This window comes from Cajanus cajan, chromosome 5, assembly GCF_000230855.2.
Source record: "Cajanus cajan strain Asha chromosome 5, NIPB_CcT2T_4, whole genome shotgun sequence".
NCBI lineage: Eukaryota > Viridiplantae > Streptophyta > Magnoliopsida > Fabales > Fabaceae > Cajanus > Cajanus cajan.
In genome coordinates, this window is record NC_138521.1 from 27,105,391 (window position 1) to 27,177,479 (window position 72,089).

At 36.0% G+C, this 72,089-nt stretch overlaps 3 protein-coding genes across 3 annotated transcripts; 2 read left to right on the plus strand and 1 right to left on the minus strand.

Moving 5' to 3' along the window:
• Positions 1-21,576: 21,576 nt before the first annotated feature.
• On the minus strand, positions 21,577-24,341 carry PIN1AT (peptidylprolyl cis/trans isomerase, NIMA-interacting 1). The gene is made up of 2 exons (XM_083075163.1): positions 23,955-24,341; positions 21,577-21,981 (listed from the first exon to the last, which is right to left on the minus strand). Exons 1-2 carry the CDS (start codon positions 24,208-24,210, stop codon positions 21,857-21,859), a joined length of 381 nt encoding a protein of 126 aa, XP_082931289.1. The 5' UTR covers positions 24,211-24,341; the 3' UTR covers positions 21,577-21,856.
• Positions 24,342-52,739: 28,398 nt separating this feature from the next.
• Positions 52,740-53,903, plus strand: LOC145957938 (uncharacterized). Its single transcript, XM_083074370.1, has one exon. It carries the CDS (start codon positions 52,740-52,742, stop codon positions 53,901-53,903), a length of 1,164 nt encoding a protein of 387 aa, XP_082930496.1.
• A 10,120-nt stretch (positions 53,904-64,023) lies between these two features.
• LOC145957939 (E3 ubiquitin-protein ligase RZF1-like) lies at positions 64,024-64,725 on the plus strand. Its single transcript, XM_083074371.1, has one exon. The coding sequence runs from the start codon at positions 64,024-64,026 to the stop codon at positions 64,723-64,725; it is 702 nt and encodes a 233-aa protein (XP_082930497.1).
• Positions 64,726-72,089: the final 7,364 nt, after the last annotated feature.

Consider the following 72,089-nt stretch of genomic DNA (forward strand, 5'->3'; position numbering starts at 1 on the left):
GTAAGTTAATGTAAACTTTAAATAAAATATAATACAAGTAGTTACACAGTCAAATAAGATACTAAGTAGATCTCCTTTCCTCCAAGCCTAAATCTATCTATCAAATACTCCTTCACCTCGGTGTCTATATTTGTTACAAAATTTAATTATGACATAATTTACATATTCAAAAGTATACCGAAGACCATTGTTTTAACATAAGAACACCAAAAGTACTAAGCAAGTGTAAGTCAACGAACTCTCGGCACCACACATCTCTATCACCTTCATCTTGGTCGAGTGAGTCCATATGACCCAACTTCAACACTGAACCCTTATCATTATCATCTCAGTCAAGTGAGTCCATATGACCAACCCTCGACATCGAATCCCTGTCAGCTTTATCTCAGTCAAGTGAATGCATATGACCCACCCTTCAACATCGTGCCCCTCTCAGCTTGGTCTCGATTTAGGGGGGTCTGATGCCAAAGAGGTGGAATACTTGATCTGCCATGAATGGTTAGAGTCAAAAAGAGTGTCCACTTATTTAATATTTATGATCAATTAATCCTACACAAATAGGATGATCATTGGAAGATATGGATTAAGGGTAAGATTACCTAGTTGTTAATATAAAGGACGAAATCTACCGACCTAAGGCTTATGATGATTAGTATAAATAGTAATACATATTGAAGTAAAAATAAATTTCATTGAATACTGATATTTATTACATCAAGTAAGTATCTTATTTGAATATTGGAATACCTTTTGCAAGTATATCCCCTCAGCATAGTAGGAGAATTAGTTCAAAGAGTAAATAACAATGAAAACATTGAAGAAGGACGCATTCATGTACCTCAGACAAATACAAAAAGTATTTACTTGGAATTACTATAATTAGTTTAATAGTGAGAGTTCAGGAGAGTACGTAAAGATTTTTAGTCTTATTGTTCATTGCAATCCTATTAATAAAAAAGAATTAATTAGTTATTATACATTTTAGTTATATAAAATAGATATTTATTTTATGGGATGCATGTATTAAAATACAATTGATTGTGATTAAATTCTTATAAAAAGTTGCTAGCATTTCTCCAATATTTTATTTAGGTGGGAGGATGTGTTGGTGGATCAATTGAAAATAATGTTATTTTGGATCAGCAAGTACTGCTGCACTTGACTAATGGAAGTGGCAGTTGCATATAATGTTTGTGCTCTTGACGTGTTGATTACTCAGTGATGTTAGAAAATCCGTGTAAGCATTTCTAGAAAAGTGTTGTGTCATCCAAAGTAGCGTTTCCTAAGAAACTTCTATGCTTCCAACCATAGTTTTAAAGAGTAGCTACTGATTCGGAAGGATGTGTTCTGTGCTCTCATTTTAGAGAGTATGTTGAACATCAATTTTACTATTTTCTAGTCAGATTTGGTTTACTTTATATAAGTAGTTGGGTTTCCCTAGTGTTCAACATAACCAACTTCATCAACACTATACTCAGCATATGGTTGATTTCTTTTCTAGAGGAACGAGCCACAAGCTCTTTCTTCAAGTTTTGTTTTTTTTACATGCCACATGCTAGAGTTTGTGAATTGTTAAAAACGAAGTGATGTTTAATGATGCAGTTCCTATTAAAGGTCTTCTATGACGCCTTTTTGGCCATAATAAATTAAATAATTTTTTTATTGAAATAAATTAATTAAAAAATTAATTATCAAAATAAATTATTTTTGCTGCGTAGAGTGTAGGAGACGTTAAAGATGGTGATGAGTTTCTGCTAGTATATGATAGTTGTAAAAGGAATAGTTGGTGGAATAATAAAAACTTATTTGTATATATTTAGAGAGTAGTAGTAGTTGTGGTAATTGTTGTTGTTGTTGTTACAATGAAGTTCCAATTTGCCTATTTATAGGCATGATGCTCCATCTCTAGATGATAGTGGAATTGTCTAGAATTTTCTAAACTCTACAAGTCTCTACACTCTTTTAGTTTTTTCTAGAGACTTTATACATTTTTTCTTTATGTTTCTAGAATTTTCTTTTTCTTTCTTATACATCTTATCTTATGTTTCTAGAATTTTCTTTTCTTTTCTAAAATTTGCATCATAATTTAACACTCCTCCTTGATGCAAATTTCGGTAACTCCAAGCATAGTCCGTAGTTGTTCAAACTTTGCTCTCGGTAGTGCCTTTGTAAATATGTCTGCAACTTGATCTTCTGTTGAGCAGTATTCAAGTTGAATTTGCTTAGTTGTTTCTGCTTCTCTGATGAAGTGATATTTGATGGCTATGTGTTTCGTTCTTTGATGATGAACTGGATTCTTTGCCATTGCTATTGCTGATCTATTGTCACAGTATATAACAGTCGGGCCATCTTGTTGTTCACTCATTTCTTCAAGTATTCTCCGTAGCCATATTACTTGACTTGTAGTTTCAGCAGCTGCTATATATACTCTGCTTCTGCTGTTGATTGTGCAACTGTTGCTTGCTTCTTTGACGCCCAAGAGAAAAATCCAGATCCTAGTGAGAAGGCATATCTTGATGTACTCTCCATGTCATCTATTGATCCTGCCCAATCACTGTCGGTATAGCCAATCATCCTTGATTTGGTCATGGTTTTATACCATATACCAAACTCCCTTGTGCCTTGTAGATATCTCAATATTCTTTTTCCTGTTCCATAGTGAATATTTGACTTGGCTTTTGCATGAAACTTGATAGAAGACTTGTAGCGAACATGATGTCTAGTCGTGTAGCTGTCAAATAAAGTAAACTTTCAACTAGACTCCTATATCAGGATGCATCAGCTTCTGGTGCTCCATCCACCTTTTGTAGTTTCTCATTCGTCACTAGCGGTGTACTTATAGATTTGCACCCGTACATATTAAATTTCTTCAGTAAAACTTCTGTATATTTCTTTTGTGAGATGAATATTCCATCATTTCTCTGACTTACCTCTATACCGAGGAAGTAACTCATCAAGCCAAGATCAATCATCTCAAAGGTCTTCATCATGTCTTCTTTAAACTCCATCATCATTTTTGTATTGGTTCCGGTGTAAATAAGATCATCTACATATAGAGAGAGAGTAAGAGAGTATGCTGACCTTGAGTCTTGATGTATAGTGTAGGCTCACTCTTACTCCTCCTGAATCCATGATCAGTGAAGTACTGGTCGATCTTGCTATACCATGCTCGAGGAGCTTGCTTCAGACCATATAAAGCTTTCTTCAATCTCAACACTTTGCCTTCATGGCCTTTAATCACAAATCCTAGTGGTTGCTCCACATAGATCTGTTCTTCGAGTACGCCATTGAGGAATGCAGACTTGACATCCAGTTGATAGATGTTCCATCCATTATGTGCTGCAAGAGCTATTAAAGCTCTTATTGTGTCTAGGCGTGTGACTGGAGCAAATGTCTCATTGTAGTCCACTCCTGGTTGTTGTGAGTAGCCCTTAGCAACCAATCTTGCTTTGTGTTTTTGTATAGTTCCATCAGGATTAAGCTTTGTTTTATATACCCATTTTACTCCAATGATATCTTTTTTATAAGGGTAGTCTACGAGCTCCCATGTGTTATTCTTCTCAATCATTTTGATCTCTTCTTCCATAGCCTTGACCCATACTTCTTGGTTTGCTGCCTCTTCAAAGCTTCCTGGTTCAAGTATGGCCAAGTTGCAGGTTTCATATATATCTACCAGTGATCTAACTCGTCTTGGAGTAGACTCAAGTGATGATTCTTCTTGTTGTGGAACTATTCTTGGAGATTCTGGAGAGATAACAATGCTTGATTGTTGTCTTCTAGACTTGATGTAGTTGGTTGATTGATGGGCATGTATATAGTCTTCTTCTCAATTCGTTCTTCTTCCCAGTTCCAAATAGCATTTTCATCTACATCAATATCTCTACTGATTGTTAGCTTTTTTGTCTGAAGATTATAGACTCGGTAGCCTTTTGATTGTGAGCTGTATCCCAAGAATATGCCTCGTACGGTCTTGTCTTCTAACTTATGCCTTTTTTCATCTGGCACATGAATGTAGCAGATAGATCCAAAGACCCTTAGGTGCTTAGCTGATGGCTTCTTCCCGCTCCAAGCTTCTATTGGAGTCTTGTCCCGAACTGCCTTAGTAGGACATCTATTGAGTAGGTAGACTGCAGTGTAGACTGCTTCAGCTCAGAATGTATTTGGCAGTCCTTTCTCCTTCAACATCGATCTTGTCATTTCCATGACTGTGCGATTCTTTCTCTCAGACACACCATTTTATTGTGGAGTATATGCGACTATAAGTTGTCGCTCTATGCCTTCATCTTCGCAAAATTTGTCAAACTCATGAGATGTATACTCCTTTCCGCGATCACTTTTAAGTAATTTTATTTGTTTTCCACTTTGCTTTTTAACAAGGGCCTTGAATTTCTTAAATATTCCAAAGACTTCTGACTTTGTCTTTAGAAAATAGACCCACGTCATTCTAGAAAAATCATCAATGAAGAGGATGAAATACATGTTGTTGGTGTGTGATGGAGTCCTCATCGGTCCACAAACATCTGTATGAATTAGCTCCAACAAGTCCTTGGCTCTCCATGCTTTGCTTGTCGAGAACGGCAATCGGTGTTGCTTTCCGAGAAGGCATCCTTAACAAGCTTCATTATTTTCTTTTAGGTTGGGTAGATCCCTCATCCTACCTTTCTGATGTAGAAGCTTTAAGGCATGAATATTGAAATGGCCAAATGTCCGATGCCAGAGCCATGAGTCATCAACTTCTACCTTTATGGCAAGATTAGTGCCACAGTTGAAGCTTAAAGGATGTCGCCACCCGCCGAAACGGACCTTGGCATTCGCGACGATGGTTGGACTCCTTTTAAAGTTTTGAAAAATGATGGATTGTTAGAACGACTTATTCTCAAACTGAGACCTCATCGAACTAACAATTTTATTAAATGATTCACCAATCCATGTTAATCCCAAGCGGGACCCTCCATGGATTAGTGGTTTTCGCAAAAAGAAGGGTTCTTGGAGTCGCCACCAATGTTTTACTCAAAACATTGGAAAAAAGGATAAGGCAATTGATTTTCGCAAATCAACCTTGGCCATTACAACCAGAGTTGGGTAAGGGAGTCGGTTACGTGCGAGGAAGGTGTTAGCACCCCACAACGCCCCTTTCGGGTTCCCTATGACGGATTATTTTATTAATAATAGTGTAAAATTACTAAATTACCCCTATTTATTATAAACGGCTATGAATAAGATATCTACATGATGAATAAATTAAACATGCGATGCAACAATCAGAAAGCAGTAAAAGGAAGGATTTTGAAGAAGAAACCTTTGAAGCGTACTTTTATATATTCAAATGTTAGGAGGCTTTTTGGCGCTCCCTCCCACTACACGCTCGCTCACTCCTTCCCTAAAAATTAATCTTTACTATGGAAATCAAAAAGATTTCCCTTCGACTAGTTCGAATTCTCAAGCTAAATGCTCAGAACTCAAGAACTTCGTCGGATCGGCTCTCGGAGAGATTCCTAGGGCAGAACACTGCTCAAAAACCCCAGAATACTCAAGAAGAGAGTCCAAGAAGTGTGGAAAAGTGTGGAATGACGTCCAAATGACGTCCTATATATAGGAGTGAGGCGCAGTACGGCCTCTGGGGTCAATACGGCCCGTACTGAAGTTTTGAACTACAGTACGGCCGTATTGAATTCAGTACGGCCGTACTGAAGTTCAAAAACTTCAGTACGGCCGTATTGGGTTCAGTACGGCCGTATTGTAGTTCAAAATGTTCAGTACGGCCGTACTGAACTTCTAGGAGGCCGTATTGAGCTCCAATCCTTCCGTTTCCTTATTTCAAGCTACTCTAAGACCTCTAAACCTACAGATAATCATCCTAGGGTCTTCTAGGAGTCCTTCTGGCTGACTTTCCTTCGGTCTTCGAGAGTCTTCGAGTCTTATTTCCGACCCGGACAATTTTAGGGGTCTACAAAGGAAAGCTTCTATTTCTCTTCTCCATTTTTACTTGGCCAATCTCTACCCTTTTACTATCATAAATTTTGCATATATCTCTTTCAAAATGAAGAGAATACCCATCATTTGGCCAATGTTTAAAAGATTTTCTTTAAGATTTGGAACTAGTAACACGTCTTTGATGAGTCTCGTACCTTTCTTTGTCTCCACCATGACTGTGCCTTTGCCTTGAGACTCCATCATGGTGCCATTTCCCAGTTGAACTTTGACTTTGACGGAGTTATCAATGTCTACAAAGATGCTTTGGTCCTTGGCCATGTGATTGCTGCATCCACTATCCAAGTACCAGCTTCCATCTCCGTTGTCACAAGATTCTTGGTTAGCATAGAACAGACGTTGCTCTTGATTATGCTCTTCAGCAAAATTTTCTTGATGTTTATTTTTGTTACGACAGTACTTCTCCACGTGACCGGGTTTATTGCAATAGTGACATATTAGCTTTCCACGATGCTAACAATCTTTTTCTGCATGTCCTGGCTTATTGCAAATACCACATGAAGGGTATTTATCTTTTTTGTTTCCAGAGAAATTTCTAGAATCTTTGTTTCTAGAATATTCTCCAGCATTTTTCTTTCCTCCATATTCTCTATTTTTAGATTGTAATTTAAGCTTTGATTGAAATTCATTTTTAACTGAATTTGTATCGACACGACTATTTAATCTTGCTGTGCACTCCGAGGAGACCAACTAATTTATTCACCGATAGAGAAGATGGATCCGAGGAAGTTTCTATGGAAGCTACAATGGAATCATATTTTTCTATGAGAGTGATTAGAATTTTTTCTACCACTCTCTTCTCCTTAATTTATTTTCCATATAATTTCATTTTATTAACTATTTCTTTTATTCTTCCATAGTATTCTTCAATGGTCTTGGATTCCTTCATTTTAATGGTTTCAAATTCTCTTCTTAGATAGTGTAGCTTGACGGAGCGTACCTGTTCATTGCCTTCAAATTCTTCTTCCAAAATATCCCATGCCTTTTTTGCAGTATCTGCGTTCATGATCCTTCTAGCGATAGTTTCTCCCACAGCTTGTTGAAGAACAAATAATGCTTGGGCATCCTTTTGTTCACAATCTTCTAACTTCTTCTGCTCCTCCTTAGACAGAGTGATAGTATTATCTGGTTTTGTATAACCAGATTGAACGATATCCCACAATTTTGTGAGATAAAATATGTCTTTAGTTTGAGCTTCCAAAGATCAAAATTTTCACTAGTAAAAACTGGTAAAGGGACAGATGAAAAATTAACAGTATTGGAGGCCATAGATCAAAGAAAAATGTTTATATGTATAAAAGGGAATTTTGGAAGTAGTTGGGTGATTTTTCTACCCCCAGTAGATGACCGAATGTAGCTTTGGTACCACTGCTAGTATATGATAGTTGTAAAAGGAATAGTTGGTGGAATAATAGAAACTCATTTGTATATATTTAGAGAGTAGTAGTAGTTGTGATAATTGTTGTTGTTGTTGTTGTTACAATGAAGTCCCAATTTGCCTATTTATAGGCATGATGCTCCATCTCTAGATGATAGTGGAATTATCTAGAATTTTCTAAACTCTACAAGTCTCTACACTCTTTTAGTTTTTTCTAGAGACTTATACATTTTTTCTTTATGTTTCTAGAATTTTCTTTTCTTTTCTAGAATTTGCATCATAATTTAACAGTTTCAAACATATGGCACCGGGAAACATGAGGAAAGCTTTTTGTGAGCCAGAAAATCAACATAAAACATCAAGAATTGACAACTTTCGTGAGATAGAAAATCAACACAAAATGTCAAGCAAGGTGTTACAAAGGCCCATGACTTCCTGAAGTTGACACATGCATGCATTGTTACAGAGGCGCATGCATTGAAACAGAGGGTTTGGCAATTTCAGGCTGCTTTGACCTAAAAAATAGAAGAAAACATCACCTGGCTTGACATTTTCCTTGGAAGCTAAAAAGTCAGCCAAACTGACAAGTTTTAATTAGCCATGCACTTGTCTTTTCTTTTGCAAGCAATGTTGTCTTATTGTAGGCAAAAGAAGCTCTTTAGCTCGGGAACATGAAGATTCTCTTCTTCACGTTTAAAGAAGCTGAGACTGAGGGGGAGAGTCATTGCTGAGGGAGAGCAACAAGAGTGAAGAGCGAAGAAGGAAGAAGAAAAAAAAAAAGAAGAGAAGAGAAAGAGAAGAAGAAATGAGAAGGTAATTTATTTATAGTTTTAAATTTTATAATGTTTATTTCATGTTTATTTATTTATAGTATTAATTTTTATAATGTTTATGTTGTTAATTTCATGTATATTTTTATAAGTAAAAAACTTATATATGTAGAAAATTTGGTGATGGTTAAATTTTTATGCATGTGAAAATAATTGTGTTGTTAATTAAAATGAAGAATTAATATCATTGTTTGTATGGTTTTAATTATATAATAATGATTTAGTAATATAAGAATATTTTCTTTAGGGTTTATAATTTTTTTTATGTTTAATTGTAAGTTGATTTTAATAGTAATAGTAGTAATAATAATAATTAATTGATATTTTGCATATATATTTTTAGGTTATAGATTTGTTTATGTGAATTTTTTTTTTATAATTAGTTATAGTTTTAATTTGAAATTAAATTTGTTGTGTGGTATAAAATATAATTTATAAGAAATTAATTATTTTGTTAATTAAATTGAGGTTTAAAAATGTAAGTTTTTTAATTGTTTAAAAGAATTATATGTTTGTTATTTTCATGTATATTTTTAAGTTTAAAATTTATATATGTGGAAAATTTGGTGATGGTTAAATTTTTATGCATGTGAAAATAATTGTGTTGTTAATTAAAATGAAGAATTAATACTATTGTTTGTATGGTTTTAATTATATAATAATGATTTAGTAATATAAGAATATTTTTTTAGGGTTGAAATTTTTTTATGTTTAATTGTAAGTTGATTTTAATAATAATAATAATAATAATATATCATTTTTTTGCACATATATTTTTAAGTCATTGATTTGTTTATATGAAATGTTTGTCAATTTGAATTTTACGTGCACAATTTTTTGAATTTTTAAAATTTTAGAATGCCTCATCAAAGAGTTAATCTCGGACCCACTGATGAATCTTTGTTGATTATGCAATCAATTCACGTGTCTGAGCACATATGAAATGGTGAGCCTGGGTCAATTCCTGGCGAAGTGAGACCTTATCTTGAACAAGCAGGGATGCTGGGAGTGGCAGAAATGTCATACTTTTCTATTGACCACCTGTTAATTTCAGTATTAGTTGAGTAGTGGAGACCTAAAACACACTTTCCACATGACATTTGGAGAGTGTACAATTATATTGAAGATGTTTTAGTTTTGTTTGGTCTTAAGGTACATGGAGACCCAATTACTGGTTGTTCTACATATAGATGAGTTTCACTTGTTGAAGATTTGTTTGGAATTACACCACCACCAACTACAATTAAAGGTGAAAGGCTGAAGATGAGTTAGGTTAATCAATACTTTTTTGATGTTTCCGTGCATGTGCGCAACGTGCAACAAATGGAACAATATGCCCGAGCTTATATTTTGCGATTACTTGGGGGTATGCTTTTCTCGGACAAGTCTTCAACTTTAGTACCTATGCGATATTTGGTCATCTTAATAGATTTAGACCAATGTAACTAACTTAGTTGGGGATCAACCTTGCTTGCTCATTTATATAGAGAGTCGTGCGTTGCCATTAATTATGACAATAAAGAAATTAGTGTGGCATATGTTTTACTACAGTTGTGGACATGGTACTGGATGTCGTATTTTGCACTCCTAACTGCACCACTAAATATTGTTGGTGTTCTTTTAGGTGCAAGGCAATAATTTAAATTAAATTGCCTTATTAAATATTATATTTAACATTAGATAAGTATTTTTAAGGTGGAATAGTGTCTTGTTCATTTGTAAAATTTTCATATTTTCAGGTGCAATAGTGCCTTGCAGGTGACACAAAGAACTCTTGCTCAAATTCGCAATGCGTTATATAAGATGAAGGAAAAAGATGTACGTTGAGAGTTTTTTGTTGATTACAATTTTAATGTGGATGTGTTAAAATTAGTATTCATTTATCTCTTTTTGTATTTTTTATGTGAAATTTGTTTGGCAACCTTTGATGGAAGAGCATGGACCAAGGGCCCAACCACTAGAGCAATGGCCAAAAGATTACTTGAAGACTTGACTGCTTCAGAGCTTAGTGGGCCCAATGGGCTTGGTGGGCCTAGGGTGCTCCTCACTTGGGCTTTACTTCTTTGACACCACTTTTATTGCATATTCATAGAATAGGAATTTATTTTGTTTTGGTCTTGTATTTTGGACTATAGATTAGGAATTATAAGCTTTGGGCTTATAGGGTCTAGAATTGGGCTTCATGAGGCTTTGGGCTTTTGACACCCAATATTGGGTTCATTTTCATTCTTGTAATTTTTCCTATTCATTGTATTTCATGGACCATTGTATTTAGGTCATTAGTATAGGAATTAGGGAGGAATTATTGTTCAAGATGATTAGGCAAAACTAGGTTTAATTTAGTTTGCATTTAAGTTGCATTTTGAGTCACAAGGTTGGCGCCACCTTGGCTGAACATGTGTGACTCAAATTCAACCCTAAATGCAAAGTAAATCAAACCTAAATGACACTTAGCCCTTGGAATCCGATGATGCACATGTGGGTTAAGATTTGAATTCAAAATTCAAATTTGAATTCAAATCTTTGCGCCACATGTGAAGCCTCCACATTGGCGCCAAGTGTCTCCTAAATCCGGAATTATAAAAGCTTCCCTCCTAGCATCTTGTATTCACTTTTGATATATGAAATTTCTGAACATTTATTCAGCCAAATTTCTTCAAGAGTCACCGAGAGAGAGTGCCTTCAAACCCTAGGAACCTTGCTTAGTTTCCTACCTTTGAAGTGAGCAATCCTTTGATGCTTAAGCTTGGATGCTTCCATCCATAGTTTAGGTCCTTTTGTTCCGAGAATCTCCTTTATTCAAGTCTTCTTCATTCGGTCTTCATTCTCCAAAGAAGAGGTCCTAAGCAAAGGTGAAGTCAAGGAGGAGTTCTTCAATCATTCCTTCTAGCTTCTCCATCAATTTTGGTATCTAGAGCAAGGTTTCTTCATTGGAGATAAGTGTTCTTAATCTTGACCGATTGTGTTTGTGTTCTTGTGTTGTGGTTTGTCACAAATTGAGTTTCTATTCTGATATAAAGTTTTTGAAATCAAATTGTTCTATAGATCCAAATTGTTGATTGCACCTTGAGTTTCAATCCGCAATCAATAAAATTAGGAATCAACTTGTGCTTACTTTTTGATTTTTGTTTGAGTCATTCTTATTTGCTTGTTTTGATTCGGCTATATCTTTGGTATGCATGTGTTTTGTTTTTAATTTTTGAATCTTAGTTTTTCATGTCTTGTTAGTCCTTTAAAATGTCATAAATCTTCAAGATATGCTTGTATTCATGTGCTAAACATTTTTGAGTCATTTTATAGTTTTGGCCGAGACTTGTTTTACTTTAATTGTGCCTTGCTTGTTTGATTTTTCATTTACATATTTGAGTTCATGTTCATCACTAGATCATTGGTGAACTCTTAGTGTTAGGTTTCCATTGTGTACTTGAGTTTTCAAATTTACTTTCCATTCTACTCTTGAATCAATCTTTTGTAACTTGAAAATTTTAAGTGAATCATCTTATTTCTAGTGCACTGTGTTTTGGATTCAAATTTCAAGAGTTTGTTGGCTGGAAAATAGAGAAAATACAGAGCATAACAATTCAAAATAGTTAAAAAAAAACAAAACAAAAGAATCCAAAAAAAGATTAAAATCTAGTGCACTAGTTCTTCAAAATTTCACTTGAAATTCTTCATTCTAGTAGATCCGGTTTCTATACTTTGGAATTGTGAAAAAGTTGAAATCAAAAGGCAAGTATCTTTTCTGGAAAATATATTTGAATTCAGAAAAAGAAAAGAATTAAAATATATATATATATATATGTGTGTGTGTGTGGGTGTGTGTGTGTGTGTGTGTGTGTGTGTGAGCAAGTAAAAGCCGAGAAGAACAATTAAGAAAAATACACTTGAATTCCACAAATTAATTGGACTACTAGTTTGTTTCTACTTGTTCAATTACTTCCAATTTTTTTTAATTTGTTAATCTACTCTAGTGCTTATCTAGGAACCTTCCTAACTGTGTGCTAGCTTTCTTTGGAGTCTTAATTTTCAGCTTTCATTTTTGGATATCTTTGAGTCTTGTCTTAAACACTTTACTCTTCAATTTTTGGTATAAGCTTGTTAAATTGTGCTTTTGTTGCTTGTCTAGTTTTCTTTGACTAAAAATTCTGTGCTGGAAGTGGCCTCAAATTCTTGCTTAAGGACCAAACATTGACTCAACAAAAGTAGGAAAGGAATTGGACATAAAAGGCTTGAAATCTTGACCTAATTTAGTGACTGAAAAATTCCTAAATCTACCTTCACAAGAGTGATCTTTCCATCTACCTTGTGAGCAACCTACATTCATTGTTTGTTGTGTTATTTGTGTAGGGTCCAGGAGCAACAAAATTCAAGGGTTAGTGGCGGATTGGATCACTTAAACAAGTGTGGGAAAAATTGAACAACAAGTCCGTCACTAATTGGCCACTAAAGCCGCCACAAAATTTGTTTTTAGTGTAGTTTAAATTTTTGCAATTTCTATTGTATTTTCAATCAAATTGTAAAGCTTGGAGGGAGTATTAAGAAGTTGTTCAGGTATATCTAACCCTTGGTAGCTCACTCACGTGTAGTACTAGTGGAAGTGGCTTGGAAATTTCATATGTTTCAAGCTTCCACTTAGGGCAAAACGACTAGTTACTTAATCTTGCTTCCTTTGAGTTGTTGGTTCTTTAATTTGTTTACTTTGCTGCCTTAATTTGACTAGCATTGTGTAGAGATTAATTGTTCACGTTTAGTTATCATTCAAAAACATTTGAGAAAAGCATTCAACATAAAAAAAATTTGTGAAAAGTTTTGTGGAATTGAAAATACCACAAGGGAGTTTATTGATTTCCACTTGAAAAGGCTTGGTTATTAAGTGGCTCTTAGTAGCTCACCTCCCTTGATAGTGCAATTTGTACACTTAGAGTTCCAAGTGTTATTTTTGTTCCTAGAAAAGACCAAAAATATTTTGTTTCTTTTGCATAGCATATAAACTTCTTATTGCTTAATCATGAGTCATATTTCTCAAAGTGATAGTGATCTTGAATCTCCTAAAAGTTTTTCTCAAATTTTTAAGGAGGTTGAGGCACTAAAACTATGGAGACAACAAGAAGTACTTCAAAAAGAAAGAGAAAAGATTGAAAGAGAAGTACAACTTGTTGCTCTTGAGGAACAGATAAACAAAATTAAGCAACAAGAAGCAAGACTTTTAGAAAAACTTAAAAAGAAAAAGAGTCAAAAAAGTTCTACTAAAGGTTCCAATGGCTCCACAAGCCAAGAGGATGTGGGTAGTTTAAATGTAGATGAATATTACCAACCCATACCTAGAAGAGTCATTAAGGAACCCAAAGTTAGGGAATCAAGAGTTGATCTCCCTTACTTTCATGGAAAAGAAGATGTAGATGCCTACTTGGACTGGGAAATGAAAGTGGAGCAAATCTTCACTTGTCATCAAGTAGGTGAGGAAAGAAAAGTTCCCTTAGCCACCTTAGCTTTCCAAGGACAAGCTATGTATTGGTGGACAGCCTTGGTAAGAGAAAGGCGACTTCATAATGACCCTCCTATTGCCTATTGGAATGAACTGAGGAGTGCTATGAGAAGAAGGCACATACCTTCTTATTATAGTAGAGAGCTTATGGATAAGCTCCAAAGACTCCAACAAAAGAACATGAGTGTAGAGGAGTATAGACAAAAGATGGAGTTGTATCTAATGAGGGCTGGGATAAGGGAAGAAGAAAGATTGACCATTGCTAGGTTTTTAAGTGGTCTTAATTTTGATATAAGAGATAGGGTTGAGTTACTCCCTTATAGGGACCTTGATGATTTGGTCCAACTTTGTATAAGGGTGGAACAACAACATTTGAGAAAAAAATTCTTTTAAAGATAAAACTCAATCTAGCTCTTATATCAAGAGGGACTACAAGAGGGAGGGTCAATTTTCCAAGTATGACTCTTCTAAAAACCTTAACAAGGGTAAAGAAAAAGAAAAAGAAAAAGAAAAAGATAAAAGTAAAAATGTTATCACTTCTAGTAGTAAAACTAGTGACATCAAATGCTTCAAATGTCTTGGAAGAGGCCATATAGCTTCTCAATTTCCAACTAAAAAAGTCATGATTTTAAGAGGACAAGACATTTATAGTAGTCATGATGAATCTAGCTCTACCACTTCAAGTGATAGTGAGACTAGTGAGGAAGACCATCAAATTGAAAGAGCTTATCCTTATGATGGTCAACTGTTAATGATAAGAAGGCTTCTAGGAAGTCAACCTAATGAATCTCACATTTCACAAAGAGAGGACATTTTTCACACAAGGTGTAAAATTTCTGATAAAGCTTGTTCTCTCATTGTGGATAGTGGATCTTGTTGCAACTGTTGTAGCACAAGGTTGGTGGAGAAGCTTGATCTTACCCCAATTCCCCATCCAAAACCATATCAACTTCATTGGCTAAATGAAGATGGGGATATCATTGTTGATAAACAAGTGAAAGTCAAGTTTTCCATTGGCAACTATGAAGATCATGTGATATGTGACATAGTTCCCATGGAAGCTTGCCATATTTTGTTGGGAAGGCCATGGCAATTTGACAAGAAAACCATGCATAATGGCCTTACCAATGAAATCACTTTCACTCATAAAGAAAAGAAGTTTGTACTTCATCCTTTGTCTCCTTCACAAGTGATAGAGGATCAAGTACAAATGAAATTAAAAAGAGAAGAAGAAAAAAAAAGTTGAAAAAAAAGAGAAGAAGCATAAATCTTCAAAGAAGAAGAAGGAAGAGAAACCTCTTCCAATAGAAGGAATTCAACAAGAAGAAACTATAAAACAAACTTTACTTGTTGAAAAGCCTTCTTACATTCTTCTTTGTAGAGGTATGCTTAGTTGTCATAATTTAAATCTTGAACCTAGTTCTTTACCACTTGGTGTTTCACAATTATTAAAGGAATTTGATGATGTATTCCCTAGTGAGGGTCCAAAGGGCCTTCCACCTTTTAGGGGTATAGAACATCAAATTGATTTTGTGCCTGGGGCAAGTCTACCCAATAAACCAGCCTATAGGACAAATCCACAAGAAACCAAGGAAATAGAGAACCAAGTTCAAGAATTATTGGAAAAGGGGTGGGTGCAAAAGAGTTTGAGTCCTTATGTTGTGCCTGTATTGTTAGTACCCAAGAAAGATGGAAAATGGAGAATTTGTAGTGATTGTAGGGCTATTAACAATATCACAATCAAGTACAGGCACCTAATCCCTAGACTTGATGATATGCTTGATGAATTACATGGTGCTACTATTTTCTCTAAAATTGATCTTAAAAGTGGTTATCACCAAATAAGAATCAAGGAGGGTGATGAGTGGAAAACTGCTTTTAAGACCAAATTTGGATTGTATGAGTGGCTTGTTATGCCTTTTGGTTTAACTAATGCACCAAGTACATTCATGAGGCTTATGAATCATGTCTTGAGAGATTGTATAGGGAAGTTTGTTTTTTTTATTTTGATGACATTTTAATCTATAGTAGATCTCAAGATGATCACATAGGACATCTTAGAGAAGTTTTGATGATCCTTAGGCAAAACCACTTGTTTGCTAATGTTGAAAAATGTACTTTTGGTGTGACTCATGTGGTTTTCCCAGGGTTCATTGTGAGTAAAGAAGGGGTTCGTGTGGATCCCGAGAAAATCAAGGCTATTCAAGAGTGGCCCAAACCAAAGAATGTTAGTGAAGTTAGGAGTTTTCATGGACTTGCAAGTTTTTATAGAAGATTTGTTCCTAACTTCTCTAGCATTGCGTCACCCTTGAATGAGCTTGTTAAAAAAGATGTATCCTTTGAATGGACCCCAAAGCATGATCATGCATTTCAACTTCTAAAAGACCAACTTACAAATGCACCCATACTAGCTTTACCTAATTTTGAAAAGACTTTTGATCTAGAATGTGATGCATCTGGAATTGGCATAGGAGCTATGTTATTGCAAGGAGGACACCCTATTGCATATTTTAGTGAAAAACTAAAAGGTGCCTCCCTCAATTACCCTACCTATGAAAAGGAGTTGTATGCATTGGTTAGGGCTTTGCAAACTTGGGAACACTATCTAGTGTCCAAAGAGTTTGTCATTCATAGTGACCATGAGTCACTCAAATATTTAAGAGGTCAAGGTAAGTTAAATAAGAGACATGCCAAATGGCTATAATTCCTTGAACAATTTCCATATATTATTAAATTCAAGAAAGGGAAAGCTAACATTGTAGCTGATGCTTTATCTAGAAGGCATACATTGCTTATGTCTCTAGGTACTCAAATTCTTGGGTTTGATAATATTAGGGAATTGTATGAGAAAGATCTTGACTTTGGTGCTAATTATTAAAAATGTCAACAAAAATCTTTCGATGGTTTCTATATGGCTGAGGGGTATTTATACAAAGAAGGAAGATTATGTATACCCCAAGGTTCCATTAGGAAACTATTGATTAAAGAGAGCCATGAAGGTGGGCTTATGGGGCACTTTGGTGTTGATAAAACCCTTAGTTTGCTTAAAGAAAGATTTTATTGGCCCCATATGCGAAAGGATGTCCAAAAGCATTGCTTTAGATGTTTGGCTTGTTTACAAGCCAAGTCCAAAGTGATGCCTCATGGTACATACACACCTTTACCTGTTGCTTCAGCCCCTTGGGTAGATATTAGCATGGACTTTGTGCTAGGTTTACCTAGAACCCAAAGGGGAATGAATTCTATCTTTGTGGTAGTGGACCGCTTTAGTAAAATGGCCCATTTCATTCCATGCCACAAAGTAGATGATGCAAGCAACATTGAAAAACTCTTCTTTAGAGATGTGGTTAAACTCCATGGACTTCCTAAGTCTATAGTTTCTGATAGAGATACCAAGTTCCTAAGCCATTTTTGGCGTGTCTTATGGTCAAGACTAGGAACTAAACTCCTCTTTTCAACTACTTGCCATCCTCAAACAGATGGAAAAGCTGAAGTAGTTAATAGATCTCTGTCTACTATGCTTAGGGCAGTTCTAAAGGGCAATCACAAATCTTGGGATGAGTATTTGCCACATATTGAATTTGCCTACAATAGGATAGTCCACAAAACTACCAATATTTCTCCTTTTGAAGTTGTGTATGGGTTTAATCCTTTAACACCTTTGGATTTGATACCCCTTCCTAATGTTGAATATTTCATTCATAAGGAAGGTACTTCAAGAGCTGAGTTTGTTAAAAAAGATCCATGAAAGGATTAAAACACATATACAACTCCAAAATGAGAAATATGCTCAACAAAATAACAAAGGCAAAAGAGCTATGACCTTCGAGGAAGGTGATTGGGTTTGGCTTCATCTTAGAAAAGAACGTTTTCCCAAACAAAGGAAGTCCAAACTTAGTCCTAGAGGAGATGGACCCTTTCAAGTCTTACAGCGTATCAATGATAACGCTTATAGGCTTGATTTACCCTCTGATTATGGAGTTAGCCCTACTTTTAATGTTAGTGATTTAAAACCTTTTGTAGGTGCTAGTGATGATGAAGAAGAGTCTTTAGATTCGAGGACGAATCATTTTCAAGAGGGAGAGAATGATGGAAGAGCATGGACCAAGGGTCCAACCACTAGAGCAATGGCCAGAAGATTACTTGAAGACTTGACTGCTTCAGAGCTTAGTGGGCCCAATGGGCTTGGTGGGCCTAGGGTGCTCCTCACTTGGGCTTTACTTCTTTGACACCACTTTTATTGCATATTCATAGAATAGGAATTTATTTTGTTTTGGTCTTGTATTTTGGACTATAGATTAGGAATTGTAAGCTTTGGGCTTTAGGGTCTAGAATTGGGCTTCATGGGCCTTTGGGCTTTTGACACCCAATATTAGACTCATTTTCATTCTTGTAATTTTTCCTATTCATTGTATTTAATGGACCATTGTATTTAGGTCATTAGTATAGGAATTAGGGAGGAATTCTTGTTCAAGATGATTAGGCAAAACTAGGTTTAATTTAGTTTGCATTTAAGTTGCATTTTGAGTCACAAGGTTGGCGCCATCTTGGCTGAACATGTGTAACTCAAATTCAACCCTAAATGCAAAGTAAATCAAACCTAAATGACACTTAGCCCTTGGAATCCGGTGATGCACATGTGGGTTAAGATTTGAATTCAAAATTCAAATTTGAATTCAAATCTTGGCGCCACATGTGAAGCCTCCACATTGGGGCCAAGTGTCTCCTAAATCCGGAATTATAAAAGCTTCCCTCCTAGCATCTTGTATTCACTTTTGATATATGAAATTTCTGAACATTTATTCAACCAAATTTCTTCAAGAGTCACCGAGAGAAAGAGTGCCTTCAAACCCTAGGAACCTTGCTTAGTTTCCTACCTTTGAAGTGAGCAATCCTTTGATGCTTAAGCTTGGATGCTTCCATCCATAGTTTAGGTCCTTTTGATCCGAGAATCTCCTTCATTCAAGTCTTCTTCATTCGGTCTTCATTCTCCAAAGAAGAGGTCCTAAGCAAAGGTGAAGTCAAGGAGGAGTTCTTCAATCATTCCTTCTAGCTTCTCCATCAACCATACTTTCAATATTTTTATTCTCTACCACCATATTGTGTAAAGAACACAAATATTTGGAGGGAGACATTGTCATTGATAGACTTTCATATAATTAAGTATCACTATGTTGACCGTGTGATGTGCTAGTTTGACATGGTACAACACATTCCTCGTCCTCTACATCAACCAGATAATAATTTGCACGATCTAACTTTACGTGGAAAAAGATGATATTGGTTTGGCAAGTTCAACACATTGTCTTTGTACACGAGTAGGAAACAAGGTTAGACCGTGTTTGGACACCATACCACATCTCTTAATCTAGATGAAACCAATCGATGTAATTATAATATGGAGTATTGCTCCAAAATTGAGGTTGTGATGGACCTACATGATTAGAAGAGGCACAATATCAATAATAAATATTACTAAATTAAAATGGTGGTAGAAAAAAATTTGTAATTACCTGATTCGTTCATTCTGGAAGGCTCAACTTTAAATGGTGATTGCACGTTTATCATACGATTATCGTTACTATCATTGTTACCTTCGTCAAATGAGCTATCATTTGCAATTTCATCATCTTGTTCAATATTGATATCATCATCGTCACTTAAGTTTGTTGTAAAATCAACATTTGAATCATGATGATTTGTTGGTGGAAAAATTCTTTGCTTAAACTGATGGTCACTACTCATTACATTTGACTGTGTCAAAACTAGAGGTTGATATGCTTCCTCTGTTGTAGTTAATTCTTGTAAAGAAAAAGAAGATGTGCCAACAATATCAACATCAATATATAATTCTACCATAATCATATGACCTAGCCGTTAAAAACTATCAAGCATGCACACACATCTCCATCGTCTACAATTTCTCCAGCTAAATAAAAAATGGGATTCAGACAATGCAAATATCTGCAAAGGAAGTTCACGGGAGCCATGTAGATGAGACTAAAGATTTACAAGAATGCAACATGAGAATCATGAGGAACTTAAGGACCTTCACGAGGCAAGATTCTTGCAAAATTTCAACCAGGAAGGCATTTTCTACCACATGCAAAGCGTCTACCCTGATGACAATTTCAAACCAAATACATGCAACAAAAGCCTGACCAAGATTCTTACCTTGAACCCTAAAGATTCTCACGCTCTCCTGACTACTATCACAAGCATCATAGTCTCATGCTCCATCACCAACATATTCTAAATAAGATTCTCATGCCATGCATCACAAGATTCTCATGCCAAGATTGCCATATTGCAAAATGTTACTCATGGTGACGTTTTAGCAACAAAAACCATGCATAGAAAACGTCTGGAGTGGTGACGTTTTTAGTTCAAAAACCATGCATAGAAGATGTCCAACATAGTGACATCTTTAATCTCAAAAAGCTTGCACAGAAAACATCCACCGTGATGACGTTTTCTATTAACCAAAAATGCCATGCAGAAGATGTCAACATTTATGACGTTTTTACCTTGATTTTCTTCATGAAAAAGACATTATATATGGTGACTTTTTTTTTCATCTTCTCTGTCCTACGTGACAAAAGTAATTTATTTTGATAATTATTTTTTTTAGTTAATTTATTTTAATATTTTTTTTTATTTATTATGGCCAAAAAAATCCTTTTTCTGGTTGATAAAGTGTTTATCATGTACTTGATTTCGGTACATGGGTAAGGGTCATTTTTCTAGAGGCATATTATTTGTAAATTGATGCAATAATACTTTTGCATTCTTAATAATTATTAATGATTGCTTGGCGTGGTCATTGACTTGTTGTAGTCTAGTAACTTTTGCTTTGGGGTCACACTTTGTGGCCTAATTTATAAAATCCATCTTTACCTTGAAAAAGAAAAGAAAAAGTAAATCATTTATAGAATATATATATATATATATATATATATATATATAAATTTATAAAATGACTTTGAACCATTCTATAAATTTATTTAAACTTATATAAATTAAATTTAAAGTCAAATTACAAATGAAATATCATTTATTAACAATTCATTAAATAAATGTTTAAGTAAATTATTGACTACACCCTTAGGTTGTACTGGGAAAGAAAAATTAAAAAAATTAAAAATGCATAGAAATTTAATTGCATCAATTATTTTCCTTGGACTTTGAAAATACTGTGGATAAATTGGCAAGAAAAAACCAAAATAATAGAAGGTAATCACAGAATCAAACAAAAATTATGGGAAAATATAAGAAGAAACAACAAAATCAAGATACATTTGTAGATTGAGAGAAGAAACCCTAATTTAATAGAAATGAAATAGCCTGAATTGATAAGATACTTAGATGATTAGAGATTGATGAGAACGTGAGAAGAATGCGAGTATAGTCTATGTAGATAAACTAGAGAAACACCTTCAGAAAGATGAACCTGTCGAACCAAACAAATGAATTTAAAATTTGTTTACTTAATTAAAATCCTATTGAAATCCCCAAGTTTTTAAACGAAGACGTTTACATAGATTTTTGCATTTTTTTTTCACATTTCTTAATAAGATAAAAGAACCAAATAGTAAAGACGAATATGAATCTTTTCTGTAATCAATTATTAGGGGAAAAAAACCTCTCCTGTAAGTAAACTAAACTTTTGCATACTTTCATAAAAGCTTAATTACTCCAAATATTGAAATACATAATTTACTTTAAAAATTGAGGTGCACGATTTAACTTAAGCTTACGAAAATAAAATCTATTCATTTATAGCTTTTGTATTTTCGTTTCCTATAAATCGTATCTAAATAGATCCTCTAACAAAATAATAAGATAGACGCCCATGCTGAATTAGACAAAACAGATAAAAATGGCAAGAGGGGTGAGGAATCTTGAGTTACATTCTATTTTTACTGTCGGACCACATTTATCTGATGTAACCACAAATTCACGTATCAGTGAGAGAGATGTTCCAGCGGCCAATAGAATCCAAACCTCGGTCTTTCAAAATTACAAGCATACCACATGTTTTTAATTGTTGCGAAAACAATATATCATCCAAAAACATGGTACAGCCATGTTTAATTGATCTGAACAAGAATTCTGGAAATCTTCTATAGATGTTAATGTCTCTCCCTAATAGGAGATTACCCCGTGTAACAATCATTTTGTTCGCTTGATAATGTGGACTCCACTGTCAGTTTCCACTATGTTACTAATTTCACCAACTTGAAGAGCAAAAGTTGCTTCTTCAAAAGGCTTCTGCATCTGGCCACGACCAAAAGGACCTGCAGCCAAGAAATTTGTTCCAGTTTAATTGGCAAAACAAGTTAAGAAAAATTTATGACATGTTTTTCACATCAGATATAAATGCTATAACTGAATGTAAATCCCCAATATTTTATGACAAAGGGTGAGTTTGGTTAAGCGCCTAAAGGTCTCCGTTACATTCATGTCGAATTACACAAATAACACAGACGCAACTGTTAATTGCTTCCAGAGTGACATGCCCATAGCTTTGTAACGCTGATCCAAACACATGACAAGTATAAATGAATTTAACGTACACGAAGTTCGGGTTTCGGGGAACTGTATTCATGAAGACACTGTTACCTTCACAACCAGATAAAAGCATACTAGACAGTTACAAAATCGCATTGAAAGATCCGTTGCCTTGATAAACAAAGGCATTATAGCCATTTAAATCGCATTCTAGCAATATCAAAGAGGGTCAACAAATATATAACGTCACTAAATCAGATCAAAGGCTATATTTATGACACTAAGTGCGGGTTTGGAAACACGTCGTATAATGGATGACAGGCGTCCACCTTAAAGCACCATGTAGTTATTTCTGCGTCCTTGTCTCAAAGCGACGTGATTTATTTATTTACGTGAGCCTTCAAAAAGATTCCAAACACTATAACTTAGAACTTACAAAGTGCTTCTCAGTTCTCAAACAAGTAGCAGCCTTTTTCAGGTATTCCAATTTATATATTAAACACAATGACATAAAATATGTACTATTTAGATAAACTTTGTGACAGGGGAGTAACTAAAATATATAGTTTGGGGAGCAAAACATTTTTTAACGAGTTTCTTTACAGTTTTTTTGGCAAAAAAATAATAAAAACTTGAGGGTTAATTGAGAAACATCTTGGGTTAAAGCACTCCAAGGAGATAAAAATAAATTACCCCAACAAACCGGTGGAAGTCGCATCAACTTCATACTTAACTCAAAACAGATATCTAACGCACAGGATACGAATTTAGTAAATTAAGTGTAATATGGAGAAAAATCCTTATAAAGGACAAGAAAAAAAAAAATTGGATGTTCAACAACTAACAGAATGTCATCTAAAATTAAGTTTGATGAAAAAGAGGGAATTCTTATGGAACTACCAATATGGCTACAACAACTAACAGAATGTCATCGAAACTTAAGTTTGATGTTCTGATTAACACTACAACCTGCTAATAACATCCATAGAAATCCAGGTAGCATCAACGGATTTGGTTCCTCGAAATGAGCAAGCACGTAAACTGAGAAAGTAAAGGCCCATCTACAGTTGATTCGAATTCAAGTTCTTTGCAAACCTAACCAACTTCAAACCTGCTGAACGACCCTTACTTTTTCACTGTACCACACTTTCTCACTTGAGTCACTTCAGAGGAGCAAGATAATACAGCATCAACTCCCCCCAAATTAAAATCCTTACACAACTAAAATCTTACACCTATTCGTCTTACTCCAGTTTTTGAGAGTGGGACAGGAAAAAACAAACTAGCGTTGGTGAAAGACAAGACAAAGCAATAACCGAATTCATAAAATTAGATCCCCAATTCTTTATCTGTTCTGTTACGATAAGCAGACAAGAAACCCTAAAATAAAATATATAAAAAGATGAATTGTTACAGACAAGAAACAGACAACAATAAGTGGCTAAATGGTAAATCCATTGCTATCCATGCTTTCTAAATAATCATTCTAGTGATAGATAACCCTGATCATGATTTTAGTTACCAACATCACCAAACGAAAAAACAAAAGTTTTCAATAACGAAAAATATTCAACCACCCCGGAGCAATGTTTTCAAATAATAACGCAATTTCGAATCATCAAAACCTTCATGAAAAGACCAAACGCGCAAATCTAGCAAAATTAAGAATCCAAAAGCACTATTTTCTTTAATTCTTTTTTTTTTTATATATATGAAAACAAAACATTCTTGATCGGGAGAGAGGTTTGCGAGAACTGACCGAGATCTCCGCCGCGCTTGGCGGAGCTGCAATCGGAGAAGCGCGAGGCGAGATCCTCAAACGAAGCCTTGCCCGAAACGATGTCGTCGCGGAGGGCATTGAGCTGAGAGACGGCGCTCTCCTTGGTGGTGCTCTTGATGATGCTTCCTTCTGGATCCTTCCACGAGGCCTTCCTTCTAGAACCTTGGTGCTTTATCAATATGTGCGAAGCCCTAACCTCGCCGCCGCCACCGCCACCGCCCTTGGACGACGACATCTTCTCTTTCTTCTTCTTCCGATCCGCCGCCGAGGTCGACGCCTTCTTCCGCTTCCGATCTGACTCTATCTTCGCCGTTGGCTCACCCTAGCTTCCGCGAGAAGGAAACTCTGTCTGGGTACCTTTTCACGCTTTGGTGGGTATTTATTTGTTTAGTTATGCCTTGTTTGGCGGGTCCAAAATCGAGGGGAGGGGGCTTTTGCCAGATCTCAGACGTTGGTTTGAGTTTGATCGTCCGGCTTGGAGTGATTGTGGCTTCTGTATTGTTCGAAATGCCAAAAGCCCTAGCTTGGTGGGTGCCACGTGACGTCCATGTAATTGGTGTGTTTGTTACTAGTAGAATTTAATCATGATGATGATGCATTCATGAATCATGCTAGTCTCGTAATCATGTGGCATAAATAAATATGTAACCCAAAATCATGTAGATTTATGTACGGATAATGAGGACGCTCTCTTTCTAAGGCAAAAATAACCTCACATTTTTAAAAAAAAATTAATTTTACTATGTTCGAAACCATCCATTTCATGGTTTGTTAATAAAAATTTACATATTAAAAAAAATTAAATCGAATTGGATTAAAATTTTCAAGATTATTTTAATAAGATTTTTTTAAAATTTTAATAAATTAAAAAAAAATAGAAGTATTATGATTTTTAAAATTTTTTTAAAAAATTTTAAAACATGAATTATAATAAAGACTTTATAGTTCAAATTTTAATGGATTTTAACGAATTTTGATATATTTATATCATAAGATTTTAAAGGATTTTATAGATTTCATATGAAAACATGAGTGTCATCAATAACTTTGATGCAATCCCAATTTATTTTATGTATTATTAAATTTTAACCATTATAGCTCCACCAAAATATAAATAAATACTTCAACGAAAATACAATCAAAAGGACACTTAAAAAAATATAGTTCAATAAAGTACTAATCATCCCAACTTGAAGCTTATCCAAGATTAACATTCTTCTAATGACATCTTAAAGAAAGTGTTATTTGTAACAACCCGATTTTCACAGATTATTTGAGGGCCCAAAGACTCAATAGGGGTGATTAGTAGCCTAGAACGGGTCGTTCCCAAACTAGAAAGGGCCGTTCCAAACTACTAAAATGAGAGTGATTTTGTATCCCAGAACGGGTCGTTCCCAAACTAGAAAGGGTCGTTCCAAAATACAAAAATTGTCTACAAATTTTAGATGGGAACGGGGCGTTCCAAATCACAAAAAATGCCTAAAACCCTAATTGAGAACGGGTCGTTCCAGATATGGCCGTTGTGGGTTAGGTGCAACCCCAGAACAGGCCGTTCTAGTTTGAGAACATGCTGTTCTGGATGTGAATTTTACACATGCCGTCAGAGTCCAAAACGGGCTGTTCCGGATTTGAAACGGGTCGTTCCGACGAAGCCTGATGCTTATAAATAGACTGCTCTGCCACTCCCAAAATCACACTTTTCAGTTCTGACTTCTTTTTTCTACATTCTCTTATTTTCCTTCTACACTCTCTGAAGATCGAGGGGCACTCAGAGGAGGAGACCAAGGAGATCTCTGTTTTAGTTTCAACTACTTTTATCCAGGTACGGGGGAAAGGGGAATTATTTATGTGTAGAGTTACATGAGGAAATTGGGTAGAGGAGGAATCCCGTAGGATTAGGGTAATTTTATAATTATTTTTGTTTGAGAAATTGATGTTCCCATTAGACTGTATATGTATTGAGGATTAGAAATATGCTAATAACTTGTAAGAATGATGATCTGGGAGAGAGAACGAAATTGTAGAAAAGTGTCTGTGAGCTAGGTTTTAGAACAATTGGGGGTTTTACTATTTATGTTAAAATTATATTAAATTGATAATTTCATTGATTATTATATTAATTTATGAATGTTATTGTTATATTACTTGATAAAAATTGATGATTTAGATGTGAATTGATTGAGGTGTATGAAACCCATTATTTTGGACTTATTTGATGTGTGTATGAAATTGAACTATGAGATGTTGTGTGGAATGTGAATGAGATGTGATTGTGGTTCTTCACACCTATGACCAGGGGTGAGCACGACCCGAGATTGTTACATGGGTATCGTGACCTTGATTAACATGTCAGGGGTGAGCACGACCCTGGGTTAGGGGTAACGTGACCTTGGCACAGTGTTATATCAGGGGTGAGCACAACCTTGGATTGTTACGTGGGTATCGTGACCTTGAATAACATGTCGGGGGTGAGCACGACATTGGGCTAGATATGCTACAGGGGAATCGTGACCTTGGCACAGTGTTATATCAGGGGTGAGCACGACCTTGGATTGTTAAATGGGTAGCATGACCTTGGCATAGTGTGAAGTGCAAGATTTGTGATGATTGGTGTGATTGAGAATTATGACGTGATGACGATGCATGATTGATTGAAATACGATATGTTGAAATATTTATGAATATTAAGTTATAATGGGATAATATGTTGTGTTTTCTTATGTACTATATATATAGATGTTTTCTTTTCTCACCGTATGATTTATGGATGTTTTAGGTGAGGAAGATCCAACTTTGAGTGGCACCTAGAATGCCAACCGTTGAGTTGTGGGTGTGCTCTGATATTGTGACATCGGGGCAGAGAAGTCTAGGATAAATTTTTTGTATGTATTTAAAGTTATACCTTTTCTTTTGAAACCAATTTGTAAACTCTCAAGTTTTATTTTTAATTATTATGTTGGTTATTGATAAATAAATATGAAGGTTTTATGTGAACCTTTTTACCAACGTTGAAAATTTTATTCTTTAGTTTATTTACATTATTAATATTTATATGTGTTGGGGGTAGTAAGGGTGTCACATTTAGTGGTATCAGAGCAGGTTGATCCAATCGGTCGTGAGTTATGAGTCTACTATGCTTGTTTGGTAGATGAATGATGGAATGAATTGATTGTGGAACTTATTGATATGCTAGTATGATGGTTGATTATGTTTGTTGTTATTATGTACTCTAACAATGTTTTGCTTTAGGATGAGGATAATGATGATGATGATGATGTTTCCCTGGTGTTGTTAGTGTTGTGCTTACACTTATATTGTTTTCTTAGAATTTGGCTGAAAGACATGATATAGCTTAGTTGATGCTATTCATGATTGTTTATATGTTTTGATACTTCTTGCTTACGTAAGAAGTAGTGGTTGAGTGGTATTGCTCGTGTTGCGAGCATATGTGCCTGTAGTAGTGGACGAAGCCTTGTACTAGCCAACTAGAACTATTAGAACCTTGGATGTGGGTGAGACATTGATTTGTTGAATGAACTTAAGAGTTTACGATTGGTGGAGTTTCTGACATCTATAGTTGTAGCGGTTGAATCTAAGGAGGTTGTATGTTGAGAATTGGAGTTTTGATATTCTTGATGAGAGATTGGAACGTTGGTAATTTCCTTGAGTGTTGGTGTTTGCATGTTAACCTTTTATGGTTTAGGTAGCATGTGAGTTTTATTCTCTAAGTCTTTTGTGATGAATATGTGGGTTGTTTTGGTTTAGGATTTTAGTGGGTGTCGCAACCCGAAAATTTCCGATCTCGCAACGTATGGTTTAGACATCCTTTCAAAAGTCTCATTAATTAAGGAATGCCCGGACACCAAACTAATCCTTAATTAATGGTTTTTGAAAATAGGTTCATGGAGTCGCCACCAATATTTTACTCAAAACATTGGAAAAAGAAAAGGTTTTTTAAAGATCCAACTTTGGCCTTGATAACCAGAATTGGGTTCGGAGGTCGGTTACGTGTAGGGGAAGGTATTAAGAACCCCTACAGCGCCCTCAATTGGTACCCTATGATGAAGTTAACATTATAAGAATTAATAAATTAAATATTGAATCCCCTTTATTAATATTTATTTACATGTTTAAAATATAAATTAAGCGATTAACCCTAAAATATCTACATTATGACGTTTATTATAAAAAAAGAGATAAAGATAAGAAATAAAAGGAAGAGAAGAAGATTAGTTGAAATACCTCTTGAACAAGCTTTATTGAATCTTCAAATATGAAAAAGGTGCTTTGTGGTGACCTTTCACACTACAGTGTGCCTCACAAATCTCATGAAATACAATAGGAGGGAGAGAGAATATAGAGATGCGACACAAATCTCAAAAAATATAATAGAAGGGAGAGAGATAGAGAATTTTCGTGCTCAAAGGAGTCTTATTCGAAATTTTCTCTGGCCGCCTGGAGAACTGTGCCCAAGGCTTCAATTTATAGGGATCAGCAGTGGGCCAGAACGGCCTGTTCCGGTTTCGGAACGGCCCGTTCTGGCCCAATTATTATGTGTAAATTTCGTACCCTGAACGGCCTGTTCTGAAAACGGAACGGCCCGTTCCAGAGTAGAAAATAACACGAATTTTGCCTTTCTAGAACGGCCCGTTCCAAATTTGCCTTGTTTGGAACGGCCCGTTCTGGTATTGGAACGGCCCGTTCCACACAAGCCTTTTTAGGTGTTTTTAGTTATATTGGAACGACCCGTTCCGATTTTGGAACGTCCCGTTCCGGGGTTCAAAATGGCCCGTTCCGATTTTGGAACGTCCCATTCCGGGGTTCAGAACGGCCCGTTTCGATTTTGCAACGGCCCGTTCTGACTTTGGAACGGGCCATTCCGATCTTGGAACATCCCGTTCCGAGCTACTAAAAACACCCTATTTGGCCTTTAGGCCTTCTGATGTCCTGTTTTGTTATTTGCCTGCTTCGGAAGCTCCTTTCCTTCATAACGGAGGTTCATTTCTTTGTTTGTGTGGCCCCCCGGACGAAATTGGGTGTCTACAGCTGCCCCTCTTTACTTGTCCTTTGGAGTAGCTATGTGTTGCTTTTCCAAAGGCAAGTAAAGACGTAGACATTTCGTCCGGGTCTCCTCCTCGTCTCTTTGGTATTGGCGCTTCTACGTTCTTTCTCTTGGATAGGTGTATTTGCTCGTGTCTTCGCCCTTTAGAGTAGTTGAGTGTTGGTTGCATACTCTATTGGGTAACAAGGCTGACAAACTGTACACCTGATCTTTGATCTTCAAGTAGATGCTCCATTGTTTCTCTTGTGATAGTGCGTTCTTTTATTTGTAGCTTGTTAAAGAGGGAGTATTTTCGTAGCTTAACTTCCCTTACGGCTTTGTCGTATACCGGATTGGGAGATGACTACAGTCTCTCCAGACCTTTCCCTTACGGCTTTGTCGTATACCGGATTGGGATGCAAGTACAGTCTCTCCAGACCTTTCCCTCACGGCTTTGTCGTATACCGGATTGGGATGCGAGTACAGTCTCTCCAGACCTTTCCCTCACGACTTTGTCGTATACCGGATTGGGATGCGAGTACAGTCTCTCCAGACCTTTCCTTCACGGCTTTGTCGTATATCGGATTGGGATGCGAGTACAGTCTCTCCAGACCTTTTCCTCACGGCTTTGTCGTATACCGGATTGGGATGCGAGTACAGTCTCTCCAGACCTTTCCCTCACGGCTTTGTCGTATACCAGATTGGGATGCGAGTACAGTCTCTCCAGACCTTTGTTGTATTTTGAGGAAACTGTCGATGCCCTCATTGGTTTGCTTGAATTTTGGTAGATATTGCCCCAAGGATGTTGGACAGGAGGTGTGTCGTGATGCCTCTAATTTGGGCTGCTTTTGTCTTTTGTTCAGATGCTGTCAATTGGAATTTGTGTTTTCCCTTTCTTGGCTTTTCTTGTTGGTGTTGTGGGATGAAAGACTGCCCCTAGGTGGATGGGCAGGAGATGTTTGATGTGCCCCTGTGTTGGTGGGCAGAGAAGTGGATGGCTAGCAGGGATTCTAGTGTTGCCCCAGCCACATGAGTATTGTGATGCCCCTCCAGGCGCTTGTTGCGGAGTCCTTTTGATTCATGGATGATTAATTGTTGATTGTTGATGGATGGTTGTGGATGCCCCATGGTGAGTATGGATGCATGGATGCACATGAAAATGCAAGGCAAGAATGGATTGGATTTGTTTATTATATTTATTATTTATTTATTTTTTTATTTATTTATAAAATGAAGTTATACCCTTTTGTGCACGCTTGTGCCCTATACATGCTATGCAATGATGCCTCTATGCTAATGCTTAAATGCAGATTGATTTTACTTTCAAGAAATTAATTTATGCGCATTGATCAATGACATGGATTATTAGCCTTTTAGCCGTGTCGAAATTAGTGTTGCTTTTTTGAACCTGAGGTTTGTGTAGTTCGGCCCTCTCGCTTGTATCGAATATGATATGTTAGCCCTTAGATCAGGTGTACCTAGACTCTGTTCTAGGACACCTCCATCTTTTCCTTGTGATTGTTCACTGTGCATATTCCGTGTATCTTTCAAATTTATCTTAATGCCATGTAGGTCTAGAGGAATGAGAGGAAGGGGATATATACATATATTTTTTGTAAAAGTTTTGTTAGAAAGGATTTTTTTTTCAAAAATGGTTTATAGAAGAATGGCTGGCCGAGGTAGGCTAGTGGTTTAGGCTGATGAACAAGCACATTCAAAGTGAGGAAATCATTTTCTGTGTTAGCTTATTATTTCCTTCAAAGTTCAGCGATGACTTGGGATTGCATATTGATTAGATGATCTTCTAGAGCCGCCTTTCGGTTTTCAGCTCGGGATGCTGCTTTGTCCTAACTTTTGCCTAGGTTACTTGAGATGTGTTCCCTAGCGGACATTTTCTTTTTTCTTTGATCCTCACTTTTGCCTAGGCTACCCTTTTTGTTTGTGGGTCTCCTAGCGGACCTTGCCCTAATTTTTGCGCAGCCCCCTTAGTGGGTTTCCTGCCAGGCTTTTGTCTTTGCAGCATTTGTGATCATCTTTCATTCCTTCATGAAAGGGGGATGCCCCTTGCATTGATTTCATTTGGACTTTTATCCACAAGTCATGCCCAATTTGATTGATCTTTATGTGTTTTTTTTATAGCGTTTTAAGCCATTGTTTCTAATGACGTCCTTATTTCAAATGTACTTGTTCATTTAAGGTTTGTTGACGAGGCTTAGAGTAGATAAAAGGGAGAAGAGAAATGAAGTAGAAAAGTGTATGGTATTAAAATAGAATTTTCAATTTACATGTGCCCATTTAATGTAGCTTGAGGGCCCGGGCATGCCCCAAGTTCGTGATTCGTACACAAAGAAGTAGAGGGAGGTTGCCCCTCAGAGAGGCCTAGGTTGTCTGACTGTAGGGCTAGTCCTACACTTGCTCGGATGTGGCAATTCAGAAGTTCTTGTGTAGAGGGAGGTCCTTTGGCTTCTTCTCTCGTGAAGGTGTTGTCAACCCATATCTTGAGTCTTTCCTAAGAAGTAGGAACGGGTAGAAGCGATGATAGAGCTTTCTATGGAGTCTTGTCTTTTTTCAAGAGGAACATCCAAGCTGTCTCTCGATTTTCAGCTCGAACAAACATTACTTTTTTTTTTTTTTACTAGAATGCCCTTTGCGAGTTTTCATTCTAGCAGCTTCTTAACAAGCAGTCATCTTTCAAGAAAGCTCTATTCATTTTGACTCAGTGTTTGAGGGATTCGTCCTCCTCAAGTTCTATTCCGCTTGGATTTCACGGTTGTACGACACAACTTTATCCTTTTAGGGAAAGAGTTAGCATCTTGATGATTGTGGATTTCTTTACCCTAAACTCTTTATGCATGACTTATTTTCCATTATTTTTGACTAATGCACATAGGTCAATTTCCTTTTTTATTCTCATTTATTTTTTTACAAGGAGGGATATGTTCTAAATGAATGTAATGCAAACATATAGAGAAAGTTAAGAATAATAGATATCAGTCTCATTGATTTGTTTATTTGTAAATGCTCAAATAGATTTTGACAGTATTGAGTGAAAGACTTACTTCAATAGGCACATCAAAGCAATAGCCCAACCATAGTATATTTTTTTAAAATTAATTTGGGCTTTTCTTTAAAGCGCAGATACTGTCGCATATTAGAGCATTCACTTTTCTTAACTTTCTATACGTGTTGCAACCTAATCCTCCTCAGCTAATAAAATAAAATGAATGAAATTAATGAGCTAATCTAGAATGCATGTCATTTTTTTTTGCCTAATCTTTATCATGTTTTTATTATCTAAAGAGAAATGATGCATGGTAAAAAAAAACTATCTATATGATGTTAATGGAATGATAACCTAAGAGTGTACAAAGGGGTATAAAATATTATTATTATTATTATTATTTTTTTATTATCTGTTTGCTTATTTTAAAATTCCAATCCACAAATGCACACACACATGCTCAATCAATATATACCCATGAACGATCGTATTCAAATCCTTGGTCTGTGGTCCCTGTAAGAAAAGTGCATTGTATAGGACGGTTCTAATCTCACTAGTTTTCAAGGCTCCCAAGGTGCCCCCATTATAGGGACCCAGTATCTCTGTCGCCGTCACCTGGCAAACTCTAAGGTCTGTCGCAGTATTTCGGGCTAGAGTAACCGGTTATCACCTTGAGTGTGATTTCCGACAAGGCTCGCAGGCTCCAAGGCCAAACATGGGCCGGTCGTACGTCAACCACTCCCTATGTTTAATACCCTCATGCCCCCAGGTGTAGGGGGAACTGTTGTGTGCAAAGGATTGTGTACAATTTAATTCAAACAGGTGCAGAATTTAAACAAGCAAACAGATATGCAAGCAAAACAAATAAAAAAACAAAGTAAAGGGGAAAAAATATTTAAATTATTATTCCTATTTTACTAACTTCATCATTTATTGGGCCTGACCCTCTTAAAACTTCCCCAGCGGAGTCGCCATCTATCGCAACCCGAAAATTTCCGATCTCGCGACGTATGGTTTAGACATCCTTTTAAAAGTCTCATTAATTAAGGAATGCCCGGACACCAGACTAATCCTTAATTAATGGTTTTTGAAAATAAGTTCATGGAGTCGCCACCAATATTTTACTCAAAACATTGGAAAAAGAAAAGATTTTTTAAAGATCCAACTTTGGCCTTGATAACCAGAATTGGGTTCGGGGGTCGGTTACGTGTAGGGAAGGTATTAAGCACCCGTACAGCGCCCTCAATTGGTACCCTATGATGAAGTTAACATTATAAGAATTAATAAATTAAATATTGAATCCCCTTTATTAATATTTATTTACATGCTTAAAATATAAATTAAGCGATTAACCCTAAAATATCTACATTATGACGTTTATTATAAAAAAAGAGATAAAGATAAGAAATAAAAGGAAGAGACGAAGATTAGTTGAAATACCTCTTGAACAAGCGTTATTGAATCTTCAAATATGAAAAAGGTGCTTTGTGGCGACCTTTCACACTACAGTGTGCCTCACAAATCTCAAGAAATACAATAGGAGGGAGAGAGAATATAGAGATGCGACACAAATCTCAAAAAATATAATAGAAGGGAGAGAGATAGAGAATTTTCGTGCTCAAAGGAGTCTTATTCAAAATTTTCTCTGGCCGCCCGGAGAACTGTGCCCAAGGCTTCAATTTATAGGGATCAGCAGTGGGCCAAAACGGCCTGTTCCGGTTTCGGAACGGCCCGTTCTGGCCCAATTATTATGTGTAAATTTTGTACCCTGGAACGGCCCGTTCTGAAAACGGAACGGCCCGTTCCAGAGTAGAAAAAAACACGAATTTCGCCTTTCCAGAACGTCCCGTTCCAAATTTGCCTTGTTTGGAATGGCCCGTTCTGGTATTGGAACGGCCCGTTCCATGCAAGCCTTTTTAGGTGTTTTTAGTTATATTGGAACGTCCCGTTCTGATATTGGAACGGCCCGTTCCGGGGTTCAGAACGGCCCGTTCTGATTTTGGAACGGCCCGTTCTGACTTTGGAACGGGCCGTTCCGATCTTGGAACAGCCTGTTCTGACTTTGGAACGGGCCGTTCCGATCTTGGAACAGCCCGTTCTGACTTTGGAACGGGCCGTTCCGATCTTGGAACAGCCCGTTCCGAGCTACTAAAAACACCCTATTTGGCCTTTAGGCCTTCTGATGTCCTGTTTTGTTATTTGCCTGCTTCGGAAGCTCCTTTCCTTCATAACGGAGGTTCATTTCTTTGTTTGTGTGCCCCCCGGACGAAATTGGGTGTCTATAGTGGGAAGCTTGGATATGATTTTGAGGTGTGAGTTTGGAATGATTGAGGTATTTCCGTGGCCTTATATGTGGATACACTATTGTTGTCTGGTGTAGGGGATGTTTGCACTACAATTTTATTGTGCCAGTACAAGTGTTATATTGACCAATTAGATTTTGTGGTCTTCATAAAAGTTGTAGCCTTGGATGTTATCTTTCTAATGGAACTGGAATCAGGTAAAACGGAGGTCTAGAACTCTAGTTATAACTGCTTTGGTGATCAAAAGTCTAATTGTAAACGCTGAATATATTTGTTATGGTTTTTGAATTTTTAGCTAAGAAGATGATCTTTTTAGAATCTTATGTCTTCATAAGAGTTGTAGCTTATTCTCTTATCTTTCTTTTGAGATAGGTTTGAGATCATTGGGATGAGTATAACTCTTTGTGTGTCATTTGCTTTGACATTTGTTGAAGAGAGGAATATGCTGTCATGATGTTTTTGAGTTGTTAGGCATAGCAAGGATAAAAACTGATTTGGATATGATGTTTTGAGGTGTTGTCATTGAGAGGTTGTTTAAGATGGTATGATGCTATGTGGTAAGGTTGGTTCATGTACATGCTATATGGTGTAAACGGTGATTCATTCGTACATGCTCAGGGATGGTATACATGAAGGTTTAAAGTAGGTATTCTAATATGATTTGATATGCACGTATGTTGATATGAGGATAGATGACCTTATGGATCAATTAGCGAGTGTTTATGTGTTTAGTAAGATTGACCTAAGGGTGTGATATCATCATATTGGAGATGAGGATGAAGATGTATCCAAGACAACTTTACGCTAATTTATCTAAGTGTGATTTTTGATTGTATGAGGTGAGTTTTCTAGGCCCTATAATTTCTAGTAGAGGTATAATGTAGATCTACTTAAGGTAGAAATCGTGCTTAAGTGGGAGATACCAAAGTCAGTTAGTGAGATTATGAGTTTTCTTGGATTAGCTTATTATTAAAGGAGATTTATTGAGTAAATTTCTAAGATAGCATTACCTTTGACTAGATTGACTAGGAAGGAGTTGCCTTGTGAGGGATGGCAAATGTGAGAGTAGGTTCCAAACTTTTAAGGAAAGATTGACTAGTGTTAATACTACCGAGTTGTAGTAAGACTTTTGTGGTATATAGTGATGCTTCTAAGATGGGATTAAGTGGAGTGTTGATACAAGAAGGAAAGGTAGTAGCTTATGTTTCTTGAAATTGAAAATTCATGAGAGGAATTACCTTACCCATGACCTTGAGTTAGCGGTTATGATATTTACAGTAAAATTTGAAGACACTACCTGCATGATTCTAAGCTTGAAGTATTTAGTGATCATTAGAGGCTTAAATATCTTTTGGTCAATGGAGATAGTTGAAATTTCATAATGACTAGGATTTTAATCTTAGTTGTTATCCAGGTAAAGCCAATTTGGTGACTGATGCTTTGAGTATAAGACCTTTATATTTGTCTTTCCTTATGATTAGAGAGATGGATCTTTTAGTTCAAATTAGGGATTTAAGCTTGACTTATGAAGTTACCCTTAGTAGTGTGAGACTGAGTATGACTCGAGTAACTAGTGGATTGTTAAAGGAAAATTGGAGGAACATAATTAGTTGATTCATTTTGGTGATAAGATATGAGGCTATAGGACAAGATAATGGATAAGAGTTTGCCTTGGGTATAGATGAAGTGGTATGACTTTGAGATCGAGTATGTGTACCTAGTGAACTTATGTTTAGGTGTTTGATCTTTAAAGAGGGTCATAGAAGAAAAGCTAATATTGTGGCAGATGCCTTGAGTAGGATGACCATTCACCTACCATCTTTGATGATTTAAGGGTTGGATTTGACTAAAGAGTTAGAAACTTAAGCGTGATGTGTGAGCTCACCCTTAGAAGCATTGAATTGAGTATGTCGAAAGTGACTAGTGGACAAGATTAGAGAAGTCTAGGAGTTAGATGTTAGAAAAGAATGGCCCAATCTAAGAGGGGGGGTGAATTGGATTCTATGACACTTTAAAAAATTATTAGAGTTTTAGGATCTTTATTTCAATACAAAATTTTCTAATTATGAATTTTCAAAGAAGTTTCTTAAAAACTTTTAATGAAGAATGAATCCTATATGCTTTCTTGATTAATCGTTAATGAGATTCAAAGTTACATACAATCAATATGCAATACTTTGATTCAGTTCAGATCAATATTGCTCATGCAAACATGTTAATCAAGAATGATCTCTTTTACATACAACCAAGATATTACACAAAGTAAAAGATAAGGGAAAGAGAAGATTGCATAAGTCTTTTATCCTGGTTCAGCCACTCCACATGTGACCTACATCCAGTCCTCAATCATAACCTGATCAAGATTTGTTCCACTATCTTAATGAAGAAGTTTTACAAGCACACCACACATGCATATACTCCTACATTCAAGATAACCACTTTCTTGACCTCAAGAAAGCACCCCTGTAGAAACCCACTACAAGAATTCCTTACCACTTGAGAAACCTACTCAAGATTTTACAAATATTCACAAAGAATTAAGGAAGGAATTCACCTGGAATTTAGAAGCAAATCTTAATCTGTCTCTTTTTCAAGAATGTGATGATGATGATGATCTTTTCTCAAAGCATTTCAAAAACGTTTTTCTTCTTGGATTCACAAAGAAAACTCTCCAAGAACGTCACAAAGACTTCACAAACACGTTTTTCTAATTTTGATTCTCAATTCTATCTCTGTTCTGAAGTTTCAAAATGTTCAAACTATTTATAAGTTTTTCAGAACCAGATAATCGATTATTTTAAAGAATAATCGATTATTTTGTTCTTCATGATTTCTGGAAATCAACCAAGAATAATTTAATCAATTATTTTGCAAGATAATCGATTATTCCAGAGAGTCATTTCTGGGATAATCGATTATTTCACAAATAATCGATTATTGCAGCAAGGTATCCTTTTTACCTGTTGCTGGAATAATCGATTATATTTAATGATAATCGATTATTTTGAGTTAGTTTTTAAAACTCTATTTTAAGTCTCAAAATAACTTCTTAACCTTTTAAACTCATCATCATACACACTCCTAATCAGATTAGATAAAGATTAGCTCATGCACAAAGCATACACACAAAAAATAAGCTCAACAAAACAATTCATAAGCTACTCCTATTACATAACATAATAGCCACACTTTTCTTTGACTTTATTTTTGACTTCTAAGTTGTTGATATCCTTGGTCAGCTTTGTTCCACACACTTGTTATCATCAAAACCTTTAATCTCCAGAGGTAAGTTGATTCACCACCATGAATCTCAACAATCTCCCCCTTTTTGATGATGATAAACCAAGCTAAGCTAAGCCATTTTGTCCATTTTGTTTTGCCTTATTACACAACACTTCAAAACCTGCAAAACAAACTCACAAAACCTTTCTCCTCCTTTGGACATCATCAAAAACAAACCAATATTTGTATGTCCAGAATACACAAGTATAAGCTTCATGCATACTCCTTAGTTACTCAAAACAATACCACAAAAATGATTTAACATAACAGAGGTATTGGTCAGCCAAAAAAAAATTTGTGAACTTGAATCATACTATCCAAGCCATAAGCATCAAATCAGCAACAAAAACATTAATTGGTCAGCCAAAATCACAAGATACAATTCATTATCACAATTCAGAGTCCAAAATCATTATCAAATATGCCAACCAAATATCAAAGAACCACATATCAATGTTCAAAACAGAACATTGCACCACCAATCAACCAAACCAGAATCATTCAAACACAATATACCAGCAATTAAACTTCAAATTCCAACAGAAATCAAATTGTTCAACAGATTAAAGCAATAAAATTGTTCAGAAATTAAGGCTATTACAACCCAATCGAAATTGAAATTTAAAAACCAGAAATTTAAACTTCCTAATAAAAAAATAAACAGAACACTAATCACTCCGAGTCTTCAGGCATCCCAAGCTGAGCCTTAATTCGGCCTATCTCATGATCAAGGTTATCAAACCGATCAAGAATACCCGAAAATAGTGACTCGTGCCTCCTAGACATCTCCATAACAGCATCAAGCTTATTAATCATAATTTGCTCGAATGGAGAGAATGGTTTAGGCTCCGCCTCTTGCTCTCTATCAGGTTCGACTTCGACCTGTGGTGGCTGATCTTCATCATGAGATGGAACGCCATCCTCATCAGTTGTCGGTTCAGGGGTTGGAGGGACATCTCCTTTGAATACCCACTTATCTTCCTGTTTTAGCATCCCCATGTGATGCAAGGAAGATTTCTCAATCTTATTAGAAGCATGGAGAATAATCTTCTTCTCCCCTGTCAAATCTACCCCTGCTGATGGAAGCACTTGGAGAAGATGAATGTTCTTCCAAGCTTTCCATGCAAGGACCGAAATACTCTTGAGATTAAACCTTCAAAAACACTTGAAGCTCCATGAAGCAATCTCCAATGGAGGAGAAGCACCTAGAGAGGTTCGGTCACCTCTTGGAGAAGTGAAGAAGCTTGAGGAACCAAGCTTCTAGGGGAAGGAACCTTGAGGGAGAAACTAAGACTAGGTTCTCACGGATTTGACTCTTGAAAAATGAGAGAGAATTCTAAATTATTTTTCTCATAAAGGTCCAAAAGTGATTACAAGAGAGGGATTTACAAATATATAGGGAGAGGTAACATCTAGGAGAAGCTAACCTTAACCATGGTTCAATAGGAACCATGGTAAGGTGTAGCTAACCATCCATGGTTTCTAAAACTTGTAGGAGAAGCTAACCTTGACCATGGTTCACTTAAGAACCATGGTAAGGTCAGCCAAACCTACCAAGGTTTAGAAACTTGGAGGAGAAGCTACTAAACTTGAAGAAGGTGACTTGAAATTCGGCCAAAGAGAGACTATGAAGCTAGGCGGCCAAGTACTCAATTTGCTCACTTGATTTAATTCAAAAATATTTGATTTGGTTTAGTTAGATTCATCAAATGATGATGAGACCTAGCTAAATCAAATCTATGAAAAATTAGGAGAAAAATGAGTCCAATATGTAAAATTTTGCCTAGGCCCAGTCCTGGCTCAATTACTAGTTACACCCTCAAGCATTGCTAAATGCCACCCCTTTTTCCTACTGAAAAAATACAAAATGAATGTATCAACTAGGAAGGTTAAATGGAGTTAAACTCTCCAAGTAATCTACCTTAAAATCAATATACAAACATTAGAAAAAGCAAGTAAAGTGCCTCACAAATACAAAGGCAAAAATAACCTATACAAAAGACTGTGTACAAACTATACAATATTCACAAGTAGAACTAGGCCTTCTCTTTATGATAGAGTAGTCCAAGTGAAGAATACCTTGGGCTTGACAAGCCCACTAGTCTTCAAGAGGTCCAACTCTTCTTGTATTCTTCTAGCCATAGCTCTGGTAACTGGGCCCTTGGCCCATGGTCTATCACCTACTTTTTCAAAAATTCTAGACAGTAATAAGGCGTAAGGAATTGGTCCATCCTCTTTCCTTCTGGCCTTCCACATACAATCGTTCACCACAGATACCCAATCAATCTTGATTTTCTTTTTGATAACATGCATCAGCAAAATGTCATCCCTTAACATTTGAGCATGGTTATGCAAACGCGGTTTAAGCATCCAGGAAATAATGAAAGAAATTAAACGGGAATTTTTCTTCATACCTCCCGCCAGAAATTTGTTGTAGTTGGTGTTCTCCAGATTTCTCTGATAGTCTCTGAAGGTTGTTAGCTCCTCAAAATCACCAAAGTTGAAGGGTTGGGGTTTGGTACTCCCATTGCCACTTAGCCTGGCAGCTTCCTTCAAGGTTGGACCATCAAGCTTTATCAGCTTGCCCTTCACAATCGATTGCATTATCCCTTCATTGCTTCTAGCAAAGCAGAGAAACAGCCTTATCATCTCAGGGTAGTAGGGTCCTTCCAGTTCCAAAAACTTCCCAAGTTCTTGGTGCTCTAGCAGAGTAGGAAAGCTGAACCCTTCGTTCTTGAACCAATCTAGTTCAAGGTCTTGGGAGGGATGATTCTCCGACCTACATACCATTTGAAGTAATACTCCTGAGTTTTTTCATCCGCAAACCATTTGGAAATGAGTTGCTCTGAGGGCAGAGGATGCTTGCTCCCCCTCACTTCTAGCTTCTTTGGTCTTTTGGAGGAAGAATCCATGGTTGGGTTTTAGTAGAGGTGAAGAGAATGAGAAAGATGAAGAGGTTAGGGTTTGAGAGTTGAGAGAATGTATGGAAAAATGAGAGGGTTTGGAGGTTCTTAAAGCCCTAGCACGTTTCTAAGTGGGGAGAGGTTACTCAACTGAAGAATAAATGGAAGTTAAGGGTTTGGCGCGAATAAAACCGTTCAAAATCCTTCTAGAAAAGCAAAATTCGCGCAAATAATCGATTATCCATACAAATAATCGATTATTTGTATCAGTAAAAACCTTTAAAAACCCTTTCTGCACTAAATAATCGATTATTTTTGGAATAATCGATTATTCCAGAGGGTTGTTTTTCTCAACTTTGCCTAGATAATCGATTATTTCCAAGATAATAGATTATTCCAGAGGCTTTTCATATTCTTCTTCCCAGATAATCGATTATTGCCCCCAAATAATCGATTATTACAGAGGCTCTTGGAATTCTTCTTCTCCCAGATAATCGATTATTACCCAAATAATCGATTATTTTTATGGGCTCACTTAAAATAATCGATTAAATTTTAAAATAATCGATTATTCAAGAGAAGTTTTGCTTCTCTTAAAATCTAACTTCTCAAACCATTCCAAATCTAATTCAACTCTTAAACACACTTTTTTATGTTTTAACATCAATGTTTCACACAGTTATTAACCAATCAATCACACAATCAATCTCAAATCACAATCAATTCAAACAAGATTCATTGACTATTCCTAGTTCAATTCTTAATTGATTAAATTTTTCCCTTGGTAGAGGTTTTGTAAATATGTCAGCTAATTGCTTATTAGTTTCGACAAACTCTACAACACAATCATTTCTTTGAACATGATCTCTCAAAAAGTGGTGTCTTATCTCTATGTGTTTTGTCCTAGAGTGCAAAATTGGGTTTTTGGTCAAATTTATTGCACATGTATTGTCACATCTCAGAGGTATTTTATTCAGCCCAGTTCCATAGTCTCTTAGTTGTTGTTTCATCCAAAGAATTTGAGCACAATAACTCCCAGCAGCTATATATTCAGCCTCAGCTGTACTTAAAGCAACACAAGCTTGCTTTTTGCTATGCCATGAGACAAGTACACTTCCTAGTAGGTGACAAGTACCACTTGTGCTTTTTCTATCAAGTCTACACCCAGCATAGTCTAAATCTGAGTAGCCTATCAGACTTAGTGAGACTCCTTTTGGATACCACAAACCTACATTAGTTGTACCTTTCAGATATTTAAGAATTCTCTTTACACATTTCATGTGAGATTCTTTTGGATTTGTCTGAAATCTTGCACACAAGCACACATCAAACATTATATCAGGCCTACTAGCTGTCAAATATAAGAGTGATCCAATGATACCTCTATACTTTGAGTTATCAACAGCAATGCCTTTCTCATCCAAGTCAAGATTGCATGTGTTTGATATTGGTGTTGCAGCCTCCTTACACCCTTCCATACCAAACTTTTTCAATAGTTCATTGGAATACTTGCTTTGACTTATGAAGATTCCATCACTCATTTGTTTGATTTGCAACCCCAAGAAGAATGTAAGCTCCCCCATCATTGACATTTCAAATTCTCCTTGCATGGTCTTAGAAAATTCTTTGCATAGAGAGACATTAGTAGATCCAAATACAATATCATCCACATAGATTTGAACATACATTGTATCATTTTTAAATTTCTTCACAAACAATGTATTATCTACTTTCCCTCTTATATAGTCATTCTCAATAAAAAATTTGCTCAACCTGTCATACCATGATCTTGGAGCTTGCTTCAAGCCATAGAGTGCCTTTTTGAGTTTGAAAAAATGATTAGGATTCTTAAAATCAACAAAACCTGGTGGTTGCTCCACATACACTTCTTCTTGTATCAACCCATTGAGAAAAGCAATTTTCACATCCATTTGATAAAGCTTGAAATTCATTATAGAAGAATAAGCAAGAAGTAATCTAATGGCTTCTATCCTTGCTACAGGGGCAAAAGTATCATCATAATCAATTCCCTCTTCTTGATTATACTCCTTAGCCACTAGCCTTGCCTTATTTCTTATAATAACTCCTGATTCATCAAGCTTATTTCTAAAAACCCACTTGGTTCCTATAATTGGATAATCAGTTGGTAATGGCACTAAATCTCATACTTCATTTCTTTCAAACTGATTTAGTTCCTTTTGCATGGCCATTAACCAATGTTCATCTTTTAGTGCTTCATCAATACTCTTAGGTTCAACTTGTGACACATAAGCCATAGTATTGCAAATATTCTTAATGGCACTTCTAGTTGACACTCCCTTACCAGTATTTCCAATTATATTATCCATTGATATGTCCCTAGAAGTTTTCCATTCCTTAGGCAATTGTTCACATGTATCCTTAGTGTTTTCATTTGGTTCACTCTCTTTAGGCTTTTCATTAGGTTCACTCTCCAATAGAGGTTGATCAAGCAAATCAGTCAAGTCTTCTATTTCAGTTTGCTTTGTCTCTTGTTTGTTAGTCTCATCAAACACAACATGAACTGATTCTTCAACAACTAGAGTTCTCTTGTTATAGATTCTATAGGCTTTGCTATTTGTAGAATATCCTAAAAAGATTGCCTCATCAGCCTTTGCATCAAAATTTCCAAGTTTCTCTTTCCCATTGTTCAGCACAAAGCATTTACACCCAAACACTCTAAAGTATGAAATGTTAGGCTTCCTTCCATTATAAATTCCATAGGGTGTTTTCTTTAGTATGGGCCGGATCAGAACTTTGTTTAACACATGACAAGCTGTGTTAATAGCATCAGCCCAAAAATATTTTGGCAATTTTGTCTCATTCAACATAGTCCTAGCTAGTTCCTCAAGAGACCTATTTTTCCTCTCAACAACCCCATTTTGTTGAGGTGTCCTAGGTGCTGAAAAATTATGGTTTATACCATATTCCTCACAGAATTTTTGGAACAAAAAGTTTTGGAATTCACCTCCATGGTCACTTCTTATAGAGGTAATGTTTGAATTCTTTTCATTTTGAACAAGCTTGGAAAATTTTCTAAAGGCATTAAAAGCATCATTTTTATTTACAAGAAACATAACCCATGTGAATCTTGAGTAGTCATCTACAATAACTAACCCATAGTAGTTCCCACCTAGACTCATGGTTCTTGAAAGACCAAATAAATCCATGTGAATTAATTGCAAAGGTCTAGTAGTGGAAATATGATTTTTGCTTTTAAAGCTAGCCTTCACTTGCTTTCCCTTTTGACAAGCATCACATAGTTTGTCCTTGATAAACTTGAGTTTAGGTAATCCTATTACTAATTCCTTCCTACTCAGTTTATTTAAGTGATCCATGTGAATATGTGCAACTCTCCTATGCCACAGCCAAATGTTTTCTTCTTTGGTTATTAAGCACTTAGTATTAGAAATCGCTATTGAGTGTTCTAAGTCAAGCATGTATATATTGTCAATTCCTTTTTCCAATGAATCTGATTTCTTTTGTCTTTTTATCACATATCAAGCAACAAGTGTTATCAAATTCAATTTTAAAGCCTTTATCACTAAGTTGACTTATACTCAGCAAATTATGTTTCAGCCCTTCAACAAGCAATACATTTTCAATCAATGTTTGGGAGGAGGAGTTACCAATATTACCATGACCAAGAATTCTCCCTTTGTTGTTGTCATCATAAGTAACATATCCTTCATTCTTCAATTTTAGACTTGAGAATTTAGAAGGATCTCCAGTCATATGCCTTGAGCAGCCACTATCAAGATACCATAGTAAGCTCTTGGCCCTCAAGCATTCCTACACCAAAGATCAGAAAAATGATTTAGGTACCCATGTGAAGGGTCCTTGATGGTTAGTTCTCAGCCTTTGGCTCTTTTTAATCCATACCATTTCTCCATTTGGAACTCCATATTTCCTAGAGTATCAATTCCTTATTGTGTGACCTTTCTTACAACAATAATAACAAGTTGTTTGTCTAGTGAAATTGCTTTTAAATTTTCTAAAATCTTGGTTTTTCTTAAAAACTCCTTTCTTTGATTTTAATGGCATGCTTATGCTTTGATTAAAACCAAGTCCACTCCTATCAAAAGTATTTCTTTATTTTCCCAAAAGAATATTCAAATTTGCATTTCCATTTGTGAACTTTGCAAGAGTGATTTTTAAATCAGCATTTTCTTTTTCAAAATTCTTGCAATTTTCACAAACACCTTTTGAGGAAGAGGAGGTTTCACAATGAGCTTCACTAAAGTTGAAAATAGTTTGAAGATTTTCATGCTCATTTTTCAAATCCTCAAGCTCTTGTTCAACTTTAATTAAAGCATTTTCATACCATGTCAGCTTGTTTTTAAGCTTTGAATTTAAGGCATCTAATTTCACAGCCTCTTTATGAATTTGTATGAAAGCTTCTTGGAGTTGATCATAGTCCAGATTAGACTCAAGGTCAGAATCACTTACTATTGTGTCTTGGTCAGCTCCAACCATCAGACACAAATTGTTCTCTTCAAATTCAAATTCATCACTTGTTGTGCTTGAGTCATTGTCTTCCCAAGCAACGTAGGCTCTCTTCCATTTGCCATTTTTCTTTATTTTCTTTTCCTCTTGTTGCTTCTTCAAGAGGTTTGGACATTCAACTTTTATATGTCCTGGTTTCCCACACTCAAAGTAATTGTAGGAGGATGTGCTTGCTTCCTCTTTCTTGTTACTCTTTTTGTTGAACTTGTAGGGGGAATTCTTCTTTTTCCTTAGGAATTTTCTGAACTTCTTCACCAACAAGTTGAAGTTCTCTATTTTGGAATCTTCGGAGCTTGATTCTTCACACACCTCTTTGCCTTTGGCTGATTTCAAGGCCTTTAGTGACACTCCCTTGCCCTTTTTGTCCTGCTGTTCATTTTCCTCAAATATATGCAGCTTTTGCTCATGCTCTCTTAGCTTCCCAAAGAGAGTAGCAAGGGTTAATGAAGTCAAGTCCTTTGATTCTTCTATGGCAATCACATTTGCTTGCCATGATCTGTCCAAGCATTGCAGCACTTTCAAGTTCAACTCTTCTTTTTCAAATTTCCTGCCAAGATCAACAAGGTGATTTATCAAGTGTGTAAATTTCTTTTGAAAGTCATAAATTGATTCACCATTGTTCATTCTCAACAATTCATATTCTCTTATGAGAGTATGCTTTCTAGATCTCTTTACATCACTTGTTCCTTCATGAGTGACTTGCAAAGTATCCCACATTTCTTTAGCAGATTTGTATTGTGATATTCTGAAAAATTCATCAATAGACAATGCATATGTAATGATGTTTTTAGCTCTATAGTCATATTGGGCTCTTTTTCTTTCATCATCACTCCACTCACTCCAATGTTTTTCTCTCTTCTCATCATCATCTTTGGTCATAGGGATATAGGGTCCATTTTCAATTGCATCCCACACAGCAATGTCAATTGCTTCAATGAAAATTCTCATCCTAATTTTCCAGTAGACATAGTTTTCACCATTGAAAACAGGAGGTCTATGAATAGACACACCCTCACCATAAGGTAGGTTGCTACTGGCCATTTTTGAAATCTTGAATAACTCTCAAGAACCTTGCTCTAGATGCCAATTGTTAGAAAAGAATGGCCCAATCCAAGAGGGGGGTGAATTGGATTCTATGACACTTTAAAAAATTATTAGAGTTTTAGGATCTTTATTTCAATACAAACTTTTCTAATTATGAATTTTCAAAGAAGTTTCTTAAAAACTTGTTAATGAAGAATGAATCTTATATGCTTTCTTGATTAATCGTTAATGAGATTCAAAGTTACGTACAATCAATATGCAATACTTTGATTCAGTTCGGATCAATATTGCTCATGCAAAAATGTTAATCAAGAATGATCTCTTTTACATACAACCAAGATATTACACAAAGTAAAAGATAAGGATAAGAGAAGATTGCACAAGTCTTTTATCCTGGTTCAGCCACTCCACATGTGACCTACATCCAGTCCTCAATCATAACCTGATCAAGATTTGTTCCACTATCTTAATGAAGAAGTTTTACATGCATACCACACATGCATATACTCCTACATTCAAGATAACCACTTTTTTGACCTCAAGAAAGCACCCCTTGTAGAAACCCACTACAAAAATTCCTTACCACTTGAGAAACCTACTCAAGATTTTACAAATATTCACAAAGAATTAAGGAATGAATTTACCTGGAATTCAGAAGCAAATCTTAATCTGTCTCTTTTTCAAGAATGTGATGATGATGATGATCTTTTCTCAAAGCATTTCAAAAACACTTTTCTTCTTGGTTTCACAAAGAAAACTCTCCAAGAATGTCACAAAGACTTCACAAACACGTTTTTCTAATTTTGATTCTCAATTCTATCTCTGTTCTGAAGTTTCAAAATGTTCAAACTATTTATAAGTTTTTCACAACTAGATAATCGATTATTTTAAAGAATAATCGATTATTTTGTTCTTCATGATTTCTAGAAATCAACCAAGAACAATTTAATCAATTATTTTGCAAGATAATCAATTATTCCAGAGAGGCATTTCTGGGATAATCGATTATTTCACAAATAATCGATTATTGCAACAAGGTATCCTTTTTATCTGTTTTTGGAATAATCGATTATATTTAATGATAATCGATTATTTTGAGTTAGTTTTCAAAACTCTATTTTAAGTCTCAAAATAACTTCTTAACCTTTTAAAATCATCATCATTCACACTCCTAATCAGATTAGATAAAGATTAGCTCATGCACAAATCATACACACAAAAAATAAGCTCAACAAAATAATTCATAAGCTACTCCTATTACATAACATAATAGCCACACTTTTCTTTGACTTTGTTTTTGACTTCTAAGTTGTTGATGTCCTTGGTCAGCTTTGTTCCACACACTTGTTATCATCAAAACCTTTAATCTCTAGAGGTAAGTTGATTCACCACCATGAATCTCAACATTAGATCCTTTCTTAGTGAACCAAGTGGAGAGTATTGGTAGGGGTATGGGTAACCCTTTACGAGTGGAAGTTGATGGTGTTTCGGGGTTTAATGATAGGATCTATGTGCCTAGTAACCCCTAAATTAAGGAAGATGATCTTAGAGGAAGGACATAAGAGTACTCTTAACATTCATTTAGGAGCTACTAAGATGTATCAGAGTGGCGCAGCGGAAGCGTAGTGGCCTAAGGTGAAGAGAGGAGTAGAGAAATTTGTGTACTCATGTTTAGTATGCTAGAAGTATTTAGGACTTTTGCAGCCTTTAGACGTCCCATTTTGGAAGTGAGATGGTGTGTAGATAAACCTTGGTTGTAGGCTTGCCTAAGATGATTACGAAATTTGATTCTTTTTGGGTTATAGTGGTTAGACTCACCAAGTTTACTTGCCTTACCCTCGTAGATAATATATATTCCTTGGTGAGATTGTTAGAGATGTACATGAGTAAGGTAGTGAGGTTGTATGGGAATTAGAAAACAAGATGCGAGGAGCCTACCTATTTCTGTTTTCAGATGAATTTCGGGGACAAAATTTCTAAAAGGAGGGGAGAATTGTAACAGCCCAATTTTCACAGATTGTTTAAGGGCCCAAAGGCCCAATAGGGGTCATTAGTATCCCAGAACAGGCCGTTCCCAAATTGGAACGGGTCGTTCCAAACTACTAAAATGAGTAATTTTGTATCCCAGAACGGGTCGTTCCCAAACTGGATTGGGCTGTTCCAAAATACAAAAATTATTGACAAATTTTAGAAGGGAACGGGGCGTTCCAAATCACCAAAAATGCCTAAAACCCTAATTGAGAATGGGCCATTCGAGATATGGCCGTTGTGGGTTAAGTGCAACCCCAGAACGGGTCGTTCTAGTTTGAGAACAGGCCGCTCTGGATGTGAATTTTACACATGTCGTCAGAGTCCAAAACGGTTCGTTCCGACGATGCCTAATGCCTATAAATAGAGCGCTCTACCACTCCAAAAATCACACTTTTTAGTTCTGAATTCTTTCTTCTACATTCTCTTCTTTTCCTTCTACACTCTTTGAAGATCGAGGGCCACTCAGAGAAGGAGACCAATGAGATCTCTGTTTTAGTTTCAACTACTTTTATCTAGGTACGGGGGAAAAGGGAATTATTTATGTGTAGAGTTACATGAGGAAATTGGGTAAAGGAGGAATCCCGTAGGATTATGGGTAATTTTATAATTATTTCTATTTGAGAAATTGATGATCCCATTAGACTGTATATGTATTGAGGATTAGAAATATGCTAATAATTTGTAAGAATGATGATATGGGAGAGAGAACGAAATTGTAGAAAAGTGCTTGTGAGCTAGGTTTTGGAACAATTGGGGGTTTTACTGTTTATGTTAAAATTATATTAATTTGATAATTCCATTGATTATTATATTAATTTATGAATGTTATTGTTCTATTACTTGATAAAAATTGATGATTTAGATTTGAATTGCTTGAGGTGTATGAAACCCATTATTTTGGACTTATCTGATGTGTGTATGGAATTGAACTATGAGATGATGTGTGGAATGTGAATGAGATGTGATTGTGGTTCTTCACACCTATGACCAGGGGTGAGCACGACCCGTGATTGTTACATGGGTATCGTGACCTTGGTTAACATGTCAGGGGTGAGCACGACCTTGGGTTAGGGGTAACGTGACCTTGGCACAGTGTTATATCAAGGGTGAGCACGACCTTGGATTGTTACGTGGGTATCGTGACCTTGAATAACATGTCGGGGGTGAGCACGACCCTGGGCTAGATATGCTACAGGGGAATCGTGACCTTGGCACAGTGTTATATCAGGGGTGATCACGACCTTGGATTGTTAAATGGGTAGCATGACCTTGACATAATGTGAAGTGCAAGATTTGTGATGATTGGTGTGATTGAGAATTATGACGTAATGACGATGCATGATTGATTGAAATACGATATGTTGAAATATTTATGAATATTAAGTTATAATGAGATAATATGTTGTGTTTTCTTATGTGCTATATATGTAGATGTTTTCTTTTCTCACCGTACGATTTGTGGATGTTTTAGGTGAGGAAGATCCGACTTTGAGTGACACCTAGAATTCCAACCGTTGAGTTGTGGGTGTGCTCTGATATTGTGACATCGAGGCAGAGAAGTCTAGGATAAATTTTTTATATGTATTTAAAGTTATACATTTTTTTTAAAACCAATTTGTAAACTCTCAAGTTTTATTTTCAATTATTATGTTGGTTATTGATAAATAAATATGAAGGTTTTATGTGAACCCTTTGACCAACGTTGAAAATTTTATTCGTTAGTTTATTTACATGATTAACATTTATATATGTGTTGGGGTAGTAAGGGTGTCACATTATTCTTTGCTTTAATATCAAGCAAAATCAATAACTATAAAACGAGTTTTGTTATCCAAATTTAGAATCTATTTTATAGCATCCTAAATATTATTTTCTTTCATTCTCTCTTTGTCTTTCTCTAATATGTTAGATATTTTCTTTCAAAATTAACAGCAATAGTCCGAATGCAAATAGAAAAAAATATCTAGAACTTTGACATGATTGTTGGTACCTATTGAATTAGAACTTTTTCTACACTCAGATCTACTTCTCTTTTGATGACTTGATTTTTCAATGGGAACCTCCGAACTTAAAAGGGGATTAGACAATGTACTACATTCCTAAGGTGGTGAAAGTTGGTAGGATGATTTGCAGTTATCTAGTTGATAAATTATACATTAATATTGATATATAAAAATGTAACAAAAAATATTGATAAATAAAAAAAGATAGGAGAAAAAATAGAGAGAGAAAGAAGGAACAAATAAATGAGATAAATGAACAAAAAGAAAAAATAAAGAATATGAGATATAGAAGACATGAGAAGAGAGAGCGGTGGGTGGAGAATGAGAGAGGAAAAAAAAAGATGAGATTGAAAAAATAGAGAGGATAAACAGAGAGAAATGAGAAGATGAGAGAGAGAGAGAAAGGAGAGAAGAAAAAAAGGTAAGAAACAAAAAATGAGGAGAAATAAATGAGAAATTTTTTTTTTATATGTGAAATCTAAAGGATTTTTATGGAATTGTTGAATGTGTGAATTATATATAAATTGTAATAAAAAAAATTCACAAAACTTATCATAAAAAATAACTCATTAGAATATCTATGTTTTTGAATATCAATAATTTTTTTAAGCGAAAAGAAATTTTAATTAAATATTATTAAATTTTGTCATACTTTTAAAAAATTTTGATAATCTTAATTAAATATTACTAGATTTTGATAAATTTTTATTAATTTTTAAATATTATATATAAAATTAAAGTATTATATTATGTTTGAAAAAGGAAAAAATAAAGAAAAAGAGTCGTGTGTGAAAGTTAAAAATTAATGTTTGTTATCTTTCTGAAAATGCTAGTTGGACAGTTTTATTCACCCACGATTGACGTCACTCGTTGAGATCACATGTTTATAAAAATATCCTTTGATAAAGAACTTAACAAATTTTTATGTGATAATTTTATTAGAAAAAAATTACTAGAATGAAGATATCACTAGAATTTTATTGGAGCCAACCTAGTGTAAATGAGTTATACCTCTTTTTCGAAGAAAAAAAAAGTTACAAAAATTACTTATAGAAATGTTTATTTTTTTTTATAAAAAAGAACTCTTATGTTAACTTTTTAAAATATGTTTTCTAAAAATTTCATGTTTTTCATGACCTATAAAATAAAATATACAATTTACCATAAGGGACTCTTATAATTCGGTACATTTAAAGAGTAATCTTCTTTTAAGTTATATATTTTTTATATAGAAAAAAAAATATTTGTATTTGTTATCACAAAATTAGAAAATGATAAAAAAAATTTAATGTTTTAAGAAACTAAATGTTTAATTTGTTAAAAAAAAGAATTTTTTTATTAATTAATTAATTAAAGATTAAACAGGAAAAGAAAAACTAAAAAATTAACATTAAAAAGATAAAAAAAAAAAATTAAAAAAAAATTAGAGTTGTATGTTTTATTTTTAGACCCCTGTTATAGATCAAAGGCAGTTGCCCAATCGTGTTTAGAGTAAATCTATTGCAGTATCCTACACTGTTTCTTAAGCACTAAGCTTTTTGGGGTCAAACGATTGGTATTTGTACCGGAGAGACCGTATCGGTCACGTGGGCCAACACGTGCCATTTCGTCAGACACTCATGCATAGTAAGCCACGTACAAGCATCACCATCAACGTCGGCTCGGCATGAGGTCGAGAACCGACATCAGTCTGGTTAATGCCAATATGGACCATCATCACTCATCGAGTCGGCTCGGTCAAGTACCGTTCCGACATAGATCGTACCGGAAAGTATACAAGCTGCCGTATACGGACTAGACGGCTCGGTCATTTGCCGTTCCGACTAGTATTGAATAGTCGGCTCGGCCTCTTGCCGAAGAGTTAAACAAGTCATAACGGTAATCACAATTAAGAAAGGTAAGTACATGATTAAAGCCTAACAACCAATTAGTACCGTATTACCTAATTTGGTAAATATCTGAGAGGGCCCATCACGCTCAGGCCCATGTCAGATGCTATAAATAGGTCACACACAACAAGGTATGTCACTGTTCATTAATTATCCTAGAATATCGTGCTTATCCTGACTTGAGCGTTGGAGTGCCTTTTGCAGGTACCTCCCCCCTCTGAAGAATCCGTTTGAAGTATCCGTTCGGCCCTTCTTACCAAGAAGACTACGAGTGTATCCTTAAGCAGGTTGGCGCCCACCGTGGGGCCGAACCGATAGCATTGCAGAAGCACTGAAAGTTTACGAGTAAAAGAATCATGGTAAAGACAAGGAATACTAATTTTGAAGGGCAACAGTCTGAAGACGAACATCAGTCCGGGGCCGAGACGGTTGAGGAGACAAACTTGACCGATATGGTGCGCCAGATGAAGGAAGAAATGATCGCCATGAAACAACAGCGAGAGAGAGATGCTGCCGAGATGGCTGCATTAAGAGAAGAGAATGCTGCGCTGAAAAATCAATACCGGGATCCCACATGGAAACCATCTGAGACAACTCACACATAGGGGTCGTTCCACTCCCAGGGCCCTCACTCTTCTCTTCCCCACACCTCCGTCGCCGCTCCAGCTGCGCATGCTTCGGTCGGCCGACCGATCCAGCCTTTGCCGGCCGGAGCACATCGGCATCCTTTTACCCCGAACATCATGCAGATGGCACTCCTTGACCATTGGAAGTCTTTGCCCATAGACAAGTATGATGGCACTACCGATCCAGACGAACACATGGATGTGTTCTTGACTCAAGTTACTCTAAGCACAAACGATGATGCTGCTCTATGCCGAATCTTCCCAACATCCTTAAAGGGACGAGCACTGAGTTGGTTTACTCGGCTTCCGGCCAACTCGATCGATTCGTTCAGTACGTTGGCTTCCCAGTTCACAATTCAATTTGCTACCAGTCGGCCTCATCAATTGACCTCGTTGGCACTAATCAGCATTCGTCAGGAGAAGAAGGAATCTCTTCGGACATTCATGAGCCGATTCAACAAAGCGGCGCTCGAAATTCGAGACTTAAACCCTGCTGTAGCTCTACACCACCTTACCACTGCCTTGAAGCCAGGGCCTTTTGCCAACAGCATTTGTAAGAAACCCCCTACAGACATGGATGATTTGCGTCGGCGAGCTGACAAGTACATGCAGATGGAGGAATTGGCCGAGTTCCGGAACCAAGCCCGAGTAGAAGTGTCAACAAAACCTGACAAGCTGGCCGAGCCGAGTTTTCGGAGTCGACCGAAAGAGTTGGTTCCCCGCGAGAAGCCTCCTCGGGGACCAAGGTACTCACAATACACGCCCCTCAATACTAGCCGGTCAGCAGTATTAGAACAAGCACTGGCCTCGGATATACTGGTCATCCCAAAACGAGCATCAACCCCTCCCCGGGCCGATACAACCAAGTCATGCAGATATCATCGCAACCGTGGGCATTCAACTGACGATTGTTTGGCTCTGAAGGATAAGATTGAAGACTTAGTCAAGCAGGGACAGCTGCAAGGTTTCGTCGAGCGTCCAAACCGATCGAGATACGAAGACCGGTCACGGAGACGCGACCAACTCGAACAAAGGACAGAAACACGTTCTCGTAGAGAACGTAGTCGGTCTAGAGATAGAAGAGAGGATGAGCCTTCGGCACAGCCTCGGCGAGTCATCAATACCATTGCCGGGGGATTCGCTGGAGGTGGCTCGTCTTCATCTGCACAAAAAAGACACCTGCGGGCTGTCCGGCATGTTCATGCCATCGAATCCGCTCGTCGCCGCCTTCCCACTATAACTTTCACAGAAGCTGATTTTAAAGGCATCGATCCGGACTAGGATGATCCAATGGTAATCAGCGTCGAAATTCACAATTGTATCGTATGCAAGACGCTGGTCGACCAAGGAAGTTCGGCCGACATCCTCTACTGGAATACGTTCAAGCAGTTGGGCATCCCGGAGTCCGAGCTAGTTCCGTATGATGAACCCTTGGTCGGGTTCTCCGGCGAACGGGTCAAGACCAAGGGATACATCAAGTTGTCGACTCGGTTCGGATTTGAAGGCGCCGAATACCGAGATGTTTCAGTTAAATATGTGGTGGTACACGCCAGCACATCTTACAACATTCTCCTTGGACGACCATCACTGAATCAGCTCGGAGCAGTCGTATCTACCCCTCATTTGGCCATGAAATTTCCGGCCGAGTCAGGACGAATCGTCACGGTTCATGCCGACCAAAAGACGGCGCGGGAATGTTACTTCGCTAGTTTGCGACTGGCAAGAATAAAAGACGAGGTACCTAGGAGGCCGAGTGGGGTTCACTCGGTGTCCCATCATTCGACTGTGGACCTTGATCCCCGGATCGATCAGGACGAAAGAGTCGAACCTGTTGATGACAAGCAACCGATTCAAGTAGGGGTGTTGGAGTCACAAGTCACTTATATAGGAGCCAACCTGTCCGAGCGGGAACAATTGGCTGTCAGCCAAGTGATCCTCAAAAATAGTGACCTATTTGCTTGGCATCCCTCCGACATGCCCGGCATTGATCCTAGTTTCCTCTGTCACAAATTGTCCATAAGCAAAGAAGCAAGACCGATCGCTCAACGGCGTCGAAAGGCTGGGGAGGACAGCAAGGCGGCAATAGAGGCCGAAGTGAGTAAGTTGCTAGAAGCCAAGTTCATCCGGGAGGTACACTACTCAACTTGGCTAGCTAATGTAGTAATGGTCAAGAAACCGAATGGGAAATGGCGCATGTGTACTGACTACACTAATTTGAACAAAGCCTGTCCGAAGGATGCCTATCCGCTACCAAACATTGATCGGCTCGTCGATGGGGCATCTGGCCACAAATTCCTGTCATTCCTGGACGCATATTCCGGATATAACCAAATCCGAATGCACCCTCAGGATGAAGAGAAAACGGCGTTCATCACCGAAACAGCCAATTACTGTTACCGAGTTATGCCCTTCGGCCTGAAAAATGCCGGAGCCACTTACCAACGGTTGATGAACAAAATTTTCAGTGACCACATTGGCCGATGTATGGAGGTGTACGTTGATGACATGGTAGTAAAGTCAAGTAGCGTATCTGTACACGCACAGGACTTGACTGATGTGTTTCACGCGCTTCGGCACCACCAAATGAGACTCAACCCCGACAAGTGCGTATTCGGGGTCTCAGGCGGCAAGTTCTTAGGGTTTATGTTGTCCAGTCGCGGCATTGAAGCAAATCCTGACAAGTGCCAAGCCATTCTAAGCATGAAAAGCCCAAGTACCCTGAAAGAAGTTCAGAAGTTGGCAGGCCGGCTCACTTCGCTCTCCCGCTTTCTTCCTTGCCTAGCTGAGATAGCTAGACCCATCCTCCTCTTGCTCAAGAAGACCGAGCGATTCCAATGGACCCAGGAGTGTGAAACATCATTCCAACATTTCAAGGAGCGCCTTAGTACACCCCCAGTCCTTTCCAAACCAGTTGCCAACATTGACATGATTATATACTTAGCGGTTTCCGACAGCTCAATTAGCGCTGTGCTAATACAAGAAAACCGAGAAGAGCAACAACTAGTGTATTTCATCAGTCGGACTTTGCAGGAGGCCGAACGACGATACCAGTTAATTGAAAAGGTAGCCTTAGGACTCATCTACACTGCTCGTCGACTGAGACAATACTTTCATAGCCACAAGATCATTGTTCGGACCGATTGTCCAGTGGCAAAAGTATTAAGAAAACCAGAGATTGCCGGCCGAATGATGGCATGGTCGGTCGAGTTGTCAGAGTTCGATTTGTCCTTTGAGCCGAGAGGTCCAATCAAGTCGCAGCACTTGGCTAATTTTGTTAACGAGCTTACCCCTTCGGGGCGTTTTGAAGACGAATCATGGACCTTGCATGTCGATGGGTCTTCTAACGCCCAAGGCAGCGGAGCAGGAGTGATACTGGCTAGTCCCTCAGGCGTCACAATTGAGCAGTCCCTTCGGTTCGGTTTTCGTGCCTCCAATAACCAAGCGGAATACGAGGCCCTACTAGCTGGGATGCGGTTGGCAACCGAGATGGATGTGAAGCGAGTCATATGCTTGATCGACTCAAAGATAGTGGCCGAGCAGGTCAATGATAATTTCCAAGTTAAAGATGCGAACTTATTACAATACTATCATCTATTCCAAAAATTGAAGGATGAATTCAGCGAGGTTCAGGTTCGCCATGTTTTGCGTAGCAATAATGAACGAGCTGATCAGTTAGCTCGGCTCGCCAGCAGCCGGAAGCCGGGACAGCTGCGCACCACTATACATCTTGAAGTTCCCTCCCCAAGCGTAACAACCGAGTGCATGGCAATAGATGAATCACCCTCATGGACCACACCCATTCGGAACTATATCACTAACGGCGCAGTACCGGCCGACCCGTTGGAAGCTAAGAAGTTGCGAACACAGGCGGCTCGGTACTCCATGATAGCCGAGGACCTCTACAGACGGGGGTTCTCCACCCCGCTGCTCAAATGCATAGATAGTCACCAAGCAGATTACGTGATGAGGGAAGTCCATGAGGGTATTTGTGGCTCCCATTCCGGAGGACGAACCTTAGCAGCTAAAGTCTTGCGGGCCGGTTATTATTGGCCAACTCTGAAGGGGGACTGCGCCGACTTTGTCAAGAAATGTGTTCAGTGCCAAAAATACGGGAACCTCATCCATGCTTCAGCTGCTGAACTGCATAGCATCAGCTCTCCATGGCCGTTTACTTTATGGGGCATTGATGTACTCGGCCCATTTCCGGTGGCGAAGGGACAAGTTAAGTTTCTCCTCGTAGCTGTCGATTACTTCACAAAGTGGATTGAGGCCGAGCCGCTTGCCTGCATCTCCGCCGCTAATGTCCAGAAATTTGTCTGGAAGAACATAGTTACCCGTTTCGGCATCCCATATGCCATCATCTCGGATAACGGCCTACAATTCACGGACAAAAAGTTCAACTCTTTCCTTGAAAACCTTGGCATCCGGCATAGGTTTACATCAGTTGAACACCCCCAGTCGAACGGCCAGGCCGAAGCGGCCAATAAGGTTATCCTCACCGAATTAAAGAAACGGCTCGGTTCGGCAAAAGGGGCATGGGCCGAAGAGTTGCCAGAGGTCCTTTGGGCGTATCGATGTACACCACAATCAACAACAAAAGAGACACCCTTTCGCCTGACTTACGGCGCAGACGCCATGATCCCGGTTGAAGTCGGAGAGCCATCATTCCGAAGACAGCACTTCCATGAGGAGTCTAACAATGCTTCGCTCCGAGCCGAGCTTGATGTCCTCGACGAAGCACGGGAAAAAGCACAGATTGTGGCCGAGGCATGTAAACAACGCATGACACGCCGTTTCAATTCAAGTGTTAAGCCGAGAACATTTCACGAAGGTAATCTTGTATGGAGAGCAACCGGGTCAGCCAGACGCAACTCTTCAGAAGGGAAGCTATCAGCCAACTGGGACGGCCCTTTCCGGATACGGCATGTCCTCAACAATGGAGCGTACAAGTTAGAAGAGCTGTCCGGCAAGGTCGTTCCTCGGACATGGAATTCTACTCATTTGAAGACATATTACAGTTGAATCAACATCATGTATTTACATTTCAACTATGTATAATGATGCACTCTTTTCCTTGAACCGGTCTTTTCTCCTCTTAAAAAATCGTGAAAAGAGGTTTTGGCCGGCAAGGTTTTTAATGAGGCATCCAATCAATAAAAACACAGCTCAATTATCTTCGACTTACTATACATTTTTAACATTAGTTTTTACAAGTCTTCCCTCCCGAGATGTCTCTCGGCCAAGGATGTGACTTTCAATCCTACAAGTCTTCCCTCCCGAGATGTCTCTCGGCCAAGGATGTGACTTTCAATCCTACAAGTCTTCCCTCCCGAGATGTCTCTCGGCCAAGGATGTGACTTTCAATCCTACAAGTCTTCCCTCCCGAGATGTCTCTCGGCCAAGGATGTGACTTTCAATCCTACAAGTCTTCCCTCCCGAGATGTCTCTCGGCCAAGGATGTGACTTTCAATCCTACAAGTCTTCCCTCCCGAGATGTCTCTCGGCCAAGGATGTGACTTTCAATCCTACAAGTCTTCCCTCCCGAGATGTCTCTCGGCCAAGGATGTGACTTTCAATCCTACAAGTCTTCCCTCCCGAGATGTCTCTCGGCCAAGGATGTGACTTTCAATCCTAAGTCTTCCCTCCCGAGATGTCTCTCGGCCAAGGATGTGACTTTTAATCCTACGTCTTCCCTCCCGAGATGCCTCTCGGCCAAGGATGCAGCTTTAGTTTTAAATCTTCTAACCCGAGATGACTCTCGGCCAATGAGAAAAACATTGCGAAAAGAATTCAAAGCAGTATACGAAGAGAAAAATCGAATTTATTAAAAGGCACTATCGGCCTAGCAACACAAAAAAAAAAAAACAGGCACTATTGGCCTGGAATTACAACGCAAAAACCTAAGAAACTACCTCCGCCTCGCCAGGAATCGGACCAGCCTCAGGCGCTTCTTCCTCCTGAATTGTAACATCCTCATTTGGCTCGTTCGCCCGAGCTGGAGCTTCCTCGTCGGCTTGTTGATCAGGAGGAATAGAAGTGAGGTCCACCAGCTTCCCTTGAAAGAAATCTTTCGTCATGTCAAGATGGAAGTCTGGCGGAAAGTCGCCGAAATGACAGGCTTGCCGAGCCGCTTGGGCAAAGCCGGCCTGATGCTGGCTAAGGACCTTGGCACGCGCTTTCTCCTTATAGGCCTCGAAAGCGGTCTTCTCAGCATCCAACCCCTTCCCTAGTGCAGTAACCTTGTCGGTCTCGGTCTTCAAAGCAAGTTCGAGACGCTGAACCTTCAAGGCCAAGTCGTCGGCAACCCGCCCTCTGCGATCCATTTCAGCCTGGTACTTGCTGTTGGATGTTTGAGCGTCTGTTAAAGCCGCCAGCGTCTCTTGAAGAGACTTCTCCTGCTCAGCAAGCTGCCGGCGCAGCCCATCAGCCTCGCCGTTCGGCTGCATAACTATGCTTTGGGCCATTGCCACGGCCCGCACTTGGAACTCGCAGAAGAAGCTCCATTTTTGAGCCGAGCTCATGCGACTCAGCATCCCTTGGCCGGCTTCAGAAGTTAAGTCTTGACTCAGGAAATCCTGAGCGTTGACGTCCCCGGCCAAAAAACTTGGCGAAGATAGACCTTCTGGAACAGGGGGGCTAGCCACTCGGCGTTGTTTGGCCCGGCGACTTTCTTCCTCGGCCCTTGCATCCGGCCTTCTTTTTTCAGGTTGGGGCCGAGTGGGTTTCTTTTTCCGAGCCGAAGACCCTACCCCACCAGCTTGGACGGTAGCTTGATTCCCACCCATCGGGGCTGAAGTCTTGTTTCCAGTAGTCGCCGCCAATTGATTCCGGATCAGGTTACGGATGTCTAGATCGTCATCTCCATGGGCAGCCATTATACCTGCACATTATTAGTCAAAATCAATGATAACACACAAATTTAATTAAATAAGAAAAGTACTATACCAATTAGTTCCTCGACTACATCGGCCGATTCAAACAACCGGATCAGAGGACGACATGGTAGAGGCCGAGGTAGTTTGTCTAAAAAACTTAGACTCATTCTCTCCTCCGGGGACATGCGTGATTTGGAAACCGTGTCGTACTTGCGCGGCTTCCGGGTCCAATACAAGGGAAATAGGGGATTCCCTTCGGCATCAAAGAAATACTTTTTTCCTGGTTCTGGCCGAATCATCACCTTCATAAATCCCACTTTAAATTTTTTGTACGAGGTGGTAAAAGGTTGCAGCAAGCAATCATTGTGACGAATCAACGACAGCCACTTAGCCTTTTTCGTCGGCCGAGACGTATAGAAGTGCAGGAATAGATGTGGAGTGGGTTGGAGACCGAGGGCTAGACACAAATGCCTAAACCCTTGCATAGCGGCCCAGGTGTTCGGGTGAAGTTGGCTCGGCGCCACATTAAGAAGTCGAAGTATACTCATGAAGTAATCGTCAAAAGGGAGGGATATCTTCAGATCCCGGAACATATAATCATACACGTAAAAGAATGGGTATTTGGACGATCCTTGATTCAAATAAACGAAGTCTGGATTCGAAGCCCCGTCACCTCGGCACGGTTGGAAAAAGACAGCAGAAGGTTCTTCATCTTCGGGAAAGTTTAAAAACTTTATGGCTGATACGAAGTCCACAAGAGACTTCTTGCTCGTATACCGAGAGTATACACTACCAACTTCACCATGTACCCACGAATACCCGGGAGTCGATATGGGAGGAAAAATTCTTGACGATTCCCCACCCCGACTCGGCTGATCTTCAGAACCCACAGCCGATGCCGAATCATTCCCGCTTTGCGACCGATCGGACCCCGAAGCCGACTCTGCGGAATCGCCCCCATTCGAAGCTGAAGCCGACGCTACCTCCTGGTTCGGCGTCGTCCTTAACCTAGATTCCTCTTCGTCCCCAGAGGAGTCAACATGAACAATGTCCAGGTTAGCCATTACGTACCTGATGATTGAACTTGACCAATTGCTGTTGAGTACTCAAAACGCTCTCAAATATCTTCGGCTCGGAGCAGCTAGTAAGTTTGCATGTGGAAACCCTTCCTCCTACACATCTATTTATAGGCGTTCTTAATACGCAACTGAAGAGACACCCCCTCGTGCCTACCGTTGGATCATTTAGATCCAACGGTCTAGGGCGCGCAACTCTTCGCATGCGGTTATATCCCTTCGCTTCCCACCATAACTTCTCGCGTACGCCATCAAATGCCCAACGGTTACAACCCTTCATATCCCACCATCAGTTGTAACCCTTAGCTTCTTCTTCAAGACACCAACTGAGAAATCCTGTTTTTATTTCATTAACCTTTCGCGTCGCTTCGCTCCTCAAAGGCTGGGGGGCTTGTGTACCGGAGAGACCGTATCGGTCACGTGGGCCAACACGTGCCATTTCGTCAGACACTCATGCATAGTAAGCCACGTACAAGCATCACCATCAACGTCGGCTCGGCATGAGGTCGAGAACTGACATCAGTCTGGTTAATGCCAATATGGACCATCATCACTCATCGAGTCGGCTCGGTCAAGTACCGTTCCGACATAGATCGTACCGGAAAGTATACAAGCTGCCGTATACGGACTAGACGGCTCGGTCATTTGCCGTTCCGACTAGTATTGAATAGTCGGCTCGGCCTCTTGCCGAAGAGTTAAACAAGTCATAACGGTAATCACAATTAAGAAAGGTAAGTACATGATTAAAGCCTAACAACCAATTAGTACCGTATTACCTAATTTGGTAAATATCTGAGAGGGCCCATCACGCTCAGGCCCATGTCAGATGCTATAAATAGGTCACACACAACAAGGTATGTCACTGTTCATTAATTATCCTAGAATATCGTGCTTATCCTGACTTGAGCGTTGGAGTGCCTTTTGCAGGTACCTCCCCCCTCTGAAGAATCCGTTTGAAGTATCCGTTCGGCCCTTCTTACCAAGAAGACTACGAGTGTATCCTTAAGCAGGTACAGTATTCGACTGTTCGCAACGTGACTTTCCCTTGTAAGATCACTTCCAATGTTAGACTCTTAAGTTTGTTGGACACCAATTCGTATAACTGATATAAGAATCTTTCATTGGTGAATGGTGTATTGACAACATAAGTTTCTTAAAATATAAGAACCAACGATTAATTAAGCAACGGGTTATTAACAATGAATTATATCATATATTTTTTTTATTTTCTCTTTTTGTGACCAACTAATATCCATAGATGTAAAATAATAAAATATGAAAGTGTTAAATTGTAAAACTTTGATATGAATTAATTAGAAGTGATATAACATTACAAGCAACTAATATTGTAGTTGTTCTAAGCAATAACTTCTTAACTAAACCTACGACTCTTGACAAATAAAATGAATAAAAAATTACTTTTCCGTAATAAATTTGTGAAGAAAGTAATTGTAGGGACTTATAAAGTAAATTAAGAACTTTATAAAGAAATGTTAGATTGGAGAAAACTTTTTGTTAGAGTTCTTAAAAATAATGTGGCACCGTCCACAAAAGTACAATAAAAATTCACATTAAGTGACTTTCTTAATTTTTTTTTGTTGAATCAGACTTGTGACATCCTAACTTTCTAAAAGTAAATATTATTAAATAATAAATAATTTTTTAATTAAATATTATTATATTATTTTCAGAATTATTATTTAAAATTAAATGCGAAGAATTATTTTATTAAATAAAATAATAAGGCAGTCTATTAACTTCAATTAATTTATAATATGGCCGCATATATTAAATTTCACTAATCAGTACAACCCGTGTAATTAAGTCAAAAAATTTCTTTTTTATGCTAGGATTCGTAACTTACTTTTTGTGGGTTATATATTATGTTATATCATGTTTAAGATATAGTATATTAGTTTATGCAATGTTTTTCCTAAATTTTTGTTATATATAATATATAACTAAAATTTATAATAAATTGTATATAAAAAATAATATAATATTTTAGTCTATAAATTATATTCAAAATTTATATAACTAGATATTTTTAAAATATAAATTATATTTTTAAATATATAATAAATAATTTATATTATAGCATAATATTATTTTTATTTTGTTATAATTTATTTTCAAATATTAAAATTTAATTCATAAATAACTATCATAAGTAACAATTGAATCAGATAAAAAATTAAAATAATTCTTAAAAAAAATTCTATTGAAAAAATCTCCTAAAAACAAACAAGATATACATAATTGTAATTATAGTAATATCATAAAATTTGATTGAATTAATTAAATTTATATTATATAAAAAAAATATTGAAAGTAAGATTTATGTAAAATTTTAAATTTATATCTAATATCAAAAGATTCTGACATATATATATATATATAATTAATGATATATTTGTAATTTGAGAAAATATTTTTTATATATAGTTGATGATATATATATATATAAAATATTTTCTCAAATTACAAATATATCATCAATTATATATATATATATATAGTTATGATAACATTAATTTTATATTTTGTTATTTGTTTTTTAGGACTTCAATCTTCAAAGAAAGATTATATTTGATAAAAAAAGGAAAAAAATATCATATTAAAAAAAATAAGGATAAAAATTTTCAAGAAAATAAAGGCAGAAAAATTAGCTTCCAATATAAATAGAAGAATGTTGACTACCGAAAAATCTCACACCATCCTCACAACACACTGACCAACAAAGCACTAAGGAACAATATTGATACTATACAAAATTTGGTATTCCTTGAACAGGTAATTTTTCTTAATTCTACCTTTGTTTTTTATTTCCTTTACATCAATCATATACAAGTCATCGACACACTCACATTGTTTTGATTTACTATGTTGATTGTAAGACCTCCTTCATAATTTCTCTTTTCTTGGGATAGTTATTTTTTAATTTGAAAAATGATGTCATTTGGATCAATGCTAATAAAATACTTTATTTATCATTTACTATAACTTAAAAGGAAAGTATTTTTTACATTCATTCTTGGTTCACATTATTTTCTTTTGAGACTCAAGTTTTATGGTTGGGAAAATTAAGACTTAGAGTTTTTACCATTACATATGTTTAGTTGGTGTTGTTTTCTAATATGAATTGAAATTTTATCTCAAAAATATAAGTAAATGTAAACTATATTGAAACTTGCATCAAATATAATTGAAAATTAGCGAAGATAAATCTTACTTGTACAATATTATTTTTGTGTTTATCTCTATCTATCTCTAATAGACATTATAAGTAACATTATTCATTATCAAAATGAAATTGTAATTCTAACAAGAGAATACTAATATCCATACCTAAAGAATTGTAACTCTAGGTTTTGTTATTATGAAAATTATTTATTGAGATAGTGGACAACATTATGAAACATAACTATGTGATGTAGTGGAAGAGAAAGAATGGCAAGTGGAGAAACATATTGGTGTTACACATGTAGACAACCAATCCAGGTTGTAGAGAGGGATGCTATTTGCCCTTATTGTAATGAAGGCTTGTTGCAACAATCTAATGAGCTACTAAGTGCGACAGAATCAAGAAATGCACCTAGAGATGTTGTTGGTAACTTTATAAGTCACCTACAGAGGGGAATATATTTAGATTTTGGTCATGGATGTATTCTCTTTGTTCGACTACCAAGGCATCTTCGTACTTCAGCTTTTAATGCTACCTCAAGGGGTGACCTCATCGAACAACACAACAGAAATAGAGTGTCACAATCATGCATTGATGCAATACCACTTATTAAGATCACACAATCTGATTCACAGTGTCCTATTTGCTTGGAAGAATTTGAAGTGGGTCGTGAGGCCAAAAAAATGCCATGTGACCACATTTATCATTCACATTGTATTGGTCAATGGTTACTCCGTAATAACTCATGTCCTGTTTGTCGTTTTCGGCTTTCACCTCATTCTCAACAACATGCTAATATCGAGAATCATACCTCTAGACAGATCACAAATTCTCAACAACATGCTAATATCGAGAATCATACCTCTAGACAGATCACAAATGGAAGGAGGAAAAATCTAATAATCTCATTTGTTAAATTTTCTTTTTTGTTAATGACGCCGTTTGTTTATAGTCTTTTTCGTAGATGAGACTTAGAATCTACTCTTCTATAACTTAAGTGAGTTTCAATATTTTATTTCTTTCAATGAATGTTTGTAATTTAAATGATATCAAAATAGTTTCTACTTTCAAGTTTATCTCATAGATATTTAGATCATAGAATGTGATTCATATATATTTTATTTTGAATTAATTTTGATATAATTTTCTATTTAGTTTTATTTATTCACGTATTATCGTATGCGGGGTAGAAGATGTGACAATCATCAACCCTTTCAACACCTATATATTAAACATGAACCTTTTTCTTGCATGAGAGGTTTTTTTAGAAATTTTTCTTCAATAAAAGAGTTTTTTAAGATTCTTTTAACTAATTATATAATCCATTTTTATTTATCATAAGTATTTATCAATTAAAGTTAAAAATTTTAAAATAAATTATTGATTAATAAAAAATAATCTTATGTTGCAACATAAATTCTTTATCACAAATCTATATTATAATTTATATGTTTAAAAACATCAATTTATAAAAATTTATATAAACATTTAATCTATGCACTACACTACACAAACTAAAATACTAGTTCTTTAAAAAGTAGAAACCAAAAATAGTAACTTGTAACAATCCAGTATTCAAAAAAGTTATTATTATTTATTATTATTATTATTATTATTATATGGTATTTGGTCATAATTATTTTAATAATTATAGATGAATATTATTTTGTACGTTTTAAATAATTATTGTTTTGGAAAATTATTTTGTACGTATTAAATATGTATTTTTATTAGCATTTTTAAATAAATATTTATATGTTTTAAGAGAAGGTTGATTTTATATAATATTTTGTTATTAAAATTATATTATTATATTTTGGGTCAGAAATATATTATTATTATAGAGGAAAAATATTTTATAATATATATGTATTTATTTTATTTAATTATTTTGAGGGAAAAGAGAAGTGGATTAGAAGAGAAGAAAAATGGGTTGGGTTGACCCAGTCTAATGAATTAATTTTAAGAAAGGAGTCAGGTAGCGTTAACCCTATCTACCTCATTTGCATTCTAAAAAATTAGGGAAAAAAAGAGGAGAAACAAAAAGCTCTAAGGAAGAGTACTCAGGAACGATCTTAGATCACACCAAAACCAACAATTAATTAAGCAACGGGTTATTAACAATGAATTATATCATATATTCTTTTTATTTTCTCTTTTTGTGACCAACTAATATCCACACATGTAAAATAATAAAATATAAAAGTGTTAAATTGTAAAACTTTGGTATGAATTAATTAGAAGTGATATAACATTACAAGCAACTAATATTGTAGTTGTTCTAAGCAATAACTTCTTAACTAAACCTACGACTCTTGACAAATAAAATGAATAAAAAATTATACTTCTCGATAATAAATTTGTGAAGAAAGTAATTGTGGGGACTTATAAAGTAAATTAAGAACTTTATAAAGAAATGTTAGATAGGAAAGAATTTTTTGTTAGAGATCTTAAAAATAATGTGGCACGGTCCACAAAAGTACAATAAAAATTCACATTAAGTGACTTTCTTAATTTTTTTTTGTTGAATCGAACTTGTGACATCCTAATTTTCTAAAAATAAATATTATTAAATAATAAATAATTTTATAATTAAATATTATTATATTATATTCAAAATTATTATTTAAAATTAAATATGAAGAATTATTTTATTAAATAAAATAATAAGACAGTCTATTAACTTCAATAAATTTATAATACGGCCGCATATATTAAATTTCACTAATCTGTACAACCCGTGTAATTAAGTCAAAAAATTTCTTTTTTATGCTAGGATTCGTAACTTACTTTTTGTGGGTTATATATTATGTTATATCATGTTTAAGATATAGTATATTAGTTTATGCAATGTTTTTCCTAAATTTTTGTTATATATAATATATAACTAAAATCTATAATAAATTGTATATAAAAAATAATATAATATTTTATTCTATAAATTATATTCAAAATTTATATAACAAGATATTTTTAAAATATAAATTATATTTTTAAGTTTATAATAAATAATTTATATTATAGCATAATATTATTTTTATTTTATTATAATTTATTTTAACATATTAAAATTTAATTCATAAATAATTATGATAAGTAACAATTGAATCAGATAAAAAATTAAAATAATTCTTAAAAAAATTCTATTGAAAAAATCTCCAAAAAAACAAACAAGATATACATAATCGTAATATAATCGTAATTATAGTAATATCATAAAATTTGATTGAATTATTTAAATTTTATTATATAAAAAAAATATTAAAAGTAAGATTTATGTAAAATTTTAAATTTATATCTAATATCAAAAGATTATGATATATATATATATATATATATATATATATATATAATTAATGATATATTTGTAATTTGAGAAAATATTTTTTATATATATAGTTGATGATATATATATATATATATATATAATATTTTCTCAAATTACAAATATATCTATATATATATATATATATATATATATATATATATATATATAGTTATGATAATATTAATTTCATATTTTGCTATTTGTTTTTTAGGACTTCAATCTTCAAAGAAAGATTATATTTGATAAAAAAAAAGGAAAAAAATATCATATTAAAAAAAATAAGGATAATAAATTTGTGAAGAAAGTAATTGTGGGGACTTATAAAGTAAATTAAGAACTTTATAAAGAAATGTTAGATAGGAGAGAATTTTTTGTTAGAGTTCTTAAAAACAATGTGGCACGGTCCACAAAAGTACAATAAAAATTCACATTAAGTGACTTTCTTAATTTTTTTTTGTTGAATCGAACTTGTGACATCCTAATTTTCTAAAAATAAATATTATTAAATAATAAATAATTTTATAATTAAATATTATTATATTATATTTAAAATTATTATTTAAAATTAAATATGAAGAATTATTTTATTAAATAAAATAATAAGGCAGTCTATTAACTTCAATTAATTTACGGCCGCATATATTAAATTTTACTAATTAGTACAACCCGTGTAATTAAGTCAAAAAATTTCTTTTTTATGCTAGGATTCGTAACTTACTTTTTGGAGGTTATATATTATGTTACATCATGTTTAAGATATAGTATATTAGTTTATGCAATATTTTTTCTAAATCTTTGTTATATATAATATATAACTAAAATCTATAATAAATTGTATATAAAAATAATATAATATTTTAGTCTATAAATTATATTCAAAATTTATATAACTAGATATTTTTAAATTATAAATTATATTTTAAGTTTATAATAAATAATTTATATTATAGTATAATATTATTTTTATTTTGTGATAATTTATTTTAAAATATTAAAATTTAATTCATAAATAACTATGATAAGTAACAATTGAATCAGATAAAAAATTAAAATAATTCTTAAAAACAATTTCTATTGAAAAAATCTCCTAAAAACAAACAAAATATACATAATTGTAACTATAATAATATCATAAAATTCGATTGAATTAATTAAATTTATATTATATAAAAAAATATTGAAAGTAAGATTTATGTAAAATTTTAAATTTATATTTAATATTAAAAGATTCTGACATATATATATATATATATATATATATATAATTGATGATATATTTGAAATTTGAGAAAATATTTTTTATATATATATAGTTGATGATATATATATATATATAAAATATTTTCTCAAATTACAAATATATCATCAATTATATATATATATATAGTTGTGATAATATTACTTTCATATTTTGCTATTTGCTTTTTAGGACTTCAATCTTCAAAGAAAGATTATATTTGATAAAAAAAGAAAAAAATATCATATTAAAATAAATAAGGATAAAATTTTTCAAGAAAATAAAGCCAGAAAAATTAGTTTCCAATATAAATAGAAGAATGTTGACTACCGAAAAATCTCACACCATCCTCACAGCATACTGACCAACAGAGCACTAAGGAACAATATTGACACTATACAAAAATTGGTATTCCTTGAACAGGTAATTTTTCTTAATTCTACCTTTGTTTTTTATTTTCTTTCCATCAATCATATACAAGTCATTGACACACTCACATTGTAATTCTTCATATTCACATTATCAAAATGAAATTGTAATTCTAACAAGAGAATACTAATATCCATACCTAAAGAATTGTAACTCTAGATTTTGTTATTATGAAAAATATTTATTGAGATAGTGGACAACATTATGCAACATAACTATGTGATGCAGTGAAAGAGAAAGAATGGCAAGTGGAGAAACATATTGGTGTTACACATGTAGACAACCAATCCAGGTTGTAGAGAGGGATGCTATTTGCCCTTATTGTAATCAAGGCTTGTTGCAACAATCTAATGAGCTACTAAGTGCCACAGAATCAAGAAATGCGCCTAGAGATGTTGTTGGTAACTTTATAAGTCGCCTACAGAGGGGAATATATTTAGATTTTGGTCATGGTTGTACTCTCTTTGTTCGACTACCAAGGCATCTTTGTACTTCAACTTCTAATGCTACCTCAATGAGTGACCTCATTGAACAACACAACAGAAATAGAGTGTCACAATCATGCATTGATGCAATACCAATTATTAAGATCACACAATCTGATTCACAATGTCCAATTTGCTTGGAAGAATTTGAAGTGGGTCATGAGGCCAAAAAAATGCCATGTGACCACATTTATCATTCACATTGTATTAGTCAATGGTTACTCCGTAATAACTCATGTCCTGTTTGTCGTTTTCGGCTTTCACCTCATTCTCAACAACATGCTAATATCGAGAATCATACCTCTAGACAGATCACAAATTCTCAACAACATGCTAATATCGAGAATCATACCTCTAGACAGATCACAAATGGAAGGAGGAAAAATCTAATAATCTCATTTGTTAAATTTTCTTTTTTGTTAATGATGCCGTTTGTTTATAGTTTTTTTTCGTAGATGAGACTTAGAATCTACTCTTCTATAATTTAAGTGATTTTCAATATTTTTTATTTCAATGAATGTTTGTAATTTAAATGATATCAAAATAGTTTCTACTTCCAAGTTTATCTCATAAATACTTAGATCATAGAATGTGATTCATATATATTTTATTTTGAATTAATTTTGATAGAATTTTCTATTTAGTTTTATTTATTCACGTATTATCATATGCGGGGTAGAAGATGTGACAATCATCAACCCTTTCAACACCTGTATATTAAACATGAACCTTTTTCTTGCATGAGAGGTTTTTTAGAAATTTTTCTTCAATAAAAGGGTTTTTAAAGATTCTTTTAACTAATTATATAATCCATTTTTATTTATCATAAGTATTTATCAATTAAATTTAAATTTTTTAAAATAAATTATTGACTAATAAAAAATAATCTTATGTTGCAACATAAATTCTTTATCACAAATTTATATTATAATTTATATGTTTAAAAATATCAATTTATAAAAATTTTAAATATAATTTACATATTAATTACAATATTTTATTTATTTGTATAATTAATTTATCTATAATAAACATTTAATCTATGCACTACACTACACAGACTAAAATACTAGTTCTTTAAAAAGTAGAAACCAAAAATAGTAATGTAACACCCCAGCAACCCGCATGTGGATATTGTCCGCTTTGGCCGCAGCCCTCACGGTTTTGCTTCTGGCAATGGCACGCATGCCACCCCAAAACGCGTCCACACAAGGAAGGTATCCACACCCATATATATGGCATGCTTCGTTCTCCTTCCTAACCGATGTGGGACTTCACTATCCACCCCCCTCAAGGGAGTCCAGCGCCCTCGCTGGCACACCGGCCCGGGTCCAGGCTCTGATACCAAATGTAACACCCCAGCAACCCACATGTGGATATTGTCTGCTTTGGCCGCAGCCCTCACGGTTTTTCTTCTGGCAATGGCACGCATGCCACCCCAAAACGCGTCCACACAAGGAAGGTATCCACACCCATATATATATGGCATGCTTCGTTCTCCTTCCTAACCGATGTGGGACTTCACAATCCACCCCCCTCATGGGAAGTCCCACATCGGTTAGGAAGGAGAACGAAGCATGCCATATATATGGGTGTGGATACCTTCCTTGTGTGGACGCGTTTTGGGGTGGCATGCGTGCCATTGCCAGAAGCAAAACCGTGAGGGCTGCGGCCAAAGCGGACAATATCCACATGCGGGTTGCTGGGGTGTTACATTTGGTATCAGAGCCTGGACCCGGGCCGGTGTGCCAGCGAGGGCGCTGGACTCCTTTGAGGGGGGTGGATAGTGAAGTCCCACATCGGTTAGGAAGGAGAACGAAGCATGCCATATATATGGGTGTGGATACCTTCCTTGTGTGGAGGACTCCCTTGAGGGGGGTGGATAGTGAAGTCCCACATCGGTTAGGAAGGAGAACGAAGCATGCCATATATATGGGTGTGGATACCTTCCTTGTGTGGACGCGTTTTGGGGTGACATGCGTGTCATTGCCAGAAGCAAAACCGTGAGGGCTGCGGCCAAAGCGGACAATATCCACATGCGGGTTGCTGGTGTTACAAGTTACTTGTAACACTCCAGTTTTCAAAAAGGTTATTATTATTATTATTATATGGTATTTGGTCATAATTATTTTAATAATTATAGAGAAATATTATTTTGTACGTTTTAAATAATTATTGTTTTGAAAAATTATTTTGTACGTATTAAATAAGTATTTTTATTAGCGTTTTTAAATAAATATTTATATGTTTTAAGAGAAGGTTGATTTTATATAATATTTTTTTATTAAAATTATATTATTATATTTTGGGTCAGAAATATATTATTATTATAGAGGAAAAATATTTTATAATATACATGTATTTATTTTATTTAATTATTTTGAGAAAAAAGAAAAGTGGGTTAGAAGAGAAGGAAAATGGGTTGGGTTGACCCAGTCCAATGAATTAATTTTAAGAAAGGAGTCAGGTATTGTTAACCCTATCTACCTCATTTGCATTTTGAAGGGTTAGAAAAAAAAAGAGGAGAAACAAAGAGCTCTAAGGAAGAGTACTCAGGAGCGATCTTAGATCACACCAAGACCATTCGTCTTCTGCTCATCCAGGTAAGGGGGAGTGAGAAATCTCGCTTTGGGTGTGAGAATGTATGTTGGGTAGTGGGATTGACCCCCAATCCTGTGTTTGTTATATGCTTCTTTATGAGGGATTTTTCCCAATTATATTTGTTTCTATTTGCTCTTTTTATATGTAAATAAATATATGATTTGAGATCTCTACGGGTTCCTATGGGAAACCCTAAGGGAATGCATTGGTGATTGTAAGAGGAGATTGTTTAAAGAGGTAATTGTATGAGTA

Coding starts and splice junctions, on each gene's coding strand:
- LOC145957939 (XM_083074371.1), top strand. CDS start 64,024: ATGGCAAGTGGAGAAACATATTGGTGTTACACATGTAGACAACCAATC.
- PIN1AT (XM_083075163.1), bottom strand. CDS start 24,210: ATGTCGTCGTCCAAGGGCGGTGGCGGTGGCGGCGGCGAGGTTAGGGCT. Junction 21,982..23,954: donor CAAGCGCGGCGGAGATCTCG/GTCAGTTCTCGC, acceptor TCTTGGCTGCAG/GTCCTTTTGGTCGTGGCCAG.
- LOC145957938 (XM_083074370.1), top strand. CDS start 52,740: ATGCAGATGGCACTCCTTGACCATTGGAAGTCTTTGCCCATAGACAAG.